Source organism: Oncorhynchus keta, unplaced genomic scaffold (assembly GCF_023373465.1).
Source record: "Oncorhynchus keta strain PuntledgeMale-10-30-2019 unplaced genomic scaffold, Oket_V2 Un_scaffold_17943_pilon_pilon, whole genome shotgun sequence".
In the NCBI taxonomy this organism is placed as follows: Eukaryota; Metazoa; Chordata; class Actinopteri; order Salmoniformes; family Salmonidae; genus Oncorhynchus; species Oncorhynchus keta.
In genome coordinates this window covers 94,833-158,742 of record NW_026290831.1, presented here as the reverse complement: position 1 = coordinate 158,742, position 63,910 = coordinate 94,833, and the positions used below count along the sequence as shown (strand labels likewise).

The 63,910-nt window shown below is 43.0% G+C and overlaps 1 protein-coding gene and 1 long non-coding RNA gene across 8 annotated transcripts; one reads left to right on the top strand and one right to left on the bottom strand.

The window, feature by feature from the left end:
* Window positions 1–6,237: 6,237 nt before the first annotated feature.
* On the top strand, window positions 6,238–24,036 carry LOC127927833 (uncharacterized). 7 transcript variants are annotated; one of them, XR_008129202.1, is made up of 4 exons: window positions 6,754–6,934; window positions 14,457–14,792; window positions 17,001–17,126; window positions 23,994–24,036. It is a non-coding gene; the product is annotated as an uncharacterized LOC127927833 (long non-coding RNA). The 7 variants fall into 7 exon arrangements; XR_008129203.1 differs by lacking the exons at window positions 6,754–6,934; window positions 17,001–17,126; window positions 23,994–24,036 and adding exons at window positions 6,238–6,340; window positions 15,085–15,230; XR_008129205.1 differs by lacking the exons at window positions 6,754–6,934; window positions 17,001–17,126; window positions 23,994–24,036 and adding exons at window positions 6,238–6,340; window positions 15,085–15,226 and having other exon boundaries at window positions 14,583–14,792.
* A 359-nt stretch (window positions 24,037–24,395) lies between these two features.
* LOC127927832 (solute carrier family 15 member 1-like) lies at window positions 24,396–62,057 on the bottom strand. Its single transcript, XM_052514546.1, has 7 exons — window positions 61,884–62,057; window positions 61,305–61,339; window positions 43,722–43,805; window positions 30,156–30,297; window positions 27,952–28,071; window positions 27,706–27,805; window positions 24,396–24,524 (listed from the first exon to the last, which is right to left on the bottom strand). The coding sequence occupies exons 3-7, from the start codon at window positions 43,726–43,728 to the stop codon at window positions 24,411–24,413; spliced, it is 483 nt and encodes a 160-aa protein (XP_052370506.1). The 5' UTR covers window positions 43,729–43,805; window positions 61,305–61,339; window positions 61,884–62,057; the 3' UTR covers window positions 24,396–24,410.
* Window positions 62,058–63,910: the final 1,853 nt, after the last annotated feature.

Here is a 63,910-nt window from a genome sequence, read left to right as displayed (position 1 = left end):
TGTGTTAGTTTAGGGTTAGTAGTAGTCAGGTCTGACCAGGTAGTTTAGGGTTAGTAATAAAGTTTAGGGTTAGTAGTAGTCAGGTCTTACCAGGTGACCAGGTATTGTGTTAGTTTAGGTTAGTAATGTTAAGTCTGACCAGGCGTTGTGTTAGTTTAGGGTTAGTAGTAGTCAAGTCTGACCAGGCGTTGTGTTAGTTTAGGGTTAATGTCAAGTCTGACCAGGCGTTGTGTTAGCTTAGGTTAGTAGTAGTCAAGTCTGACCAGGCATTGTGTTAGTTTAGGGTTAGTAATGTAAAGTCTGACCAGGCGTTGTGTTAGTTTAGGGTTGGTAGTAGTCAAGTCTGACCAGGCGTTGTGTTAGTTTAGGTTAGTAGTAGTCAGGTCTGACCAGGTATTGTGTTAGTTTAGGGTTAGTAATGTAAAGTCTGACCAGGCGTTGTGTTAGTTTAGGGTTAGTAGTAGTCAAGTCTGACCAGGCGTTGTGTTAGTTTAGGGTTAGTAATGTAAAGTCTGACCAGGCGTTGTGTTAGTTTAGGGTTAGTAGTAGTCAAGTCTGACCAGGCGTTGTGTTAGTTTAGGGTTAGTAGTAGTCAAGTCTGACCAGGCGTTGTGTTAGTTTAGGGTTAGTAGTAGTCAGGGTCTGGACCAGGCGTTGTGTTAGTTTAGGTTAGTAATGTAAAGTCTGACCAGGCATTGTGTTAGTTTAGGTTAGTAACGTCAAGTCTGACCAGGTATTGTGTTAGTTTAGGGTTAGTAATGTCAAGTCTGACCAGGTATTGTGTTATTTAGGGTTAGTAATGTCAAGTCTGATCAGGCGTTGTGTTAGTTTAGGTTAGTAATGTCAAGTCTGACCAGGTATTGTGTTATTTTAGGTTAGTAATGTCAAGTCTGATCAGGCGTTGTGTTAGTTTAGGTTAGTAATGTAAAGTCTGAACAGGTATTGTGTTAGTTTAGGGTTAGTAATGTAAAGTCTGAACAGGTATTGTGTTAGTTTAGGGTTAGTAATGTCAAGTCTGACCAGGTATTGTGTTAGTTTAGAGTTAGTAATGTAAAGTCTGACCAGGTATTGTGTTAGTTTAGGGGTTAGTAGTAGTCAAGTCTGACCAGGTATTGTGTTAGTTTAGGGTTAGTAGTAGTCAGGTTTTTACCAGGTATTGTGTTAGTTTAGGGGTTAGTAGTAGTCAGGTCTGACCAGGCATTGTGTTAGTTTAGGGTTAGTAGTAGTCAGGTCTGACCAGGCATTGTGTTAGTTTAGGGTTAGTAATGTCAAGTCTGACCAGGCGTTGTGTTAGTTTAGGGTTAGTAATGTCAAGTCTGACCAGGTATTGTGTTAGTTTAGGGTTAGTAATGAAAAGTCTGACCAGGCGTTGTGTTAGTTTAGGGTTAGTAGTAGTCAGGTCTGACCAGGTATTGTGTTAGTTTAGGGTTAGTAGTAGTCAAGTCTGACCAGGTATTGTGTTAGTTTAGGGTTAGTAGTGTCAGTCTGACCAGGCGTTGTGTTAGTTTAGGGTTAGTAATGTCAAGTCTGACCAGGCATTGTGTTAGTTTAGGGTTAGTAATGTCAAGTCTGACCAGGTATTGTGTTAGTTTAGGGTTAGTAATGTCAAGTCTGACCAGGTATTGTGTTAGTTTAGGGTTAGTAATGTCAAGTCTGACCAGGCGTTGTGTTAGTTTACGGTTAGTAGTAGTCAGGTCTGACCAGGCGTTGTGTTAGTTTAGGGTTAGTAATGTAAAGTCTGACCAGGCGTTGTGTTAGTTTAGGGTCAAGTCTGACCAGGCGTTGTGTTAGTTTAGGGTTAGTAATGTAGTCACCAGGCATTGTGTTAGTTTAGGGTTAGTAATGTAAAGTCTGACCAGGCGTTGTGTTAGTTTAGGGTTAGTAGTAGTCAAGTCTGACCAGGCGTTGTGTTAGTTTAGGGTTAGTAATGTAGTCTCTGACCAGGTATTGTGTTAGTTTAGGGTTAGTAATGTAAAGTCTGACCAGGCGTTGTGTTAGTTTAGGGTTAGTAGTAGTCAAGTCTGACCAGGCGTTGTGTTAGTTTAGGGTTAGTAATGTAAAGTCTGACCAGGCGTTGTGTTAGTTTAGGGTTAGTAGTAGTCTCTGACCAGGCGTTGTGTTAGTTTAGGGTTAGTAGTTAAGTCTGACCAGGCGTTGTGTTAGTTTAGGGTTAGTAGTAGTCAGGTCTGACCAGGCATTGTGTTAGTTTAGGTTAGTAATGTAAAGTCTGACCAGGCGTTGTGTTAGTTTAGGGTTAGTAGTAGTCAAGTCTGACCAGGCGTTGTGTTAGTTTAGGGTTAGTAGTAGTCAGGTCTGACCAGGCGTTGTGTTAGTTTAGGGTTAGTAATGTAAAGTCTGACCAGGCGTTGTGTTAGTTTAGGGTTAGTAATGTAAAGTCTGAACAGGTATTGTGTTAGTTTAGGGTTAGTAATGTAAAGTCTGAACAGGTATGGTGTTAGTTTAGGTTAGTAATGTTAAGTCTGACCAGGCGTTGTGTTAGTTTAGGGTTAGTAATGTCAAGTCTGACCAGGCATTGTGTTAGTTTAGGGTTAGTAATGTAAAGTCTGACCAGGTATTGTGTTAGTTTAGGGTTAGTAATGTAAGTCTGACCAGGTATTGTGTTAGTTTAGGGTTAGTAATGTCAAGTCTGACCAGGTATTGTGTTATTTTAGGGTTAGTAATGTCAAGTCTGATCAGGCGTTGTGTTAGTTTAGGGTTAGTAATGTAAAGTCTGAACAGGTATTGTGTTAGTTTAGGGTTAGTAATGTAAAGTCTGACCAGGCATTGTGTTAGTTTAGGGTTAGTAATGTAAAGTCTGACCAGGTATTGTGTTAGTTTAGGGTTAGTAATGTCAAGTCTGACCAGGTATTGTGTTAGTTTAGGGTTAGTAATGTCAAGTCTGACCAGGTATTGTGTTATTTTAGGGTTAGTAGGTCTGATCAGGCGTTGTGTTAGTTTAGGGTTAGTAATGTCAAGTCTGATCAGGCGTTGTGTTAGTTTAGGGTTAGTAATGTAAAGTCTGACCAGGTATTGTGTTAGTTTAGGGTTAGTAATGTCAAGTCTGACCAGGTATTGTGTTAGTTTAGAGTTAGTAATGTAAAGTCTGACCAGGCGTTGTGTTAGTTTAGGGTTAGTAGTAGTCAAGTCTGACCAGGCATTGTGTTAGTTTAGGGTTAGTAGTAGTCAGGTTTTTACCAGGCGTTGTGTTAGTTTAGGGTTAGTAGTAGTCAGGTCTGACCAGGCATTGTGTTAGTTTAGGGTTAGTAGTAGTCAGGTCTGACCAGGCATTGTGTTAGTTTAGGGTTAGTAATGTCAAGTCTGACCAGGCATTGTGTTAGTTTAGGGTTAGTAATGTCAAGTCTGACCAGGTATTGTGTTAGTTTAGGGTTAGTAATGAAAAGTCTGACCAGGCGTTGTGTTAGTTTAGGGTTAGTAGTAGTCAGGTCTGACCAGGCGTTGTGTTAGTTTAGGGTTAGTAGTAGTCAAAGTCTGACCAGGTATTGTGTTAGTTTAGGGTTAGTAATGTCAAGTCTGACCAGGTATTGTGTTAGTTTAGGGTTAGTAATGTCAAGTCTGACCAGGTATTGTGTTAGTTTAGGGTTAGTAATGTCAAGTCTGACCAGGTATTGTGTTTGTTTAGGGTTAGTAATGTCAAGTCTGACCAGGCGTTGTGTTAGTTTAGGGTTAGTAATGTCAAGTCTGACCAGGCGTTGTGTTAGTTTAGGGTTAGTAATGTCAAGTCTGACCAGGCGTTGTGTTAGTTTAGGGTTAGTAATGTCAAGTCTGACCAGGCGTTGTGTTAGTTTAGGGTTAGTAATGTCAAGTCTGACCAGGCGTTGTGTTAGTTTAGGGTTAGTAGTAGTCAAGTCTGACCAGGCGTTGTGTTAGTTTAGGGTTAGTAATGTCAAGTCTGACCAGGCGTTGTGTTAGTTTAGGGTTAGTAGTAGTCAAGTCTGACCAGGCGTTGTGTTAGTTTAGGTTAGTAATGTCAAGTCTGACCAGGTATTGTGTTAGTTTAGGGTTAGTAATGTCAAGTCTGACCAGGCGTTGTGTTAGTTTAGGGTTAGTAGTAGTCAAGTCTGACCAGGGGTTGTGTTAGTTTAGGGTTAGTAGTAGTCAGTCTGACCAGGCATTGTGTTAGTTTAGGGTTAGTAATGTAAAGTCTGACCAGGCGTTGTGTTAGTTTAGGGTTAGTAGTAGTCAAGTCTGACCAGGCGTTGTGTTAGTTTAGGGTTAGTAGTAGTCAAGTCTGACCAGGCGTTGTGTTAGTTTAGGGTTAGTAGTGTCAAGTCTGACCAGGTATTGTGTTAGTTTAGGGTTAGTAATGTAAAGTCTGACCAGGCGTTGTGTTAGTTTAGGGTTAGTAATGTAAAGTCTGAACAGGTATTGTGTTAGTTTAGGGTTAGTAATGTTAAGTCTGACCAGGTATTGTGTTAGTTTAGGGTTAGTAATGTAAAAGTCTGACCAGGCGTTGTGTTAGTTTAGGGTTAGTAGTAGTCAAGTCTGACCAGGCGTTGTGTTAGTTTAGGGTTAGTAGTAGTCAAGTCTGACCAGGTATTGTGTTAGTTTAGGGTTAGTAATGTCAAGTCTGACCAGGCGTTGTGTTAGTTTAGGGTTAGTAGTAGTCAGGTCTGACCAGGCATTGTGTTAGTTTAGGGTTAGTAGTAGTCAGGTCTGACCAGGTATTGTGTTAGTTTAGGGTTAGTAATGTCAAGTCTGACCAGGCGTTGTGTTAGTTTAGGATTAGTAATGTCAAGTCTGACCAGGTATTGTCTTAGTTTAGGGTTAGTAATGAAAAGTCTGACCAGGCGTTGTGTTAGTTTAGGGTTAGTAGTAGTCAGGTCTGACCAGGCGTTGTGTTAGTTTAGGGTTAGTAGTAGTCAAGTCTGACCAGGTATTGTGTTAGTTTAGGGTTAGTAATGTAAAGTCTGACCAGGCGTTGTGTTAGTTTAGGGTTAGTAGTAGTCAAGTCTGACCAGGTATTGTGTTAGTTTAGGGTTAGTAATGTCAAGTCTGACCAGGTATTGTGTTAGTTTAGGGTTAGTAATGTCAAGTCTGACCAGGTATTGTGTTAGTTTAGGGTTAGTAATGTAAGTCTGACCAGGTATTGTGTTAGTTTAGGGTTAGTAATGTCAAGTCTGACCAGGCGTTGTGTTAGTTTACGGTTAGTAGTAGTCAGGTCTGACCAGGCGTTGTGTTAGTTTAGGGTTAGTAATGTCAGGTCTGACCAGGTATTGTGTTAGTTTAGGGTTAGTAATGTCAAGTCTGACCAGGCGTTGTGTTAGTTTAGGGTTAGTAGTAGTCAAGTCTGACCAGGCGTTGTGTTAGTTTAGGGTTAGTAATGTAAAGTCTGACCAGGCGTTGTGTTAGTTTAGGGTTAGTAGTAGTCAAGTCTGACCAGGCGTTGTGTTAGTTTAGGGTTAGTAGTAGTCAGGTCTGACCAGGCGTTGTGTTAGTTTAGGGTTAGTAGTAGTCAAGTCTGACCAGGCGTTGTGTTAGTTTAGGGTTAGTAGTAGTCAAGTCTGACCAGGCATTGTGTTAGTTTAGGGTTAGTAATGTAAAGTCTGACCAGGCGTTGTGTTAGTTTAGGGTTAGTAGTAGTCAGGTCTGACCAGGCGTTGTGTTAGTTTAGGGTTAGTAGTAGTCAAGTCTGACCAGGCGTTGTGTTAGTTTAGGGTTAGTAGTAGTCAAGTCTGACCAGGCGTTGTGTTAGTTTAGGGTTAGTAGTAGTCAGGTCTGACCAGGCGTTGTGTTAGTTTAGGGTTAGTAGTAGTCAGGTCTGACCAGGCGTTGTGTTAGTTTAGGGTTAGTAATGTCAGGTCTGACCAGGTATTGTGTTAGTTTAGGGTTAGTAATGTCAAGTCTGACCAGGCGTTGTGTTAGTTTAGGGTTAGTAGTAGTCAAGTCTGACCAGGCATTGTGTTAGTTTAGGGTTAGTAATGTAAAGTCTGACCAGGCGTTGTGTTAGTTTAGGGTTAGTAGTAGTCAAGTCTGACCAGGCGTTGTGTTAGTTTAGGGTTAGTAGTAGTCAAGTCTGACCAGGCGTTGTGTTAGTTTAGGGTTAGTAGTAGTCAAGTCTGACCAGGCGTTGTGTTAGTTTAGGGTTAGTAGTAGTCAAGTCTGACCAGGCGTTGTGTTAGTTTAGGGTTAGTAATGTAAAGTCTGACCAGGCGTTGTGTTAGTTTAGGGTTAGTAATGTCAAGTCTGACCAGGCGTTGTGTTAGTTTAGGGTTAGTAGTAGTCAAGTCTGACCAGGCGTTGTGTTAGTTTAGGGTTAGTAGTAGTCAGGTCTGACCAGGCGTTGTGTTAGTTTAGGGTTAGTAATGTAAAGTCTGACCAGGTATTGTGTTAGTTTAGGGTTAGTAGTAGTCAGGTCTGACCAGGCGTTGTGTTAGTTTAGGGTTAGTAATGTAAAGTCTGACCAGGCGTTGTGTTAGTTTAGGGTTAGTAGTAGTCAGGTCTGACCAGGCGTTGTGTTAGTTTAGGGTTAGTAGTAGTCAGGTCTGACCAGGCGTTGTGTTAGTTTAGGGTTAGTAGTAGTCAAGTCTGACCAGGCATTGTGTTAGTTTAGGGTTAGTAATGTAAAGTCTGACCAGGCATTGTGTTAGTTTAGGGTTAGTAATGTAAAGTCTGACCAGGTATTGTGTTAGTTTAGGGTTAGTAATGTAAAGTCTGACCAGGTATTGTGTTAGTTTAGGGTTAGTAATGTAAAGTCTGACCAGGCATTGTGTTAGTTTAGGGTTAGTAATGTCAAGTCTGACCAGGTATTGTGTTATTTTAGGGTTAGTAATGTAAAGTCTGACCAGGTATTGTGTTAGTTTAGGGTTAGTAGTAGTCAAGTCTGACTAGGCATTGTGTTAGTTTAGGGTTAGTAGTAGTCAGGTCTGACCAGGCGTTGTGTTAGTTTAGGGTTAGTAATGTAAAGTCTGACCAGGTATTGTGTTAGTTTAGGGTTAGTAATGTAAAGTCTGACCAGGTATTGTGTTAGTTTAGGGTTAGTAATGTAAAGTCTGAACAGGTATTGTGTTAGTTTAGGGTTAGTAATGTTAAGTCTGACCAGGCATTGTGTTAGTTTAGGGTTAGTAATGTAAAGTCTGAACAGGTATTGTGTTAGTTTAGGGTTAGTAATGTAAAGTCTGACCAGGCGTTGTGTTAGTTTAGGGTTAGTAATAGTCAAGTCTGACCAGGCATTGTGTTAGTTTAGGGTTAGTAGTCATTTTACCAGGCGTTGTGTTGTTTAAGTAGTCAGGTCTGACCAGGCATTGTGTTAGTTTAGGGTTAGTAGTAGTCAGGTCTGACCAGGCATTGTGTTAGTTTAGGGTTAGTAGTAGTCAGGTCTGACCAGGCGTTGTGTTAGTTTAGGGTTAGTAATGTCAAGTCTGACCAGGCATTGTGTTAGTTTAGGGTTAATAATGTCAAGTCTGACCAGGCATTGTGTTAGTTTAGGGTTAGTAATGTTAGGTCTGACCAGGCGTTGTGTTAGTTTAGGGTTAGTAGTAGTCAGGTCTGACCAGGCGTTGTGTTAGTTTAGGGTTAGTAATGTCAAGTCTGACCAGGCATTGTGTTAGTTTAGGGTTAGTAGTAGTCAAGTCTGACCAGGTATTGTGTTAGTTTAGGGTTAGTAATGTCAAGTCTGACCAGGTATTGTGTTAGTTTAGGGTTAGTAATGTCAAGTCTGACCAGGTATTGTGTTAGTTTAGGGTTAGTAATGTCAAGTCTGACCAGGTATTGTGTTAGTTTAGGGTTAGTAATGTCAAGTCTGACCAGGTATTGTGTTAGTTTAGGGTTAGTAATGTCAAGTCTGACCAGGCGTTGTGTTAGTTTAGGGTTAGTAGTAGTCAAGTCTGACCAGGCGTTGTGTTAGTTTAGGGTTAGTAATGTAAAGTCTGACCAGGCGTTGTGTTAGTTTAGGGTTAGTAGTAGTCAGGTCTGACCAGGTATTGTGTTAGTTTAGGGTTAGTAATGTCAAGTCTGACCAGGCATTGTGTTAGTTTAGGGTTAGTAATGTCAAGTCTGACCAGGCATTGTGTTAGTTTAGGGTTAGTAGTAGTCAAGTCTAACCAGGCATTGTGTTAGTTTAGGGTTAGTAATGTCAAGTCTGACCAGGCGTTGTGTTAGTTTAGGGTTAGTAGTAGTCAAGTCTGACCAGGCATTGTGTTAGTTTAGGGTTAGTAATGTAAAGTCTGACCAGGCGTTGTGTTAGTTTAGGGTTAGTAATGTAAAGTCTGACCAGGCGTTGTGTTAGTTTAGGGTTAGTAGTAGTCAGGTCTGACCAGGTATTGTGTTAGTTTAGGGTTAGTAATGTAAAGTCTGACCAGGCATTGTGTTAGTTTAGGGTTAGTAGTAGTCAGGTCTGACCAGGCATTGTGTTAGTTTAGGGTTAGTAATGTAAAGTCTGACCAGGCGTTGTGTTAGTTTAGGGTTAGTAGTAGTCAAGTCTGACCAGGCGTTGTGTTAGTTTAGGGTTAGTAGTAGTCAAGTCTGACCAGGCGTTGTGTTAGTTTAGGGTTAGTAGTAGTCAGGTCTGACCAGGCGTTGTGTTAGTTTAGGGTTAGTAATGTAAAGTCTGACCAGGCATTGTGTTAGTTTAGGGTTAGTAATGTCAAGTCTGACCAGGTATTGTGTTAGTTTAGGGTTAGTAATGTAAAGTCTGACCAGGCGTTGTGTTAGTTTAGGGTTAGTAATGTAAAGTCTGACCAGGCATTGTGTTAGTTTAGGGTTAGTAATGTCAAGTCTGACCAGGTATTGTGTTATTTTAGGGTTAGTAATGTCAAGTCTGATCAGGCGTTGTGTTAGTTTAGGGTTAGTAATGTAAAGTCTGAACAGGTATTGTGTTAGTTTAGGGTTAGTAATGTAAAGTCTGAACAGGTATTGTGTTAGTTTAGGGTTAGTAATGTCAAGTCTGACCAGGTATTGTGTTAGTTTAGAGTTAGTAATGTAAAGTCTGACCAGGTATTGTGTTAGTTTAGGGTTAGTAATGTCAAGTCTGACCAGGTATTGTGTTAGTTTAGGGTTAGTAATGTCAAGTCTGACCAGGTATTGTGTTATTTTAGGGTTAGTAATGTAAAGTCTGACCAGGTATTGTGTTAGTTTAGGGTTAGTAATGTAAAGTCTGACCAGGCGTTGTGTTAGTTTAGGGTTAGTAGTAGTCAGGTCTGACCAGGTATTGTGTTAGTTTAGGGTTAGTAATGTCAAGTCTGACCAGGCGTTGTGTTAGTTTAGGGTTAGTAATGTAAAGTCTGAACAGGTATTGTGTTAGTTTAGGGTTAGTAATGTAAAGTCTGAACAGGTATTGTGTTAGTTTAGGGTTAGTAATGTTAAGTCTGACCAGGCATTGTGTTAGTTTAGGGTTAGTAATGTAAAGTCTGAACAGGTATTGTGTTAGTTTAGGGTTAGTAATGTAAAGTCTGACCAGGTATTGTGTTAGTTTAGGGTTAGTAATGTCAAGTCTGACCAGGTATTGTGTTAGTTTAGGGTTAGTAATGAAAAGTCTGACCAGGCGTTGTGTTAGTTTAGGGTTAGTAGTAGTCAGGTCTGACCAGGCGTTGTGTTAGTTTAGGGTTAGTAATGTAAAGTCTGACCAGGCGTTGTGTTAGTTTAGGGTTAGTAGTAGTCAAGTCTGACCAGGTATTGTGTTAGTTTAGGGTTAGTAATGTCAAGTCTGACCAGGTATTGTGTTAGTTTAGGGTTAGTAATGTCAAGTCTGACCAGGTATTGTGTTAGTTTAGGGTTAGTAATGTCAAGTCTGACCAGGTATTGTGTTAGTTTAGGGTTAGTAATGTCAAGTCTGACCAGGTATTGTGTTAGTTTAGGGTTAGTAATGTCAAGTCTGACCAGGCGTTGTGTTAGTTTACGGTTAGTAGTAGTCAGGTCTGACCAGGCGTTGTGTTAGTTTAGGGTTAGTAATGTAAAGTCTGACCAGGCGTTGTGTTAGTTTAGGGTTAGTAGTAGTCAGGTCTGACCAGGTATTGTGTTAGTTTAGGGTTAGTAATGTAAAGTCTGACCAGGTATTGTGTTAGTTTAGGGTTAGTAATGTCAAGTCTGACCAGGCGTTGTGTTAGTTTAGGGTTAGTAGTAGTCAAGTCTGACCAGGCGTTGTGTTAGTTTAGGGTTAGTAATGTAAAGTCTGACCAGGCGTTGTGTTAGTTTAGGGTTAGTAGTAGTCAGGTCTGACCAGGCGTTGTGTTAGTTTAGGGTTAGTAATGTAAAGTCTGACCAGGCGTTGTGTTAGTTTAGGGTTAGTAGTAGTCAGGTCTGACCAGGCGTTGTGTTAGTTTAGGGTTAGTAGTAGTCAGGTCTGACCAGGTATTGTGTTAGTTTAGGGTTAGTAATGTAAAGTCTGACCAGGCGTTGTGTTAGTTTAGGGTTAGTAGTAGTCAGGTCTGACCAGGCGTTGTGTTAGTTTAGGGTTAGTAATGTAAAGTCTGACCAGGCGTTGTGTTAGTTTAGGGTTAGTAGTAGTCAAGTCTGACCAGGCGTTGTGTTAGTTTAGGGTTAGTAGTAGTCAGGTCTGACCAGGCGTTGTGTTAGTTTAGGGTTAGTAGTAGTCAGGTCTGACCAGGCGTTGTGTTAGTTTAGGGTTAGTAATGTAAAGTCTGACCAGGCATTGTGTTAGTTTAGGGTTAGTAATGTCAAGTCTGACCAGGTATTGTGTTAGTTTAGGGTTAGTAATGTAAAGTCTGACCAGGTATTGTGTTAGTTTAGGGTTAGTAATGTAAAGTCTGACCAGGCATTGTGTTAGTTTAGGGTTAGTAATGTCAAGTCTGACCAGGTATTGTGTTATTTTAGGGTTAGTAATGTAAAGTCTGACCAGGCGTTGTGTTAGTTTAGGGTTAGTAATGTAAAGTCTGAACAGGTATTGTGTTAGTTTAGGGTTAGTAATGTAAAGTCTGAACAGGTATTGTGTTAGTTTAGGGTTAGTAATGTCAAGTCTGACCAGGTATTGTGTTAGTTTAGAGTTAGTAATGTAAAGTCTGACCAGGCGTTGTGTTAGTTTAGGGTTAGTAGTAGTCAAGTCTGACCAGGCATTGTGTTAGTTTAGGGTTAGTAGTAGTCAGGTTTTTACCAGGCGTTGTGTTAGTTTAGGGTTAGTAGTAGTCAGGTCTGACCAGGCATTGTGTTAGTTTAGGGTTAGTAGTAGTCAGGTCTGACCAGGCATTGTGTTAGTTTAGGGTTAGTAATGTCAAGTCTGACCAGGTATTGTGTTAGTTTAGGGTTAGTAATGTCAAGTCTGACCAGGTATTGTGTTAGTTTAGGGTTAGTAATGTAAAGTCTGACCAGGCGTTGTGTTAGTTTAGGGTTAGTAGTAGTCAGGTCTGACCAGGTATTGTGTTAGTTTAGGGTTAGTAGTAGTCAAGTCTGACCAGGTATTGTGTTAGTTTAGGGTTAGTAATGTCAAGTCTGACCAGGTATTGTGTTAGTTTAGGGTTAGTAATGTCAAGTCTGACCAGGTATTGTGTTAGTTTAGGGTTAGTAATGTCAAGTCTGACCAGGTATTGTGTTAGTTTAGGGTTAGTAATGTCAAGTCTGACCAGGTATTGTGTTAGTTTAGGGTTAGTAATGTCAAGTCTGACCAGGCGTTGTGTTAGTTTAGGGTTAGTAGTAGTCAGGTCTGACCAGGCGTTGTGTTAGTTTAGGGTTAGTAATGTAAAGTCTGACCAGGCATTGTGTTAGTTTAGGGTTAGTAGTAGTCAGGTCTGACCAGGCGTTGTGTTAGTTTAGGGTTAGTAATGTAAAGTCTGACCAGGCATTGTGTTAGTTTAGGGTTAGTAATGTAAAGTCTGACCAGGCATTGTGTTAGTTTAGGGTTAGTAGTAGTCAAGTCTGACCAGGCGTTGTGTTAGTTTAGGGTTAGTAGTAGTCAGGTCTGACCAGGCGTTGTGTTAGTTTAGGGTTAGTAATGTAAAGTCTGACCAGGCGTTGTGTTAGTTTAGGGTTAGTAGTAGTCAAGTCTGACCAGGCGTTGTGTTAGTTTAGGGTTAGTAATGTAAAGTCTGACCAGGCGTTGTGTTAGTTTAGGGTTAGTAGTAGTCAAGTCTGACCAGGCGTTGTGTTAGTTTAGGGTTAGTAGTAGTCAAGTCTGACCAGGCGTTGTGTTAGTTTAGGGTTAGTAGTAGTCAGGTCTGACCAGGCGTTGTGTTAGTTTAGGGTTAGTAATGTAAAGTCTGACCAGGCGTTGTGTTAGTTTAGGGTTAGTAGTAGTCAAGTCTGACCAGGCGTTGTGTTAGTTTAGGGTTAGTAGTAGTCAGGTCTGACCAGGCGTTGTGTTAGTTTAGGGTTAGTAATGTAAAGTCTGACCAGGTATTGTGTTAGTTTAGGGTTAGTAATGTAAAGTCTGACCAGGTATTGTGTTAGTTTAGGGTTAGTAATGTAAAGTCTGAACAGGTATGGTGTTAGTTTAGGGTTAGTAATGTAAAGTCTGACCAGGCATTGTGTTAGTTTAGGGTTAGTAATGTCAAGTCTGACCAGGTATTGTGTTAGTTTAGGGTTAGTAATGTAAAGTCTGACCAGGTATTGTGTTAGTTTAGGGTTAGTAATGTAAAGTCTGACCAGGCATTGTGTTAGTTTAGGGTTAGTAATGTCAAGTCTGACCAGGTATTGTGTTATTTTAGGGTTAGTAATGTAAAGTCTGACCAGGCGTTGTGTTAGTTTAGGGTTAGTAATGTCAAGTCTGACCAGGTATTGTGTTAGTTTAGGGTTAGTAATGTCAAGTCTGACCAGGCATTGTGTTAGTTTAGGGTTAGTAATGTAAAGTCTGACCAGGTATTGTGTTAGTTTAGGGTTAGTAATGTAAAGTCTGACCAGGCATTGTGTTAGTTTAGGGTTAGTAATGTCAAGTCTGACCAGGTATTGTGTTATTTTAGGGTTAGTAATGTCAAGTCTGATCAGGCGTTGTGTTAGTTTAGGGTTAGTAATGTCAAGTCTGATCAGGCGTTGTGTTAGTTTAGGGTTAGTAATGTAAAGTCTGACCAGGTATTGTGTTAGTTTAGGGTTAGTAATGTCAAGTCTGACCAGGTATTGTGTTAGTTTAGAGTTAGTAATGTAAAGTCTGACCAGGCGTTGTGTTAGTTTAGGGTTAGTAGTAGTCAAGTCTGACCAGGCATTGTGTTAGTTTAGGGTTAGTAGTAGTCAAGTCTGACCAGGCGTTGTGTTAGTTTAGGGTTAGTAGTAGTCAGGTCTGACCAGGCATTGTGTTAGTTTAGGGTTAGTAGTAGTCAGGTCTGACCAGGCATTGTGTTAGTTTAGGGTTAGTAATGTAAAGTCTGACCAGGTATTGTGTTAGTTTAGGGTTAGTAATGTAAAGTCTGACCAGGTATTGTGTTAGTTTAGGGTTAGTAATGTAAAGTCTGACCAGGCGTTGTGTTAGTTTAGGGTTAGTAGTAGTCAGGTCTGACCAGGCGTTGTGTTAGTTTAGGGTTAGTAGTAGTCAAGTCTGACTAGGCATTGTGTTAGTTTAGGGTTAGTAATGTAAAGTCTGACCAGGTATTGTGTTAGTTTAGGGTTAGTAATGTCAAGTCTGACCAGGTATTGTGTTAGTTTAGGGTTAGTAATGTCAAGTCTGACCAGGTATTGTGTTAGTTTAGGGTTAGTAATGTCAAGTCTGACCAGGTATTGTGTTAGTTTAGGGTTAGTAATGTCAAGTCTGACCAGGCGTTGTGTTAGTTTACGGTTAGTAGTAGTCAGGTCTGACCAGGCGTTGTGTTAGTTTAGGGTTAGTAATGTAAAGTCTGACCAGGCGTTGTGTTAGTTTAGGGTTAGTAATGTCAAGTCTGACCAGGCGTTGTGTTAGTTTACGGTTAGTAGTAGTCAGGTCTGACCAGGCGTTGTGTTAGTTTAGGGTTAGTAATGTAAAGTCTGACCAGGCGTTGTGTTAGTTTAGGGTTAGTAGTAGTCAAGTCTGACCAGGCGTTGTGTTAGTTTAGGGTTAGTAATGTAAAGTCTGACCAGGTATTGTGTTAGTTTAGGGTTAGTAATGTAAAGTCTGACCAGGTATTGTGTTAGTTTAGGGTTAGTAGTAGTCAAGTCTGACCAGGCGTTGTGTTAGTTTAGGGTTAGTAGTAGTCAGGTCTGACCAGGCGTTGTGTTAGTTTAGGGTTAGTAATGTAAAGTCTGACCAGGCATTGTGTTAGTTTAGGGTTAGTAGTAGTCAAGTCTGACCAGGCGTTGTGTTAGTTTAGGGTTAGTAGTAGTCAGGTCTGACCAGGCGTTGTGTTAGTTTAGGGTTAGTAATGTAAAGTCTGACCAGGCATTGTGTTAGTTTAGGGTTAGTAATGTAAAGTCTGACCAGGTATTGTGTTAGTTTAGGGTTAGTAATGTAAAGTCTGACCAGGTATTGTGTTAGTTTAGGGTTAGTAATGTAAAGTCTGACCAGGCGTTGTGTTAGTTTAGGGTTAGTAGTAGTCAAGTCTGACCAGGCATTGTGTTAGTTTAGGGTTAGTAATGTAAAGTCTGACCAGGCGTTGTGTTAGTTTAGGGTTAGTAATGTAAAGTCTGACCAGGTATTGTGTTAGTTTAGGGTTAGTAATGTAAAGTCTGACCAGGTATTGTGTTAGTTTAGGGTTAGTAATGTAAAGTCTGACCAGGCGTTGTGTTAGTTTAGGGTTAGTAATGTAAAGTCTGACCAGGTATTGTGTTAGTTTAGGGTTAGTAATGTAAAGTCTGACCAGGTATTGTGTTAGTTTAGGGTTAGTAATGTAAAGTCTGACCAGGCGTTGTGTTAGTTTAGGGTTAGTAATGTAAAGTCTGACCAGGTATTGTGTTAGTTTAGGGTTAGTAATGTAAAGTCTGACCAGGTGTTGTGTTAGTTTAGGGTTAGTAATGTAAAGTCTGACCAGGTATTGTGTTAGTTTAGGGTTAGTAATGTAAAGTCTGACCAGGTATTGTGTTATTTTAGGGTTAGTAATGTCAAGTCTGACCAGGTTGTGTTAGTTTAGGGTTAGTAATGTAAAGTCTGACCAGGTATTGTGTTAGTTTAGGGTTAGTAATGTAAAGTCTGACCAGGCATTGTGTTAGTTTAGGGTTAGTAATGTAAAGTCTGACCAGGTATTGTGTTAGTTTAGGGTTAGTAATGTAAAGTCTGACCAGGCGTTGTGTTAGTTTAGGGTTAGTAATGTCAAGTCTGACCAGGCATTGTGTTAGTTTAGGGTTAGTAATGTCAAGTCTGACCAGGTATTGTGTTAGTTTAGGGTTAGTAATGTCAAGTCTGACCAGGCATTGTGTTAGTTTAGGGTTAGTAATGTCAAGTCTGACCAGGTATTGTGTTAGTTTAGGGTTAGTAATGTCAAGTCTGACCAGGCGTTGTGTTAGTTTAGGGTTAGTAATGTCAAGTCTGATCAGGCGTTGTGTTAGTTTAGGGTTAGTAATGTAAAGTCTGACCAGGTATTGTGTTAGTTTAGGGTTAGTAATGTCAAGTCTGACCAGGCATTGTGTTAGTTTAGGGTTAGTAATGTCAAGTCTGACCAGGCATTGTGTTAGTTTAGGGTTAGTAGTAGTCAAGTCTGACCAGGCGTTGTGTTAGTTTAGGGTTAGTAATGTCAAGTCTGACCAGGCGTTGTGTTAGTTTAGGGTTAGTAGTAGTCAGGTCTGACCAGGCGTTGTGTTAGTTTAGGGTTAGTAGTAGTCAGGTCTGACCAGGCGTTGTGTTAGTTTAGGGTTAGTAATGTCAAGTCTGACCAGGCGTTGTGTTAGTTTAGGGTTAGTAATGTCAAGTCTGACCAGGCATTGTGTTAGTTAGTTTAAAGTCTGACCAGGCGTTGTGTTAGTTTAGGGTTAGTAGTAGTCAGGTCTGACCAGGCGTTGTGTTAGTTTAGGGTTAGTAGTAGTCAAGTCTGACCAGGTATTGTGTTAGTTTAGGGTTAGTAATGTCAAGTCTGACCAGGCGTTGTGTTAGTTTAGGGTTAGTAATGTCAAGTCTGACCAGGCGTTGTGTTAGTTTAGGGTTAGTAGTAGTCAGGTCTGACCAGGCGTTGTGTTAGTTTAGGGTTAGTAATGTAAAGTCTGACCAGGTATTGTGTTAGTTTAGGGTTAGTAGTAGTCAAGTCTGACCAGGCGTTGTGTTAGTTTAGGGTTAGTAATGTCAAGTCTGACCAGGCGTTGTGTTAGTTTAGGGTTAGTAATGTAAAGTCTGACCAGGCGTTGTGTTAGTTTAGGGTTAGTAGTAGTCAAGTCTGACCAGGGTTGTGTTAGTTTAGGGTTGACCAGGCATAGTTTAGTTAGTAATGTCTGACCAGGCGTTGTGTTAGTTTAGGGTTAGTAGTAGTCAAGTCTGACCAGGCGTTGTGTTAGTTTAGGGTTAGTAGTAGTCAGGTCTGACCAGGCGTTGTGTTAGTTTAGGGTTAGTAATGTAAAGTCTGACCAGGCGTTGTGTTAGTTTAGGGTTAGTAATGTAAAGTCTGAACAGGCGTTGTGTTAGTTTAGGGTTAGTAATGTAAAGTCTGAACAGGTATTGTGTTAGTTTAGGGTTAGTAATGTTAAGTCTGACCAGGCGTTGTGTTAGTTTAGGGTTAGTAGTAGTCAAGTCTGACCAGGCATTGTGTTAGTTTAGGGTTAGTAATGTAAAGTCTGACCAGGCGTTGTGTTAGTTTAGGGTTAGTAATGTCAAGTCTGACCAGGTATCTGACCAGGTATTGTGTTAGTTTAGGGTTAGTAATGTAAAGTCTGACCAGGCGTTGTGTTAGTTTAGGGTTAGTAATGTAAAGTCTGAACAGGTATTGTGTTAGTTTAGGGTTAGTAATGTAAAGTCTGAACAGGTATGGTGTTAGTTTAGGGTTAGTAATGTTAAGTCTGACCAGGCGTTGTGTTAGTTTAGGGTTAGTAATGTCAAGTCTGACCAGGCATTGTGTTAGTTTAGGGTTAGTAATGTAAAGTCTGACCAGGTATTGTGTTAGTTTAGGGTTAGTAATGTCAAGTCTGACCAGGTATTGTGTTAGTTTAGGGTTAGTAATGTCAAGTCTGACCAGGTATTGTGTTATTTTAGGGTTAGTAATGTCAAGTCTGACCAGGCGTTGTGTTAGTTTAGGGTTAGTAATGTAAAGTCTGAACAGGTATTGTGTTAGTTTAGGGTTAGTAATGTAAAGTCTGACCAGGCGTTGTGTTAGTTTAGGGTTAGTAATGTAAAGTCTGAACAGGTATTGTGTTAGTTTAGGGTTAGTAATGTTAAGTCTGACCAGGCGTTGTGTTAGTTTAGGGTTAGTAATGTCAAGTCTGACCAGGTATTGTGTTAGTTTAGGGTTAGTAATGTAAAGTCTGACCAGGTATTGTGTTAGTTTAGGGTTAGTAATGTCAAGTCTGACCAGGTATTGTGTTAGTTTAGGGTTAGTAATGTCAAGTCTGACCAGGTATTGTGTTAGTTTAGGGTTAGTAATGTCAAGTCTGATCAGGCGTTGTGTTAGTTTAGGGTTAGTAATGTCAAGTCTGACCAGGCGTTGTGTTAGTTTAGGGTTAGTAATGTAAAGTCTGACCAGGTATTGTGTTAGTTTAGGGTTAGTAATGTCAAGTCTGACCAGGTATTGTGTTAGTTTAGAGTTAGTAATGTAAAGTCTGACCAGGCGTTGTGTTAGTTTAGGGTTAGTAATGTCAAGTCTGACCAGGCGTTGTGTTAGTTTAGGGTTAGTAGTAGTCAAGTCTGACCAGGCGTTGTGTTAGTTTAGGGTTAGTAGTAGTCAGGTCTGACCAGGCATTGTGTTAGTTTAGGGTTAGTAGTAGTCAAGTCTGACCAGGTATTGTGTTAGTTTAGGGTTAGTAATGTCAAGTCTGACCAGGTATTGTGTTAGTTTAGGGTTAGTAATGTCAAGTCTGACCAGGTATTGTGTTAGTTTAGGGTTAGTAATGTAAAGTCTGACCAGGCGTTGTGTTAGTTTAGGGTTAGTAGTAGTCAGGTCTGACCAGGTATTGTGTTAGTTTAGGGTTAGTAATGTCAAGTCTGACCAGGCATTGTGTTAGTTTAGGGTTAGTAATGTCAAGTCTGACCAGGCATTGTGTTAGTTTAGGGTTAGTAGTAGTCAAGTCTAACCAGGCATTGTGTTAGTTTAGGGTTAGTAATGTCAAGTCTGACCAGGTATTGTGTTAGTTTAGGGTTAGTAATGTCAAGTCTGACCAGGTATTGTGTTAGTTTAGGGTTAGTAATGTCAAGTCTGACCAGGCGTTGTGTTAGTTTACGGTTAGTAGTAGTCAGGTCTGACCAGGCGTTGTGTTAGTTTAGGGTTTTGTGTTAGTTTAGGGTTAGTAATGTCAAGTCTGACCAGGCGTTGTGTTAGTTTAGGGTTAGTAGTAGTCAGGTCTGACCAGGCGTTGTGTTAGTTTAGGGTTAGTAATGTCTCTGACCAGGCGTTGTGTTAGTTTAGGGTTAGTAGTAGTCAAGTCTGACCAGGCGTTGTGTTAGTTTAGGGTTAGTAATGTCAAGTCTGACCAGGTATTGTGTTAGTTTAGGGTTAGTAATGTCAAGTCTGACCAGGCGTTGTGTTAGTTTAGGGTTAGTAGTAGTCAGGTCTGACCAGGCGTTGTGTTAGTTTAGGGTTAGTAGTAGTCAGGTCTGACCAGGCGTTGTGTTAGTTTAGGGTTAGTAATGTAAAGTCTGACCAGGCATTGTGTTAGTTTAGGGTTAGTAGTAGTCAAGTCTGACCAGGCGTTGTGTTAGTTTAGGGTTAGTAGTAGTCAGGTCTGACCAGGCGTTGTGTTAGTTTAGGGTTAGTAATGTCAAGTCTGACCAGGCGTTGTGTTAGTTTAGGGTTAGTAATGTCTGACCAGGTATTGTGTTAGTTTAGGGTTAGTAATGTAAAGTCTGAACAGGTATTGTGTTAGTTTAGGGTTAGTAATGTTAAGTCTGACCAGGCGTTGTGTTAGTTTAGGGTTAGTAATGTCAAGTCTGACCAGGCATTGTGTTAGTTTAGGGTTAGTAATGTAAAGTCTGAACAGGTATTGTGTTAGTTTAGGGTTAGTAATGTCAAGTCTGACCAGGTATTGTGTTAGTTTAGGGTTAGTAATTAAAGTCTGAACAGGTTTGTGTTAGTTTAGGGTTAGTAATGTCAAGTCTGACCAGGCATTGTGTTAGTTTAGGGTTAGTAATGTAAAGTCTGACCAGGTATTGTGTTAGTTTAGGGTTAGTAATGTCAAGTCTGACCAGGTATTGTGTTAGTTTAGAGTTAGTAATGTAAAGTCTGACCAGGCGTTGTGTTAGTTTAGGGTTAGTAGTAGTCAAGTCTGACCAGGCATTGTGTTAGTTTAGGGTTAGTAGTAGTCAGGTTTTACCAGGCGTTGTGTTAGTTTAGGGTTAGTAGTATTCAAGTCTGACCAGGCATTGTGTTAGTTTAGGGTTAGTAGTAGTCAGGTCTGACCAGGCATTGTGTTAGTTTAGGGTTAGTAATGTCAAGTCTGACCAGGCGTTGTGTTAGTTTAGGGTTAGTAATGTCAAGTCTGACCAGGTATTGTGTTAGTTTAGGGTTAGTAATGAAAAGTCTGACCAGGCGTTGTGTTAGTTTAGGGTTAGTAGTAGTCTGGTCTGACCAGGCGTTGTGTTAGTTTAGGGTTAGTAATGTAAAGTCTGACCAGGCGTTGTGTTAGTTTAGGGTTAGTAATGTCAAGTCTGACCAGGTATTGTGTTAGTTTAGGGTTAGTAATGTCAAGTCTGACCAGGTATTGTGTTAGTTTAGGGTTAGTAATGTCAAGTCTGACCAGGTATTGTGTTAGTTTAGGGTTAGTAATGTCAAGTCTGACCAGGCGTTGTGTTAGTTTACGGTTAGTAGTAGTTTACCAGGCGTTGTGTTAGTTTAGTAATGTAAAGTCTGACCAGGCGTTGTGTTAGTTTAGGGTTAGTAATGTCAAGTCTGACCAGGCGTTGTGTTAGTTTAGGGTTAGTAATGTCAAGTCTGACCAGGCGTTGTGTTAGTTTAGGTTAGTAGTAGTCAAGTCTGACCAGGCATTGTGTTAGTTTAGGGTTAGTAATGTAAAGTCTGACCAGGCGTTGTGTTAGTTTAGGGTTAGTAGTAGTCAAGTCTGACCAGGCGTTGTGTTAGTTTAGGGTTAGTAATGTAAAGTCTGACCAGGCGTTGTGTTAGTTTAGGGTTAGTAGTAGTCAGGTCTGACCAGGCGTTGTGTTAGTTTAGGGTTAGTAATGTAAAGTCTGACCAGGCGTTGTGTTAGTTTAGGGTTAGTAATGTAAAGTCTGAACAGGTATTGTGTTAGTTTAGGGTTAGTAATGTAAAGTCTGAACAGGTATTGTGTTAGTTTAGGGTTAGTAATGTTAAGTCTGACCAGGCGTTGTGTTAGTTTAGGGTTAGTAATGTCAAGTCTGACCAGGCATTGTGTTAGTTTAGGGTTAGTAATGTAAAGTCTGAACAGGTATTGTGTTAGTTTAGGGTTAGTAATGTCAAGTCTGACCAGGTATTGTGTTAGTTTAGGGTTAGTAATGTAAAGTCTGAACAGGTATTGTGTTAGTTTAGGGTTAGTAATGTCAAGTCTGACCAGGCATTGTGTTAGTTTAGGGTTAGTAATGTAAAGTCTGAACAGGTATTGTGTTAGTTTAGGGTTAGTAATGTCAAGTCTGACCAGGTATTGTGTTAGTTTAGAGTTAGTAATGTAAAGTCTGACCAGGCGTTGTGTTAGTTTAGGGTTAGTAGTAGTCAAGTCTGACCAGGCATTGTGTTAGTTTAGGGTTAGTAGTAGTCAGGTTTTACCAGGCGTTGTGTTAGTTTAGGGTTAGTAGTATTCAGGTCTGACCAGGCATTGTGTTAGTTTAGGGTTAGTAGTAGTCAGGTCTGACCAGGCATTGTGTTAGTTTAGGGTTAGTAATGTCAAGTCTGACCAGGCGTTGTGTTAGTTTAGGGTTAGTAATGTCAAGTCTGACCAGGTATTGTGTTAGTTTAGGGTTAGTAATGAAAAGTCTGACCAGGCGTTGTGTTAGTTTAGGGTTAGTAGTAGTCAGGTCTGACCAGGCGTTGTGTTAGTTTAGGTTAGTAATGTAAAGTCTGACCAGGCGTTGTGTTAGTTTAGGGTTAGTAGTAGTCAAGTCTGACCAGGTATTGTGTTAGTTTAGGGTTAGTAATGTCAAGTCTGACCAGGTATTGTGTTAGTTTAGGGTTAGTAATGTCAAGTCTGACCAGGTCTCTGACCAGGTATTGTGTTAGTTTAGGGTTAGTAATGTCAAGTCTGACCAGGTATTGTGTTAGTTTAGGGTTAGTAGTAGTCAAGTCTGACCAGGTATTGTGTTAGTTTAGGGTTAGTAATGTCAAGTCTGACCAGGCGTTGTGTTAGTTTACGGTTAGTAGTAGTCAGGTCTGACCAGGCGTTGTGTTAGTTTAGGGTTAGTAATGTAAAGTCTGACCAGGCGTTGTGTTAGTTTAGGGTTAGTAGTAGTCAAGTCTGACCAGGCGTTGTGTTAGTTTAGGGTTAGTAATGTAAAGTCTGACCAGGCGTTGTGTTAGTTTAGGGTTAGTAGTAGTCAGGTCTGACCAGGCATTGTGTTAGTTTAGGGTTAGTAATGTAAAGTCTGACCAGGCGTTGTATTAGTTTAGGGTTAGTAGTAGTCAGGTCTGACCAGGCGTTGTGTTAGTTTAGGGTTAGTAGTAGTCAGGTCTGACCAGGTATTGTGTTAGTTTAGGGTTAGTAATGTAAAGTCTGACCAGGCGTTGTATTAGTTTAGGGTTAGTAGTAGTCAAGTCTGACCAGGCGTTGTGTTAGTTTAGGGTTAGTAATGTAAAGTCTGACCAGGTATTGTGTTAGTTTAGGGTTAGTAGTAGTCAAGTCTGACCAGGCGTTGTGTTAGTTTAGGGTTAGTAGTAGTCAAGTCTGACCAGGCGTTGTGTTAGTTTAGGGTTAGTAGTAGTCAGGTCTGACCAGGCATTGTGTTAGTTTAGGTTAGTAGTAGTCAGGTTTTACCAGGCGTTGTGTTAGTTTAGGGTTAGTAGTAGTCAGGTCTGACCAGGCATTGTGTTAGTTTAGGGTTAGTAGTAGTCAGGTCTGACCAGGCATTGTGTTAGTTTAGGGTTAGTAATGTCAAGTCTGACCAGGCGTTGTGTTAGTTTAGGGTTAGTAATGTCAAGTCTGACCAGGTATTGTGTTAGTTTAGAGTTAGTAATGTAAAGTCTGACCAGGCGTTGTGTTAGTTTAGGGTTAGTAGTAGTCAAGTCTGACCAGGCATTGTGTTAGTTTAGGGTTAGTAGTAGTCAGGTTTTTACCAGGCGTTGTGTTAGTTTAGGGTTAGTAGTATTCAGGTCTGACCAGGCATTGTGTTAGTTTAGGGTTAGTAGTAGTCAGGTCTGACCAGGCATTGTGTTAGTTTAGGGTTAGTAATGTCAAGTCTGACCAGGCGTTGTGTTAGTTTAGGGTTAGTAATGTCAAGTCTGACCAGGTATTGTGTTAGTTTAGGGTTAGTAATGAAAAGTCTGACCAGGCGTCGTGTTAGTTTAGGGTTAGTAGTAGTCAGGTCTGACCAGGCGTTGTGTTAGTTTAGGGTTAGTAATGTCAAGTCTGACCAGGCGTTGTGTTAGTTTAGGGTTAGTAGTAGTCAAGTCTGACCAGGTATTGTGTTAGTTTAGGGTTAGTAATGTCAAGTCTGACCAGGTATTGTGTTAGTTTAGGGTTAGTAATGAAAAGTCTGACCAGGCGTTGTGTTAGTTTAGGGTTAGTAGTAGTCAGGTCTGACCAGGCGTTGTGTTAGTTTAGGGTTAGTAATGTAAAGTCTGACCAGGCGTTGTGTTAGTTTAGGGTTAGTAGTAGTCAAGTCTGACCAGGTATTGTGTTAGTTTAGGGTTAGTAATGTCAAGTCTGACCAGGTATTGTGTTAGTTTAGGGTTAGTAATGTCAAGTCTGACCAGGTATTGTGTTAGTTTAGGGTTAGTAATGTCAAGTCTGACCAGGTATTGTGTTAGTTTAGGGTTAGTAATGTCAAGTCTGACCAGGTATTGTGTTAGTTTAGGGTTAGTAATGTCAAGTCTGACCAGGCGTTGTGTTAGTTTAGGGTTAGTAATGTCAAGTCTGACCAGGCGTTGTGTTAGTTTACGGTTAGTAGTAGTCAGGTCTGACCAGGCGTTGTGTTAGTTTAGGGTTAGTAATGTAAAGTCTGACCAGGCGTTGTGTTAGTTTAGGGTTAGTAGTAGTCAAGTCTGACCAGGCGTTGTGTTAGTTTAGGGTTAGTAATGTCAAGTCTGACCAGGCGTTGTGTTAGTTTAGGGTTAGTAGTAGTCAAGTCTGACCAGGCATTGTGTTAGTTTAGGGTTAGTAATGTAAAGTCTGAACAGGTATTGTGTTAGTTTAGGGTTAGTAATGTAAAGTCTGAACAGGTATTGTGTTAGTTTAGGGTTAGTAATGTCAAGTCTGACCAGGCATTGTGTTAGTTTAGGGTTAGTAATGTAAAGTCTGAACAGGTATTGTGTTAGTTTAGGGTTAGTAATGTCAAGTCTGACCAGGTATTGTGTTAGTTTAGGGTTAGTAATGTAAAGTCTGACCAGGCGTTGTGTTAGTTTAGGGTTAGTAGTAGTCAGGTCTGACCAGGCATTGTGTTAGTTTAGGGTTAGTAGTAGTCAGGTCTGACCAGGCGTTGTGTTAGTTTAGGGTTAGTAGTAGTCAGGTCTGACCAGGCATTGTGTTAGTTTAGGGTTAGTAGTAGTCAGGTCTGACCAGGCATTGTGTTAGTTTAGGGTTAGTAATGTAAAGTCTGACCAGGCGTTGTGTTAGTTTAGGGTTAGTAATGTAAAGTCTGACCAGGTATTGTGTTAGTTTAGGGTTAGTAATGTAAAGTCTGACCAGGCGTTGTGTTAGTTTAGGGTTAGTAATGTAAAGTCTGACCAGGCGTTGTGTTAGTTTAGGGTTAGTAGTAGTCAGGTCTGACCAGGCATTGTGTTAGTTTAGGGTTAGTAATGTAAAGTCTGACCAGGCGTTGTGTTAGTTTAGGGTTAGTAGTAGTCAGGTCTGACCAGGCGTTGTGTTAGTTTAGGGTTAGTAATGTAAAGTCTGAACAGCAATTGTGTTAGTTTAGGGTTAGTAATGTAAAGTCTGAACAGGTATTGTGTTAGTTTAGGGTTAGTAATGTAAAGTCTGACCAGGCATTGTGTTAGTTTAGGGTTAGTAGTAGTCAAGTCTGACCAGGTATTGTGTTAGTTTAGGGTTAGTAATGTAAAGTCTGACCAGGCATTGTGTTAGTTTAGGGTTAGTAATGTCAAGTCTGACCAGGCGTTGTGTTAGTTTAGGGTTAGTAGTAGTCAAGTCTGACCAGGCGTTGTGTTAGTTTAGGGTTAGTAGTAGTCAGGTCTGACCAGGCATTGTGTTAGTTTAGGGTTAGTAATGTAAAGTCTGACCAGGCGTTGTGTTAGTTTAGGGTTAGTAATGTCAAGTCTGACCAGGCATTGTGTTAGTTTAGGGTTATGGTCGTACCTCTGAGGATGGGTGTAATGACAGTAGACAGGAGAACAGGTATTGTGTTAGTTTAGGGTTATGGTCGTACCTCTGAGGATGGGTGTGATGACAGTAGACAGGAGACTACCAGCATTGATTGACAGGTAGAAGATGGAGAAGAACGTGCTCCTCTGTTTCTCCTGGAGAATGTATGGACAGGAGGACAGGAGGACAGGAGGACAGGAGGACAGGAGGACAGGAAGACAGGAGGACAGGAGACATGGACAGGAGGACAGGAGGACGTGAGACATGGACAGGAGGACAGGAGGACAGGAAGACAGGAAGACAGGAGGACGTGAGACATGGACAGGAGGACAGGAGGACGTGAGACATAGACAGGAGACATGGACAGGAGGACAGGAGGACGTGAGACATAGACAGGAGACATGGACAGGAGGACGTGAGACATAGACAGGAGACATGGACAGGAGGACAGGAGGACGTGAGACATGGACAGGAGGACAGGAGGACGTGAGACATGGACAGGAGGACAGGAGGACGTGAGACATGGACAGGAGACATGGACAGGAGGACGTGAGACATAGACAGGAGACATGGACAGGAGGACAGGAGGACGTGAGACATGGACAGGAGAACAGGTTTAGAACTGCAAACATCTGACCTTGACATTTGTATCTAACCATAGCTAACAACTAGAGCACCATCTATCTGCTGGAGATTCAAGGTGTTTAGATTCATCCACATTCAGCAACATGATGCTCTATAACCTTTGACCTAAATGCACCTTCCAGCTGGTATCCAGGGTTACTGGTTATTAAACAACCTTCTGGGATGTGTTCTGCTGGCTCAGCACTGATAATGACTGAAGTGACGTTGATAAACCATGCTGATCACTACTTCCTGAGTCTGGAGTCTACACTACTGTAAAGACAGAGGTCGGTAGAGACAGACTCTAAAATGGAGTCTACACTACTGTATAGACTGAGGTCAGTAGAGACAGACTCTAAAATGGAGTCTACACTACTGTAAAGACAGAGGTCGGTGGAGACAGAATCTAAAATGGAGTCTACACTACTGTAAAGACAGAGGTCGGTAGAGACAGACTCTAAAATGGAGTCTACACTACTGTAAAGACAGAGGTCGGTAGAGACAGAATCTAAAATGGAGTCTACACTACTGTAAAGACAGAGGTCGGTGGAGACAGAATCTAAAATGGAGTCTACACTACTGTAAAGACAGAGGTCAGTAGAGACAGACTCTAAAATGGAGTCTACACCACTGTAAAGACCGAGGTCAGTAGAGACAGACTCTAACCGAGGTCGGTAGAGACAGACTCTAAAATGGAGTCTACACTACTGTAAAGACCGAGGTCGGTAGAGACAGACTCTAAAATGGAGTCTACACTACTGTAAAGACCGAGGTCAGTAGAGACAGACTCTAAAATGGAGTCTACACTACTGTAAAGACCGAGGTCGGTAGAGACAGACTCTAAAATGGAGTCTACACTACTGTAAAGACCGAGGTCAGTAGAGACAGACTCTAAAATGGAGTCTACACTACTGTACTGACCGAGATCGGTAGAGACAGACTCTAACCGAGGTCGGTAGAGACAGACTCTAACCAACGTAGGTAGAGACAGACTCTAACGAGGTCGGTAGAGACAGACTCTAAAATAGAGTCTACACTACCGTATAGACCGAGGTTGGTAAAGACAGACTCTAAAATGGAGTCTACACTACTGTAAAGACAGAGGTCAGTAGAGACAGACTCTAAAAGGAGTCTACACTACTGTAAAGACAGAGGTCGGTAGAGACAGAATCTAAAATGGAGTCTACACTACTGTATAGACCGAGGTCAGTAGAGACAGACTCTAAAATGGAGTCTACACTATTATAAAGACCGAGGTCGGTAGAGACAGACTCTAACCGGGTCGGTAGAGACAGACTCTAAAATGGAGTCTACACTACTGTACTGACCGAGGTCGGTAGAGACAGACTCTAAAATGGAGTCTACACTACTGTAAAGACCCGAGGTCAGTAGAGACAGACTCTAAAATGGAGTCTACACCACTGTAAAGACCGAGGTCAGTAGAGACAGACTCTAACCGAGGTCGGTAGAGACAGACTCTAAAATGGAGTCTACACTACTGTAAAGACCGAGGTCAGTAGAGACAGACTCTAAAATGGAGTCTACACTACTGTAAAGACAGAGGTCGGTAGAGACAGAATCTAAAATGGAGTCTCCACTACTGTATAGACCGAGGTCAGTAGAGACAGACTCTAAAATGGAGTCTACACTATTATAAAGACAGAGGTCGGTAGAGACAGACTCTAACCGGGGTCGGTAGAGACAGACTCTAAAATGGAGTCTACACTACTGTAAAGACCGAGGTCAATAGAGACCGACTCTAAAATGGAGTCTACACTACTGTAAAGACAGAGGTCGGTAGATACAGAATCTAAAATGGAGTCTACACTACTGTAAAGACCGAGGTCAGTAGAGACAGACTCTAAAATGGAGTCTACACTACTGTAAAGACAGAGGTCGGTAGAGACAGACTCTAAAATGGAGTCTACACTACTGTATAGACTGAGGTCAGTAGAGACAGACTCTAAAATGGAGTCTACACTACTGTAAAGACAGAGGTCAGTAGAGACAGACTCTAAAATGGAGTCTACACTACTGTAAAGACCCGAGGTCAGTAGAGACAGACTCTAAAATGAAGTCTACAGTACTGTAAAGACCCGAGGTCAGTAGAGACAGACTCTAAATGGAGTCTACACTACTGTAAAGACCGAGGTCAGTAGAGACAGACTCTAAAATGGAGTCTACACTACTGTAAAGACAGAGGTCGGTAGAGACAGACTCTAAAATTGAGTCTACACTATTATAAAGACCGAGGTCTAACCGGTAGGACAGACTCTAGAGACAGACTCTAAAATGGGGTCCCGAGGTCAGAGACAGACTCTAAAATGGAGTCTACACTACTGTAAAGACCGAGGTCAGTAGAGACAGACTCTAAAATGGAGTCTACACTACTGTAAAGACCCGAGGTCAGTAGAGACAGACTCTAAAATGGAGTCTACACTACTGTAAAGACCGAGGTCAGTAGAGACAGACTCTAAAATGGAGTCTACAGACTCTAAAAGACTGGAGTCTACACTACTGTAAAGACCGAGGTCGGTAGAGACAGACTCTAAAATGGAGTCTGCACTAGACTCAGACTCTAAAATGGAGTCTACACTACTGTAATGACCGAGGTCGGTAGAGACAGACTCTAACCGAGGTCGGTAGAGACAGACTCTAACCGAGGTCGGTAGAGACAGACTCTAAAAAGGCTGCTCCGCTAGCGTTACCAACCTGGTGGTCTTCAAACTGGTCTCCTCCAAAGGCAGCGACACAGGGTTTGATGCCCCCCGTCCCCAGAGCGATGAGAAACAGCCCAACCATAGACATGGCCCTGAGGGGAGAGAACAGCACATCAGTTATCAGTTCAACTAATGGAACTCATATCATAGAAGTTGAGGCAACTCAAATCTTTTTACAATGCTGTGGTACAGGCTTATATAGGATGTTGTGTTAAGGGTGAACAGCAGATGAACTCACACATGGAAGGTCATGTTGTCAGGGGTCCCGTCCCTGTCTGTGTCTGTGATGTCGTGTATGGCGCTTACTGCCATGACGACCTGTCCCACCGTATAGACGATGGATAAATAGACAATAGTCCTGGGGAGAGAGTGGAAAGAGAGAGAGAGAGAGAGGAGAGAGAGGAAAGAGAGAGAGAGGAGAGAGAGAGGAAAGAGAGAGGAGAGAGAGGGAGAGAGGAGAGGAAAGAGGAGAGAGAGGAGAGGAAAGAGAGAGAGGAAAGAGAGAGATGAGAGAGAGAGAGAGAGAGAGAGAGAGAGAGAAAGAGAGAGGAGAGAGAGGAGAGAGAGGAAAGAGAGAGATGAGAGAGAGGAAAGAGAGAGGAAAGAGAGAGAGGAGAGAGAGGAGAGAGAGAAGGACAGAGAGAGGAGAGAGAGAGAGAGAGGAGAGAGAGAGGAAAGAAGAGAGGAGAGAGAGGAGAGAGAAGGACAGAGAGAGGAAAGAGAGAGAGGAGAAGAGGAGAGAGGAAGAGAGAGAGGAGAGAGAGAGAGAGAGAGGAAAGAGAGAGGAAGAGAGAGAGGAAAGAGAGAGAGGAGGAGAGAGAGAGAGGAGAGAGAGAGAGGAGAGGAGAGAGAGAGAGAGAGGAGAGAGAGAGAGAGGAGGGAGAGAAAGAGAAGAGAGAGGGGAAAAGAGAGAGCGAGAGAGAGGAAAGAGAGCGAGAGAGAGGGGAAAGAGAGAGAGAGGGAAAGAGAGAGAGGAGAGAGAGAGGAGAGAGAGAGGAAAGAGAGAGATGAGAGAGGAAAGAGAGAGAGGAGAGAGAGAGAGGAGAGAGAGAGGAAAGAGAGAGGAAAGAGAGAGAGGAGAGAGAGAGGAGAGAGAAGAGAGAGAGGAGAGAGAGGAGAGAGAGGAGAGGAAAGAGAGAGAGGAGAGAGAGAGGAGAGAGAGAGGAAAGAGAGAGAGGAGAGAGAGAGAGGAGAGAGAGGAGAGAGAGAGAGGAAAGAGAGAGGAGAGAGAGGAGAGAGAGAGGAAAGAGAGAGGAGAGAGAGAGAGGAAAGAGAGAGGAAAGAGAGAGAGAGAGGAGAGAGAAGGACAGAGAGAGGAGAGAGAGGGAAGAGAGAGAGGAGACAGAGAGGAGAGAGGAGGAGAGAGGAGAGAGAGAGGAAAGAGAGAGGAGAGAGAGAGGAGAGAGAGTGGAGAGGAGAGAGAGAGAGGAGAGAGAGGAAAGAGAGAGGAGAGAGAGAGAGAGAAGTGGAAAGAGAAGAGAGAGAGAGAGAGAGAGAGAGAGAGGAGGGGAGAGAGAGAGAAGAGAGAGGAGAGAGAGAGAGAGGGAGAGAGGAAAGAGCGAGAGAGGGGAAAGAGAGAGCGAGAGAGGAAAGAGGAAAGGGGAGAGAGAGAGAGGAAAGAGAGAGAGAAGAGAGAGAGGAAAGAGAATGAGAGAGGAAAGAGAGAGAGAGGGGAAAGAGAGATGAGAGAGAGGAAAGAGAGAGAGGAGAGAGGAGGGAGAGAGGAAAGAGAGCGAGAGAGAGGGAAAGAGAGGAAAGAGGAAAGAGAGAGAGATAGGGGAAAGAGAGAGAGAGGAGAGAGAGAGAGAGAGAGAGAGAGAGAGAGAAAGAGAGAGAGAGAGGGAGAAAGAGAGAGAGAGAGAGAGAGAGAAGAGAGAGAGAGAGAGAGAGAGAGAGTGAGAGAGAGAGAGGGAAAGAGAGAGAGAGAGGAAAGAGAGAGGAGAGAGAGAGAGAGGAGCGAGAGAGGAAAGAGAGAGAGAGAGAGAGAGGGAGAGAGAGAACAATTCGAAAACAAATCCAATTTTGATAAACTCCCATATCTACTGGGTGAAATTCCACAGTGTGACATCCCAGCAGGAAGATTTGTGACCTGTTGCCACAAGAAAAGGGCAACCAGTGAAGAACGAACACCATTGTAAATACAACCCATATTTATGTTCATTTATTTTCCCTTTTGTACTTCAACCATTTGCACATCATTAAAACACTGTAAATATACATAATATGGAACTTTTGTGAGTATTATGTTTACTGTTCATTTTTTATTTAAGTTTTCTTTATTATATATTTGGTTTGTTTTTGCAAAGTAAAAGGTGTGTGAGGGGAGAAAAACGAATGAAAGGGATTTACCAGCAGGGCAGACAACTACAAGCGAGGAACTACAATCCCCAGATATCCGATGGAAGATGAGATAATATGTGGATGTACTGGGTTTGGACTCACTTGAACTTCCCCAGCCAGGAGTCTGCCACTATGGCCCCCAGTATAGGAGTCAGGTAGCAGAGAGCGATGAAGGTGTGATAGATAGAGGTGGACAGGTCATCATCCCACTTCAGGAAATACCTGAAGTACAGGACCAACACGGCTAGAGGGAGAACAGAAACACTCAATATACAACACCGCTAGAGGGAGACAACAGAAACACTCAATATACAACACCGCTAGGGGGAGACAACAGAAACACTCAATATACAACACCGCTAGGGGGAGAACAGAAACACTCAATATACAACACCGCTAGGGGGAGAACAGAAACACTAAATATACAACACTGCTAGGGGGAGAACAGAAACACTCAATATACAACACCGCTAGGGGGAGAACAGAAACACTCAATATACAACACCACTAGAGGAGACAACAGAACCACTCAATATACAACACTGCTAGAGGAGACAACAGAAACACTCAATATACAACACTGCTAGAGGAGACAACAGAACCACTCAATATACAACACCGCTAGGGGGAGACAACAGAACCACTCAATATACAACACCTCTAGGGGGAGACAACAGAACCACTCAATATACAACACCGCTAGGGGGAGACAACAGAAACACTCAATATACAACACCGCTAGAGGAGACAACAGAACCACTCAATAGACAACACAGCTAGGGGGGGAACAGAAACACTCAATATACAACACCGCTAGAGGAGACAACAGAAACACTCAATATACAACACCGCTAGAGGAGACAACAGAACCACTCAATATACAACACAGCTAGGGGGAGAACAGAAACACTCAATATACAACACCGCTAGAGGAGACAACAGAACCACTCAATATACAACACCGCTAGGGGGAGAACAGAACCACTCAAAATACAACACTGCTAGAGGAGACAACAGAACCACTCAATATACAACACCGCTAGAGGAGACAACAGAAACACTCAATATACAACACTGCTAGAGGAGAACAGAAACACTCAATATACAACACTGCTAGGGGGAGAGAACAGAAACACTCAATATACAACACCGCTAGAGGAGAACAGAAACACTCAATATACAACACCGCTAGGGGAGACAACAGAACCACTCAATATACAACACCGCTAGGGGAGACAACAGAACCACTCAATATACAACACCGCTAGAGGAGACAACAGAAACACTCAATATACAACACTGCTAGAGGAGACAACAGAACCACTCAATATACAACACCGCTAGAGGAGACAACATAACCACTCAATATACAACACCGCTAGAGGAGACAACAGAACCACTCAATATACAACACCACTAGGGGGAGACAACAGAACCACTCAATATACAACACCGCTAGGGGGGAGAACAGAACCACTCAATATACAACACAGCTAGGGGGAGAACAGAAACACTCAATATACAACACCGCTAGAGGGAGACAACAGAAACACTCAATATACAACACCGCTAGGGGGGAGAACAGAACCACTCAATATGCAACACCGCTAGGGGAGAACAGAAACACTCAATATACAACACTGCTAGAGGGAGAACAGAACCACTCAATATACAACACCACTAGGGGGAGAACAGAACCACTCAATATACAACACTGCTATGGGGAGACAACAGAACCACTCAATATACAACACCGCTAGGGGGAGACAACAGAAACACTCAATATACAACACCGCTAGAGGAGACAACAGAACCACTCAATATACAACACTGCTAGAGGAGACAACAGAACCACTCAATATACAACACCGCTAGGGGGAGACAACAGAACCACTCAATATACAACACCGCTAGAGGAGACAACAGAAACACTCAATATACAACACTGCTAGAGGAGACAACAGAACCACTCAATATACAACACCGCTAGGGGAGAGAACATAACCACTCAATATACAACACCGCTAGAGGAGACAACAGAACCACTCAATATACAACACCACTAGGGGGAGAACAGAACCACTCAATATACAACACCGCTAGGGGGAGAACAGAACCACTCAACATACAACACCGCTAGAGGAGACAACAGAACCACTCAATATACAACACTGCTAGAGGAGACAACAGAACCACTCAATATACAACACCGCTAGGGGGAGACAACAGAACCACTCAATATACAACACCGCTAGGGGAGAACAGAACCACTCAATATGCAACACCGCTAGGGGGAGAACAGAACCACTCAATATACAACACCGCTAGGGGGAGAACAGAACCACTCAATATGCAACACCGCTAGGGGAGAACAGAAACACTCAATATACAACACTGCTAGAGGGAGAACAGAACCACTCAATATACAACACTGCTAGGGGGAGACAACAGAACCACTCAATATACAACACCGCTAGGGGGAGACAACAGAACCACTCAATATACAACACCGCTAGGGGGAGAACAGAACCACTCAATATACAACAACGCTAGGGGGAGAACAGAACCACTCAATATACAACACCGCTAGGGGGAGAACAGAACCACTCAATATACAACACCGCTAGGGGGAGAACAGAACCACTCAATATACAACACCACTAGGGGAGACTACATAACCACTCAATATACAACACCGCTAGGGGAGAACAGAACCACTCAATATACAACACCGCTAGGGGGAGAACAGAAACACTCAAAATACAACACCGCTAGAGGGAGACAACAGAAACACTCAATATACAACACCGCTAGGGGGGACAACAGAACCACTCAATATACAACACCGCTAGGGGGAGAACAGAACCACCCAATATACAACACCGCTAGAGGAGACAACAGAACCACTCAATATACAACACTGCTAGAGGAGACAACAGAACCACTCAATATACAACACCGCTAGGGGAGACAACAGAACCACTCAATATACAACACCGCTAGAGGAGAACAGAACCACTCAATATGCAACACTGCTAGAGGAGACAACAGAACCACTCAATATACAACACCGCTAGAGGAGACAACAGAAACACTCAATATACAACACTGCTAGAGGAGAACAGAAACACTCAATATACAACACTGCTAGGGGAGAGAACAGAAACACTCAATATACAACACCGCTAGAGGAGAACAGAAACACTCAATATACAACACCGCTAGAGGGAGAACAGAACCACTCAATATACAACACCACTAGGGGGAGACTACATAACCACTCAATATACAACACCTCTAGGGGGAGACAACAGAACCACTCAATATACAACACCGCTAGGGGAGACAACAGAAACACTCAATATACAACACCGCTAGAGGAGACAACAGAACCACTCAATAGACAACACAGCTAGGGGGGAACAGAAACACTCAATATACAACACCGCTAGAGGAGACAACAGAAACACTCAATATACAACACCGCTAGAGGAGACAACAGAACCACTCAATATACAACACAGCTAGGGGAGAACAGAAACACTCAATATACAACACCGCTAGAGGAGACAACAGAACCACTCAATATACAACACCGCTAGGGGAGAACAGAACCACTCAAAATACAACACTGCTAGAGGAGACAACAGAACCACTCAATATACAACACCGCTAGAGGAGACAACAGAAACACTCAATATACAACACTGCTAGTGGAGAACAGAAACACTCAATATACAACACTGCTAGGGGAGAGAACAGAAACACTCAATATACAACACCGCTAGAGGAGAACAGAAACACTCAATATACATCACCGCTAGGGGAGACAACAGAACCACTCAATATACAACACCGCTAGGGGAGACAACAGAACCACTCAATATACAACACCGCTAGAGGAGACAACAGAAACACTCAATATACAACACTGCTAGAGGAGACAACAGAACCACTCAATATACAACACCGCTAGAGGAGACAACAGAACCACTCAATATACAACACCGCTAGAGGGAGAACAGAACCACTCAATATGCAACACCGCTAGGGGAGAACAGAAACACTCAATATACAACACTGCTAGGGGGAGAACAGAAACACTCAATATACAACACCGCTAGAGGGAGACAACAGAAACACTCAATATACAACACCGCTAGGGGGGAGAACAGAACCACTCAATATACAACACCACTAGGGGGAGAACAGAACCACTCAATATACAACACCGCTAGGGGGAGAACAGAACCACTCAAAATACAACACCGCTAGAGGAGACAACATAACCACTCAATATACAACACCGCTAGGGGGAGACAACAGAAACACTCAATATACAACACCGCTAGAGGAGACAACAGAACCACTCAATATACAACACCGCTAGGGGGAGACAACAGAACCACTCAATATACAACACCGCTAGAGGAGACAACAGAAACACTCAATATACAACACTGCTAGAGGAGACAACAGAACCACTCAATATACAACACTGCTAGGGGGAGAACAGAACCACTCAACATACAACACCGCTAGAGGAGACAACAGAACCACTCAATATACAACACCACTAGGGGAGACAACAGAACCACTCAATATACAACACCGCTAGGGGAGAAACAGAACCACTCAACATACAACACCGCTAGAGGAGACAACAGAACCACTCAATATACAACACTGCTAGAGGAGACAACAGAACCACTCAATATACAACACCGCTAGGGGAGAACAGAACCACTCAATATACAACACTGCTAGGGGAGACAACAGAACCACTCAATATAAAACACCGCTAGGGGGAGACAACAGAAACACTCAATATACAACACCGCTAGAGGAGACAACAGAACCACTCAATATACAACACTGCTAGAGGAGACAACAGAACCACTCAATATACAACACCGCTAGAGGGAGAACAGAACCACTCAATATGCAACACCGCTAGAGGAGAACAGAAACACTCAATATACAACACTGCTAGAGGGAGAACAGAACCACTCAATATACAACACTGCTAGTGGAGACAACAGAACCACTCAATATACAACACCGCTAGAGGAGACAACAGAACCACTCAATATACAACACCGCTAGAGGAGAAACAGAACCACTCAATATACAACACCGCTAGGGAGAACAGAACCACTCAATATACAACACCACTAGGGGAGACTACACCACTCAATATACAACACCGCTAGGGGGGAGACAACAGAACCACTCAATATACAACACCGCTAGGGGGAGAACAGAACCACTCAATATACAACACCGCTAGAGGAGACAACAGAACCACTCAATATACAACACCGCTAGAGGAGACAACAGAACCACTCAATATACAACACCGCTAGGGGGAGAACAGAACCACTCAATATACAACACCGCTAGAGGAGACAACAGAACCACTCAATATACAACACTGCTAGAGGAGACAACAGAACCACTCAATATACAACACCGCTAGGGGGAGACAACAGAACCACTCAATATACAACACCGCTAGGGGGAGAACAGAACCACTCAATATACAACACTGCTAGGGGGAGAGAACAGAAACACTCAGTATACAACACCGCTAGAGGAGAACAGAAACACTCAATATACAACACCGCTAGAGGAGAACAGAACCACTCAATATACAACACCGCTAGAGGAGACAACAGAAACACTCAATATACAACACTGCTAGAGGAGACAACAGAACCACTCAATATACAACACCGCTAGGGGAGACAACAGAACCACTCAATATACAACACCGCTAGAGGAGAACAGAACCACTCAATATGCAACACTGCTAGAGGAGACAACAGAACCACTCAATATACAACACCGCTAGAGGAGACAACAGAAACACTCAATATACAACACTGCTAGAGGAGAACAGAAACACTCAATATACAACACTGCTAGGGGAGAGAACAGAAACACTCAATATACAACACCGCTAGAGGAGAACAGAAACACTCAATATACATCACCGCTAGGGGAGAAACAGAACCACTCAATATACAACACCACTAGGGGAGACAACAGAACCACTCAATATACAACACCGCTAGGGGAGAACAGAACCACTCAATATACAACACTGCTAGAGGAGACAACAGAACCACTCAATATACAACACCGCTAGGGGGAGAACAGAACCACTCAATATACAACACCGCTAGAGGGAGAACAGAAACACTCAATATACAACACTGCTAGAGGGAGAACAGAACCACTCAATATACAACACCACTAGGGGGAGAACAGAACCACTCAATATACAACACTGCTATGGGGAGACAACAGAACCACTCAATATAAAACACCGCTAGGGGAGACAACAGAAACACTCAATATACAACACCGCTAGAGGAGACAATAGAACCACTCAATATACAACACTGAGAGGAGACAACAGAACCACTCAATATACAACACCGCTAGGGGAGACAACAGAACCACTCAATATACAACACCGCTAGAGGAGACAACAGAAACACTCAATATACAACACTGCTAGAGGAGACAACAGAACCACTCAATATACAACACCGCTAGAGGGAGAACAGAACCACTCAACATACAACACCGCTAGAGGAGACAACAGAACCACTCAATATACAACACCACTAGGGGAGACTACAGAACCACTCAATATACAACACCGCTAGGGGAGAACAGAACCACTCAACATACAACACCGCTAGAGGAGACACAGAACCACTCAATATACAACACTGCTAGAGGAGACAACAGAACCACTCAATATACAACACTGCTAGAGGAGACAACAGAACCACTCAATATACAACACCGCTAGGGGAGACAACAGAACCACTCAATATACAACACCGCTAGGGGAGAACAGAACCACTCAATATACAACACCGCTAGGGGGAGAACAGAACCACTCAATATACAACACTGCTAGAGGAGACAACAAAACCACTCAATATACAACACCACTAGGGAGAACAGAACCACTCAATATACAACACTGCTAGAGGAGAACAGAACCACTCAATATAAAACACCACTAGGGGGAGACTACAGAACCACTCAATATACAACACCGCTAGGGGAGACACAGAACCACTCAATATACAACACCGCTAGGGGGAGAACAGAACCACTCAATATACCACACCGCTAGAGGAGACAACAGAACCACTCAATATACAACACCGCTAGAGGAGACAACAGAACCACTCAATATACAACACCGCTAGGGGAGAACAGAACCACTCAATATACAACACCGCTAGAGGAGACAACAGAACCACTCAATATACAACACTGCTAGAGGAGACAACAGAACCACTCAATATACAACACCGCTAGGGGAGACAACAGAACCACTCAATATACAACACCGCTAGGGGAGAACAGAACCACTCAATATACAACACCGCTAGGGGAGAACAGAACCACTCAATATACAACACTGCTAGAGGAGACAACAGAACCACTCAATATACAACACCGCTAGGGGAGAACAGAACCACTCAACATACAACACCGCTAGAGGAGACAACAGAACCACTCAATATACAACACCACTAGGGGAGACTACAGAACCACTCAATATACAACACCGCTAGAGGGAGAACAGAACCACTCAATATACAACACCGCTAGAGGAGACAACAGAACCACTCAATATACAACACTGCTAGAGGAGACAACAGAACCACTCAATATACAACACTGCTAGGGGGAGACAACAGAACCACTCAATATACAACACCGCTAGGGGAGACAACAGAACCACTCAATATACAACACCGCTAGAGGGAGAACAGAACCACTCAATATACAACACCGCTAGGGGAGAACAGAACCACTCAATATACAACACTGCTAGAGGAGACAACAGAACCACTCAATATACAACACCACTAGGGGAGAACAGAACCACTCAATATACAACACCGCTAGGGGAGAAACAGAACCACTCAATATAAAACACCACTAGGGGAGACTACAGAACCACTCAATATACAACACCGCTAGGGGAGAAACAGAACCACTCAATATACAACACCGCTAGAGGAGAGAACAGAACCACTCAATATACCACACCGCTAGAGGAGACAACAGAACCACTCAATATACAACACCGCTAGAGGAGACAACAGAACCACTCAATATACAACACCGCTAGGGGGAGAACAGAACCACTCAATATACAACACCGCTAGAGGAGACAACAGAACCACTCAATATACAACACTGCTAGAGGAGACAACAGAACCACTCAATATACAACACCGCTAGGGGAGACAACAGAACCACTCAATATACAACACCGCTAGGGGGAGAACAGAACCACTCAATATACAACACCGCTAGGGGGAGAACAGAACCACTCAATATACAACACTGCTAGAGGAGACAACAGAACCACTCAATATACAACACCACTAGGGGGAGAACAGAACCACTCAATATACAACACCGCTAGGGGGAGAACAGAACCACTCAATATACAACACCGCTAGGGGGAGAACAGAACCACTCAATATACAACACCGCTAGGGGAGAACAGAACCACTCAATATACAACACTGCTAGGGGGAGAACAGAACCACTCAATATACAACACCGCTAGAGGAGACAACAGAACCACTCAATATACAACACCGCTAGAGGAGACAACAGAACCACTAATATACAACATGCCATTTAGCAGAACCACTCAATATACAACACCGCTAGGGGGAGAACAGAACCACTCAATATACAACACCGCTAGGGGAGAACAGAACCACTCAATATACAACACCGCTAGAGGAGACAACAGAACCACTCAATATACAACACCGCTAGAGGAGACAACAGAACTACCATTTAGAGAACCACTCAATATACAACACCGCTAGGGGAGAACAGAACCACTCAATATACAACACCGCTAGAGGAGACAACAGAACCACTCAATATACAACACTGCTAGAGGAGACAACAGAACCACTCAATATACAACACCGCTAGAGGAGACAACAGAACCACTCAATATACAACACTGCTAGAGGAGACAACAGAACCACTCAATATACAACACCGCTAGAGGAGACAACAGAACCACTCAATATGTCCATCTACAGGACCAACACTGCTAGAGGAGACAACAGAACCACTCAATATACAACACCGCTAGAGGAGACAACAGAACCACTCAATATGTCCATCTACAGGACCAACACTGCTAGAGGAGACAACAGAACCACTCAATATGTCCATCTACAGGACCAACACCGCTAGAGGAGACAACAGAACCACTCAATATACAACACTGCTAGAGGAGACAACAGAACCACTCAATATGTCCATCTACAGGACCAACACTGCTAGAGGAGACAACAGAACCACTCAATATACAACACCGCTAGAGGAGACAACAGAACCACTCAATATGTCCATCTACAGGACCAACACTGCTAGAGGAGACAACAGAACCACTCAATATGTCCATCTACAGGACCAGTCCCTAACATTGGTCAATGAAATGTAACTACCAAAGACTTATTTACATTCTGTAGTAAACACATAGAGAGGTGTGATTGGCTCAGCTCTCTGCTATCTGTCAACATAGAGAGGTGTGATTGGCTCAGCTCTCTGCTATCTGTCAACATAGAGAGGTGTGATTGGCTCAGCTCTCTGCTATCTGTCAACATAGAGAGGTGTGATTGGCTCAGCTCTCTGCTATCTGTCAACATAGAGAGGTGTGATTGGCTCAGCTCTCTGCTATCTGTCAACATAGAGAGGTGTGATTGGCTCAGCTCTCTGCTATCTGTCAACATAGAGAGGTGTGATTGGCTCAGCTCTCTGCTATCTGTCAACATAGAGAGGTGTGATTGGCTCAGCTCTCTGCTATCTGTCAACATAGAGAGGTGTGATTGGCTCAGCTCTCTGCTATCTGTCAACATAGAGAGGTGTGATTGGCTCAGCTCTCTGCTATCTGTCAACATAGAGAGGTGTGATTGGCTCAGCTCTCTGCTATCTGTCAACATAGAGAGGTGTGATTGGCTCAGCTCTCTGCTATCTGTCAACATAGAGAGGTGTGATTGGCTCAGCTCTCTGCTATCTGTCAACATAGAGAGGTGTGATTGGCTCAGCTCTCTGCTATCTGTCAACATAGAGAGGTGTGATTGGCTCAGCTCTCTGCTATCTGTCAACATAGAGAGGTGTGATTGGCTCAGCTCTCTGCTATCTGTCAACATAGAGAGGTGTGATTGGCTCAGCTCTCTGCTATCTGTCAACATAGAGAGGTGTGATTGGCTCAGCTCTCTGCTATTTGTCAACATAGAGAGGTGTGATTGGCTCAGCTCTCTGCTATTTGTCAACATAGAGAGGTGTGATTGGCTCAGCTCTCTGCTATCTGTCAACATAGAGAGGTGTGATTGGCTCAGCTCTCTGCTATCTGTCAACATAGAGAGGTGTGATTGGCTCAGCTCTCTGCTATCTGTCAACATAGAGAGGTGTGATTGGCTCAGCTCTCTGCTATCTGTCAACATAGAGAGGTGTGATTGGCTCAGCTCTCTGCTATCTGTCAACATAGAGAGGTGTGATTGGCTCAGCTCTCTGCTATCTGTCAACATAGAGAGGTGTGATTGGCTCAGCTCTCTGCTATCTGTCAACATAGAGAGGTGTGATTGGCTCAGCTCTCTGCTATCTGTCAACATAGAGAGGTGTGATTGGCTCAGCTCTCTGCTATCTGTCAACATAGAGAGGTGTGATTGGCTCAGCTCTCTGCTATCTGTCAACATAGAGAGGTGTGATTGGCTCAGCTCTCTGCTATCTGTCAACATAGAGAGGTGTGATTGGCTCAGCTCTCTGCTATCTGTCAACATAGAGAGGTGTGATTGGCTCAGCTCTCTGCTATTTGTCAACATAGAGAGGTGTGATTGGCTCAGCTCTCTGCTATCTGTCAACATAGAGAGGTGTGATTGGCTCAGCTCTCTGCTATCTGTCAACATAGAGAGGTGTGATTGGCTCAGCTCTCTGCTATCTGTCAACATAGAGAGGTGTGATTGGCTCAGCTCTCTGCTATCTGTCAATATAGAGAGGTGTGATTGGCTCAGCTCTCTGCTATCTGTCAACATAGAGAGGTGTGATTGGCTCAGCTCTCTGCTATCTGTCAACATAGAGAGGTGTGATTGGCTCAGCTCTCTGCTATCTGTCAACATAGAGAGGTGTGATTGGCTCAGCTCTCTGCTATCTGTCAACATAGAGAGGTGTGATTGGCTCAGCTCTCTGCTATCTGTCAACATAGAGAGGTGTGATTGGCTCAGCTCTCTGCTATTTGTCAACATAGAGAGGTGTGATTGGCTCAGCTCTCTGCTATCTGTCAACATAGAGAGGTGTGATTGGCTCAGCTTCTGCTATCTGTCAACATAGAGAGGTGTGATTGGCTCAGCTCTCTGCTATCTGTCAACATAGAGAGGTGTGATTGGCTCAGCTCTCTGCTATCTGTCAACATAGAGAGGTGTGATTGGCTCAGCTCTCTGCTATCTGTCAACATAGAGAGGTGTGATTGGCTCAGCTCTCTGCTATCTGTCAACATAGAGAGGTGTGATTGGCTCAGCTCTCTGCTATCTGTCAACATAGAGAGGTGTGATTGGCTCAGCTCTCTGCTATCTGTCAACATAGAGAGGTGTGATTGGCTCAGCTCTCTGCTATCTGTCAACATAGAGAGGTGTGATTGGCTCAGCTCTCTGCTATTTGTCAACATAGAGAGGTGTGATTGGCTCAGCTCTCTGCTATTTGTCAACATAGAGAGGTGTGATTGGCTCAGCTCTCTGCTATCTGTCAACATAGAGAGGTGTGATTGGCTCAGCTCTCTGCTATCTGTCAACATAGAGAGGTGTGATTGGCTCAGCTCTCTGCTATCTGTCAACATAGAGAGGTGTGATTGGCTCACCTCTCTGCTATCTGTCAACATAGAGAGGTGTGATTGGCTCAGCTCTCTGCTATCTGTCAACATAGAGAGGTGTGATTGGCTCAGCTCTCTGCTATTTGTCAACATAGAGAGGTGTGATTGGCTCAGCTCTCTGCTATCTGTCAACATAGAGAGGTGTGATTGGCTCAGTATGTCAACATAGAGAGAATGTGATTGGCTCAGCTCTCTGCTATCTGTCAACATAGAGAGGTGTGATTGGCTCAGCTCTCTGCTATCTGTCAACATAGAGAGGTGTGATTGGCTCAGCTCTCTGCTATCTGTCAACATAGATAGGTGTGATTGGCTCAGCTCTCTGCTATCTGTCAACATAGAGAGGTGTGATTGGCTCAGCTCTCTGCTATCTGTCAACATAGAGAGGTGTGATTGGCTCAGCTCTCTGCTATCTGTCAACATAGAGAGGTGTGATTGGCTCAGCTCTCTGCTATCTGTCAACATAGAGTAGATTGGCTCAGCTCTCTGCATATAGAGATGTCAACATAGTCAGAGGTGTGATTGGCTCAGCTCTCTGCTATTTGTCAACATAGAGAGGTGTGATTGGCTCAGCTCTCTGCTATCTGTCAACATAGAGAGGTGTGATTGGCTCAGCTCTCTGCTATCTGTCAACATAGAGAGGTGTGATTGGCTCAGCTCTCTGCTATCTGTCAACATAGAGAGGTGTGATTGGCTGGCTGTCTGCTATCTGTCAACATAGAGAGGTGTGATTGGCTCAGCTCTCTGCTATCTGTCAACATAGAGAGGTGTGATTGGCTCAGCTCTCTGCTATCTGTCAACATAGAGAGGTGTGATTGGCTCAGCTCTCTGCTATCTGTCAACATAGAGAGGTGTGATTGGCTCAGTTTAACAGTCTGATGGCTCTGCTATCTGTCAACATAGAGAGGTGTGATGATTGGCTCAGCTCTCTGCTATTTGTCAACATAGAGAGGTGTGATTGGCTCAGCTCTCTGCTATCTGTCAACATAGAGAGGTGTGATTGGCTCAGCTCTCTGCTATCTGTCAACATAGAGAGGTGTGATTGGCTCAGCTCTGATGCTATCTGTCAACATAGAGAGGTGTGATTGGCTCAGCTCTCTGCTATCTGTCAACATAGAGAGGTGTGATTGGCTCAGCTCTCTGCTATCTGTCAACATAGAGAGGTGTGATTGGCTCAGCTCTCTGCTATCTGTCAACATAGAGAGGTGTGATTGGCTCAGCTCTCTGCTATCTGTCAACATAGAGAGGTGTGATTGGCAGCTCTCTGCTATCTGTCAACATAGAGAGGTGTGATTGGCTCAGCTCTCTGCTATCTGTCAACATAGAGAGGTGTGATTGGCTCAGCTCTCTGCTATCTGTCAACATAGAGAGGTGTGATTGGCTCAGCTCTCTGCTATCTGTCAACATAGAGAGGTGTGATTGGCTCAGCTCTCTGCTATCTGTCAACATAGAGAGGTGTGATTGGCTCAGCTCTGCTAGCAACATAGAGAAGCTGTGATAGAGAGGTGGCTCAGCTCTCTGCTATCTGTCAACATAGAGAGGTGACTGTGGTTGGCTCAACAGCTCTCTGCTATCTGTCAACATAGAGAGGTGTGATTGGCTCAGCTCTCTGCTATCTGTCAACATAGAGAGGTGTGATTGGCTCAGCTCTCTGCTATCTGTCAACATAGAGAGGTGTGATTGGCTCAGCTCTCTGCTATCTGTCAACATAGAGAGTGTGATTGGCTCACCTCGCATGCCATAGTAGGAGAAACGTCACAGAACTCATTGACCACGATGAAGAAGATACTGAGAGGATACCCGCACACATCCACCTGGACACAGAGTAGCAGAAACATTTGAGTTGACCTTTATTTGACCAAATCAAATCACATTTTATTTGTCAAATACACTTGTTTAGTAGACGTTATTGCGGGTGTAGCGAAATGCTTGTGTTTCTAGCTCCAACAGTGCAGTAATATCTAACAATTCACAACAACACACATAATACACTCAAATCTAAAAGTAAAAGAATGGAATTAAAAAATATATAAATATTAGCCAGAGTGGCTTTGACAAAAACACAGTAGAATAGAATACAGTAAATACAGTAGAATAGAATACAGTAAATACAGTAGAATATAATACAGTAAATACAGTAGAATAGAATACAGTAAATACAGTAGAATAGAATACAGTATTTACAGTAGAATAGAATACAGTAAATACAGTAGAATAGAATACAGTAAATACAGTAGAATAGAATACAGTGAAAACACAGTAGAATAGAATACAGTAAATACAGTAGAATAGAATACAGTAAATACAGTAGAATAGAATAGTAATACAGTAGAATAGAATACAGAACACAGTAGAATAGAATACAGTAAATACAGTAGAATAGAATACAGTAAATACAGTAGACTAGAATACAGTAAATACAGTAGAATAGAATACAGTAAATACAGTATAGAATACAGTAGTAGAATAGAATGGCAGTATTTACAGTCTGATAGAATACAGTATTAATACAGTAGAATAGAATACAGTGAACACAGTAGAATAGACATACAGTAAATACAGTAGAATAGAATACAGTATTTACATATGAGATGAGTAGCAGTATGTAAACATTATTAAAGTGACTAGTTAGTAAATACAGTAGAATAGAATACAGTATTTACATATGAGATGAGTAGCAGTATGTAAACATTATTAAAGTGACTAGTTAGTAAATACAGTAGAATAGAATACAGTATTTACATATGAGATGAGTAGCAGTATGTAAACATTATTAAAGTCTGAATAGCCTAGTAAATACAGTAGAATATGATACAGTATTTACAGTATGAGATGAGTAGCAGTATGTAAACATTATTAAAGTGACTAGTTAGTAAATACAGTAGAATATAATACAGTATTTACACATGAGATGAGTAGCAGTATGTAAACATTATTAAAGTGACTAGTTAGTAAATACAGTAGAATAGAATACAGTATATACATATGAGATGAGTAAAGCAGTATGTCAACGGTATTAAAGTGACTAGTTAGTAAATACAGTAGAATAGTGAATACAGTAAATACAGTGGTGAATATAATACAGTGAACACAGTCTGAGGCCTCTGAATAGAAGCCCTACAGTAAATACAGTAGAATAGAATCTGACCTCTGGATAGAAGCTACCTAGTGGTGACATATGAGATAGAAGTAGCAGTATGTCAATAGAAGCGGTATTGCTTAAAGTGACCCAGTTAGTAAACAGTCAGGCCTAGAATATAATACAGTCTGATTTAGATAGAAGCACATGAGAACAGTGAGTTGAGCACAGTGATGTCAACATTATTAAAGTGACCTTCCGTTGAGTAAATACAGTGAGAATATAATACAGTATTTACACATGAGATGAAGTAGCAGTATGTCAACAGTATTTAAAGTGACTAGTGTGGCTGTTAACCATTATTAAAGTGGACAGTGACTAGTGATTCTGTGTCTATGTACATGGATAAGCAGCCTGCTAAGGTGACAAGGTGTGAATAACCGGTAGAAGCTGACTAGTGATGGCTGTTTAACAGTCTGATGGCCTTGAGATAGAAGCTGACTAGTGGTGGCTGTTTAACAGTCTGATGGCCTTGAGATAGAAGCTGACTAGTGATGGCTGTTTAACAGTCTGATGGCCTTGAGATAGAAGCTGACTAGTGGTGGCTGTTTAACAGTCTGATGGCCTTGAGATAGAAGCTGACTAGTGGTGGCTGTTTAACAGTCTGATGGCCTTGAGATAGAAGCTGACTGATGGCCTTGAGAAGCTGATGGCTGTTTAACAGTCTGATGGCCTTGAGATAGAAGCTGACTAGTGATGGCTGTTTAACAGTCTGATGGCCTTGAGATAGAAGCTGACTAGTGATGGCTGTTTAACAGTCTGATGGCCTTGAGATAGAAGCTGACTAGTGATGGCTGTTTAACAGTCTGATGGCCTTGAGATAGAAGCTGACTAGTGATGGCTGTTTAACAGTCTGATGGCCTTGAGATAGAAGCTGACTAGTCTGATGGCTCTGAGATAGGCTGATGGCTGTAACAGTCTGATGGCCTTGAGATAGAAGCTGACTAGTGATGGCTGTTTAACAGTCTGATGGCCTTGAGATAGAAGCTGACTAGTGATGGCTGTTTAACAGTCTGATGGCCTTGAGATAGAAGCTGTCTGATCCTGAGTTAGTTTTTAACAGTCTAGTAGAAGCTGACTAGTGATGGCTGTTTAACAGTCTGATTAACAGTGATGGCTGTTTAACAGTCTGATGGCCTTGAGATAGAAGCTGACTAGTGATGGCTGTTTAACAGTCTGATGGCCTTGAGATAGAAGCTGACTAGTGTCTGATGGCCTTGAGATGGCTGTTGTAACAGTCTGATGGCCTTGAGATAGAAGCTGACTAGTGATGGCTGTTTAACAGTCTGATGGCCTTGAGATAGAAGCTGACTAGTGATGGCTGTTTAACAGTCTGATGGCCTTGAGATAGAAGCTGACTAGTGATGGCTGTTTAACAGTCTGATGGCCTTGAGATAGAAGCTGACTAGTGGTGGCTGTTTAACAGTCTGATGGCCTTGAGATAGAAGCTGACTAGTGATGGCTGTTTAACAGTCTGATGGCCTTGAGATAGAAGCTGACTAGTGATGGCTGTTTAACAGTCTGATGGCCTTGAGATAGAAGCTGACTAGTGATGGCTGTTTAACAGTCTGATGGCCTTGAGATAGAAGCTGACTAGTGATGGCTGTTTAACAGTCTGATGGCCTTGAGATAGAAGCTGACTAGTGATGGCTGTTTAACAGTCTGATGGCCTTGAGATAGAAGCTGACTAGTGATGGCTGTTTAACAGTCTGATGGCCTTGAGATAGAAGCTGACTAGTGAGTTAGTGGCTGTTTAACAGTCTGATGGCCTTGAGATAGAAGCTGACTAGTGGTGGCTGTTTAACAGTCTGATGGCCTTGAGTGACTAGTGATGGCTGTTTAACAGTCTGATGGCCTTGAGATAGAAGCTGACTAGTGATGGCTGTTTAACAGTCTAGTGTGATGGCTGTTTAACAGTCTGATGGCCTTGAGATAGAAGCTGACTAGTGATGGCTGTTTAACAGTCTGATGGCCTTGAGATAGAAGCTGACTAGTGATGGCTGTTTAACAGTCTGATGGCCTTGAGATAGAAGCTCTGATGGCCTTGACTAGTGATGGCTGTTTAACAGTCTGATGGCCTTGAGATAGAAGCTGACTAGTGATGGCTGTTTAACAGTCTGATGGCCTTGAGATAGAAGCTGTTTTCAGTCTCTGGCCTTGAGTTAGTGAGTGATAGATGTGCTGTTTAACAGTCTGATGGCCTTGAGATAGAAGCTGACTAGTGATGGCTGTTTAACAGTCTGATGGCCTGAGTTGACTAGTGATGGCTGTTTAACAGTCTGATGGCCTTGAGATAGAAGCTGACTAGTGATGGCTGTTGATAACAGTTTGATGGCCTTGAGATAGAAGCTGACTAGTGATGGCTGTTTAACAGTCTGATGGCCTTGAGATAGAGTGACTAGTGGTGGCTGTTTAACAGTCTGATGGCCTTGAGATAGAAGCTGTTTTTCAGTCTCTCGGTCCCAGCTTTGATGCACCTGTCTGACCTCGCCTTCTGATGATAGAAGCTGACTAACATGGCAGTGGCTCGGGTGGTTAACAGTCTGGTGATGTCTGGAGGGCATGGCCTTGGTGTGGTGTCCTGAGGGCAGGTAGTTTTCCTGTGACATCGGGTGGTGTAGGTGTCCTGGAGGGCAGTAGTTTTCCTGTGACATCGGTGGTGTAGGTGTCCTGTGTTTTCCTGTAACATGTGGTGTAGGTGTCCTGGAGGGCAGGTAGTTTTCCTGTAACATCCTGGGTGGTGTAGGTGTCCTGGAGGGTTTTCCTGTAACATCGGTGGTGTAACAGGTAGTTTTCCTGTAACATCGGGTGGTGTCCTGGAGGGCAGGTGTCCTGTGAGGGTGGTGTAGGTGTCAGGTAGTTTTCCTGTAACATCGGGTGGTGTAGGTGTCCTGGAGGGCAGGTAGGTGTTTGCCCATCTGGTGATGTCCTGGAGGGCAGGTGTTTTCCTGTAGACCTCACTACCCTCTGGAGAGCCTTAGGGCGGTTGTGATGGCAGGAGCAGTTGCCGTACCAGGCAGTGATACAGCAGGACAGGAGGCTCTCAATTGTGCATCTGTAGAAGTTTGTGATGGTTTTAGGTGCCAAGCCACATTTCTTCAGCCTCCTGAGGTTGAAGAGGCGCTGTTGCGCCTTCTTCACGATGCTGTCTGTGTGGGTGGACCAATTCAGTTTGTCCGTGATGTGTACGCCGAGGAACTTAAAACTTTCTACCCTCTCCACAACTGTTCCATTGATGTGTATAGGGGGGATTGCTCCCTCTGCTGTCCACAATCATCTCCTTTGTTTTGTTGACGTTGAGTGAAAGGTTATTTTCCTGACACCACACTCCCAGGGCCCTCACCTCCTCCCTGTAGGCTGTCTTGTTGGTGATCAAGGCTACTACTGTTGTGTCGTCTGCAAACTTGATGATTGAGTTGGAGGCGTGCGTGGCCATGCAGTCGTGGGTGAACAGGGAGTACAGGAGGGGCCTGAGCACTCACCCTTGTGGCACCCCTGTGTTGAAGATCAGCGAAGTGGAGATGATGTTTCCTACCTCCAACACCTGGGGGCGGCCTGTCAGGAAGTCCAGGACCCAGTTGCACAGCAGGGTGAGACCCAGGGCCTCGAGCTTAATGATGAGCTTGGAGGGTACTATGGTGTTGAATGCTGAGCTATAGTCAATAAACAGCATTCTTACATAGGTATTCATCTTGTACAGATGGGATAGGGCAGTGTGCAGTACACCTCCACAGCAGTACGTCTTGTCTACTCCGTATGCAGTACACCTCCACAGTACGTCTTGTCTGCTCAGTATGCAGTACACCTCCACAGTACGTCTTGTCTGCTCAGTATGCAGTACACCTCCACAGTAATATTGTCTGCTCAGTATGCAGTAGCTGACGTCTTGTCTGTCCAAAGCAGTACACCTCCACAGTACAGTCATTGTCTGCATATGCAGTACACCTCCACAGTACGGGTGGTCCTCCATCAGTAACCTCCACAGTACCCTTGTCTGCTTATGCAGTACACCTCCACAGCTCTACCAACTGCAGTACACCTCCACAGGAGTCTTGTCTGCTCACAGTACACTCACAGTACGTCTTGTCTGCTCAGTATGCAGTACACCTCCACAGTACGTCTTGTCTGCTCAGTATGCAGTACACCTCCACAGTCTGCTCCGTACGTCTTGTCTGCTCAGTATGCAGTACACCTCCACAGTACGTCTTGTCTGCTCAGTATGCAGTACCCTCCACAGTACGTCTTGTCTGCTCAGTATGCAGTACACCTCCACAGTACGTCTTGTCTGCTCAGTATGCAGTACACCTCCACAGTACGTCTTGTCTGCTCAGTATGCAGTACACCTCCACAGTTGTCTGCTCAGTATGCAGTACACCTCCACAGTACGTCTTGTCTGCTCAGTATGCAGTACACCTCCACAGTACGTCTTGTCTGCTCAGTATGCAGTACACCTCCACAGTACGTCTTGTCTATGCTCACCTACAGTACGCTTGTCTGCTCAGTACAGTACCTCCACAGTACGTCTTGTCTGCTCAGTATGCAGTACACCTCCACAGTACGTCTTGTCTGCTCAGTATGCAGTACACCTCCACAGTACGTCTTGTCTGCTCAGTATGCAGTACACCTCCACAGTACGTCTTGTCTGCTCAGTATGCAGTACACCTGCACGTCTTGTCTGCTCAGTATGCAGTACACCTCCACAGTACGTCTTGTCTGCTCAGTATGCAGTACACCTCCACAGTACGTCTTGTCTGCTCAGTATGCAGTACACCTCCACAGTACGTCTTGTCTGCTCAGTATGCAGTACACCTCCACAGCGCCTTGTCTGCTCAGTATGCAGTACACCTCCACAGTACGTCTTGTCTGCTCAGTATGCAGTACACCTCCACAGTACGTCTTGTCTGCTCAGTATGCAGTACACCTCCACAGTACGCTTGTCTGCTCAGTATGCAGTACACCTCCACAGTACGTCTTGTCTGCTCAGTATGCAGTACACCTCCACAGTACGTCTTGTCTGCTCAGTATGCAGTACACCTCCACAGTACGTCTTGTCTGCTCAGTATGCAGTACACCTCCACAGTACGTCTTGTCTGCTCAGTATGCAGTACACCTCCACAGTACGTCTTGTCTGCTCAGTATGCAGTACACCTCCACAGTACGTCTTGTCTACTCCGTATGCAGTACCCCTCCACAGCCTTGTCTGCTCAGTATGCAGTACACCTCCACAGTACGTCTTGTCTGCTCAGTATGCAGTACACCTCCACAGTACGTCTTGTCTGCTCAGTATGCAGTACACCTTTGTCTGCTCAGTATGCAGTACACCTCCACAGTACGTCTTGTCTGCTCAGTATGCAGTACACCTCCACAGTACGCCTTGTCTGCTCAGTATGCAGTACACCTCCACAGTACGTCTTGTCTGCTCAGTATGCAGTACACCTCCACAGTACGTCTTGTCTCCACTCAGTATGCAGTACGTCACTGCTCCACAGTACGTCTTGTCTGCTCAGTATGCAGTACACCTCCACAGTACGTCTTGTCTGCTCAGTATGCAGTACACCTCCACAGTACGTCTTGTCTGCTCAGTATGCAGTACCCTCCACAGTACGTCTTGTCTGCTCAGTACACCTCCACAGTGCAGTCTACACAGTACACCTCCACAGTACGTCTTGTCTGCTCAGTATGCAGTACACCTCCACAGTACGTCTTGTCTGCTCAGTATGCAGTACACCTCCACAGTACGTCTTGTCTGCTCAGTATGCAGTACACCTCCACAGTACGTCTTGTCTGCTCAGTATGCAGTACACCTCCACAGTACGTCTTGTCTGCTCAGTATGCAGTACACCTCCACAGTACGCCTTGTCTGCTCAGTATGCAGTACACCTCCACAGTACGCCTTGTCTGCTCAGTATGCAGTACACCTCCACAGTACGTCTTGTCTGCTCAGTATGCAGTACACCTCCACAGTACGTCTTGTCTGCTCAGTATGCAGTACACCTCCACAGTACGTTGTCTTGTCTGCTCAGTATGCAGTACACCTCCACAGTACGTCTTGTCTGCTCAGTATGCAGTACACCTCCACAGTACGTCTTGTCTGCTCAGTATGCAGTACACCTCCACAGTACGTCTTGTCTGCTCAGTATGCAGTACACCTCCACAGTACGTTGTCTTGTCCACAGTGCTTGTCAGTATGCAGTACACCTCCACAGTACGTCTTGTCTGCTCAGTATGCAGTACACCTCCACAGTACGTCTTGTCTGCTCAGTATGCAGTACACCTCCACAGTACGTCTTGTCTGCTCAGTATGCAGTACACCTCCACAGTACGTCTTGTCTGCTCAGTATGCAGTACACCTCCACAGTACGTCTTGTCTGCTCAGTATGCAGTACACCTCCACAGTACGTCTTGTCTGCTCAGTATGCAGTACACCTCCACAGTACGCCTTGTCTGCTCGTATGCAGTACACCTCCACAGTACGTTGTCTGCTCAGTATGCAGTACACCTCCACAGTACGTCTTGTCTGCTCAGTATGCAGTACACCTCCACAGTACGTCTTGTCTGCTCAGTATGCAGTACACCTCCACAGTACGTCTTGTCTGCTCAGTATGCAGTACACAGTACGCCTCCACAGTACGTCTTGTCTGCTCAGTATGCAGTACACCTCCACAGTACGTCTTGTCTACTCAGTATGCAGTACACCTCCACAGTACGTCTTGTCTGCTCAGTATGCAGTACACCTCCACAGTACGTCTTGTCTGCTCAGTATGCAGTACACTGCTCAGTATGCAGTACTCCACAGTATGCAGTACACCTCCACAGTCGCCTTGTCTGCTCCGTATGCAGTACACCTCCACAGTACGTCTTGTCTGCTCAGTATGCAGTACACCTCCACAGTACGTCTTGTCTGCTCAGTATGCAGTACACCTCCACAGTACGCCTTGTCTGCTCAGTATGCAGTACACCTCCACAGTACGTCTTGTCTGCTCAGTATGCAGTACACCTCCACAGTACGCAGTACAGTACCCTCCACAGTACGTCTTGTCTGCTCAGTATGCAGTACACCTCCACAGTACGTCTTGTCTGCTCAGTATGCAGTACACCTCCACAGTACGTCTTGTCTGCTCAGTATGCAGTACACCTCCACAGTACGTCTTGTCTGCTCAGTATGCAGTACACCTCCACAGTACGTCTTGTCTGCTCAGTATGCAGTACACCTCCACAGTACGTCTTGTCTGCTCAGTACGTCTTGTCTGCTCAGTATGCAGTACACCTCCACAGTACGTCTTGTCTGCTCAGTATGCAGTACACCTCCACAGTACGCCTTGTCTGCTCAGTATGCAGTACACCTCCACAGTACGTCTTGTCTGCTCAGTATGCAGTACCCTCCACAGTACGTCTTGTCTGCTCAGTATGCAGTACACCTCCACAGTACGTCTTGTCTGCTCAGTATGCAGTACACCTCCACAGTACGTCTTGTCTGCTCAGTATGCAGTACACCTCCACAGTACGTCTTGTCTGCTCAGTATGCAGTACACCTCCACAGTACGTCTTGTCTGCTCAGTATGCAGTACACCTCCACAGTACGTCTTGTCTGCTCACAGTACACTCCACAGTACGTCTTGTCTGCTCAGTATGCAGTACACCTCCACAGTTGTCTGCTCAGTATGCAGTACACCTCCACAGTACGTCTTGTCTGCTCAGTATGCAGTACACCTCCACAGTACGTCTTGTCTGCTCAGTATGCAGTACACCTCCACAGTACGTCTTGTCTGCTCAGTATGCAGTACACCTCCACAGTACGTCTTGTCTGCTCAGTATGCAGTATACCTCCACAGTACCACAGTACGTCTTGTCTGCTCAGTATGCAGTACACCTCCACAGTACGTCTTGTCTGCAAAACCTGGACCCGGACAAATCAGCTGAGCTAGACAATCTGGACCCTCTCTTTCTAAAATTATCCGCCGCCAATGTTGCAACCCCTATTACCAGCCTGTTCAACCTCTCTTTCGTATAGTCCGGGATCCCTAAAGATTGAAAGCTGCCGCGGTCATCCCCCTTTCAAAGGGGTGACACTCTAGAGCCAAACTGCTAAAGACCTATATCCATCCTGCCCTGCCTTTCTAAAGTCTTCGAAAGCCAAGTTAATGAACAGATCACTGACCATATTACTGTTGGAGCTAGAAACACAAGCATATTGTTAGGTATTACTGTTGGTCTGCTAGAAACACAAGCATATTGTCTAGGTATTACTGTACTGTTGGAGCTAGAAACACAAGCATATTGTTAGGTATTACTGTTGGAGCTAGAAACACAAGCATATTGTCTAGGTATTACTGTACTGTTGGAGCTAGAAACACAAGCATATTGTTAGGTATTACTGTTGGAGCTAGAAACACAAGCATATTGTTAGGTATTACTGTTGGAGCTAGAAACACAAGCATATTGTTAGGTATTACTGTACTGTTGGAGCTAGAAACACAAGCATATTGTTAGGTATTACTGTTGGAGCTAGAAACACAAGCATATAGTTAGGTATTACTGTTGGAGCTAGAAACACAAGCATATTGTTAGGTATTACTGTACTGTTGGAGCTAGAAACACAAACATATTGTTAGGTATTACTGTTGGAGCTAGAAACACAAACATATTGTTAGGTATTACTGTTGGAGCTAGAAACACAAGCATATTGTTAGGTATTACTGTTGGAGCTAGAAACACAAGCATATTGTTAGGTATTACTGTTGGAGCTAGAAACACAAGCATATTGTTAGGTATTACTGTTGGAGCTAGAAACACAAGCATATTGTTAGGTATTACTGTTGGAGCTAGAAACACAAGCATATTGTTAGGTATTACTGTTGGAGCTAGAAACACAAGCATATTGTTAGGTATTACTGTTGGAGCTAGAAACACAAGCATATTGTTAGGTATTACTGTTGGAGCTAGAAACACAAGCATATTGTTAGGTATTACTGTTGGAGCTAGAAACACAAGCATATTGTTAGGTATTACTGTACTGTTGGAGCTAGAAACACAAGCATATTGTTAGGTATTACTGTTGGAGCTAGAAACAAGCATATTGTTAGGTATTACTGTTGGAGCTAGAAACACAAGCATATTATTGGGTATTACTGTTGGAGCTAGAAACACAAGCATATTGATAGGTATTACTGTTGGAGCTAGAAACACAAGCATATTGTTAGGTATTACTGTTGGAGCTAGAAACACAAGCATATTGTTAGGTATTACTGTTGGAGCTAGAAACACAAGCATATTGTTAGGTATTACTGTTGGAGCTAGAAACACAAGCATATTGTTAGGTATTACTGTTGGAGCTAGAAACACAAGCATATTGTTAGGTATTACTGTACTGTTGGAGCTAGAAACACAAGCATATTGTTAGGTATTACTGTTGGAGCTAGAAACACAAGCATATTGCTAGGTATTACTGTACTGTTGGAGCTAGAAACACAAGCATATTGCTAGGTATTACTGTTGGAGCTAGAAACACAAGCATATTGTTAGGTATTACTGTTGGAGCTAGAAACACAAGCATATTGTTAGGTATTACTGTTGTAGCTAGAAACACAAGCATATTACTAGGTATTACTGTTGGAGCTAGAAACACAAGCATATTGTTAGGTATTACTGTTGGAGCTAGAAACACAAGCATATTGTTAGGTATTACTCTACTGTTGGAGCTAGAAACACAAGCATATTGTTAGGTATTACTGTTGGAGCTAGAAACACAAGCATATTGTTAGGTATTACTGTTGGAGCTAGAAACACAAGCATATTACTAGGTATTACTGTTGGAGCTAGAAACACAAGCATATTGTTAGGTATTACTGTTGGAGCTAGAAACACAAGCATATTGTTAGGTATGTACTGTTGGAGCTAGAAACACAAGCATATTGTTAGGTATTACTGTTGGAGCTAGAAACACAAGCATATTGTTAGGTATTACTGTTGGAGCTAGAAACACAAGCATATTGTTAGGTATTACTGTTGGAGCTAGAAACACAAGCATATTGTTAGGTATTACTGTTGGAGCTAGAAACACAAGCATATTGTTAGGTATTACTGTTGGAGCTAGAAACACAAGCATATTGTTAGGTATTACTGTACTGTTGGAGCTAGAAACACAAGCATATTGTTAGGTATTACTGTTGGAGCTAGAAACACAAGCATATTGTTAGGTATTACTGTTGGAGCTAGAAACACAAGCATATTGTTAGGTATTACTGTTGGAGCTAGAAACACAAGCATATTGTTAGGTATTACTGTTGGAGCTAGAAACACAAGCATATTGTTAGGTATTACTGTTGGAGCTAGAAACACAAGCATATTGTTAGGTATTACTGTACTGTTGGAGCTAGAAACACAAGCATATTGTTAGGTATTACTGTTGGAGCTAGAAACACAAGCATATTGTTAGGTATTACTGTTGGAGCTAGAAACACAAGCATATTGTTAGGTATTACTGTTGGAGCTAGAAACACAAGCATATTGTTAGGTATTACTGTTGGAGCTAGAAACACAAGCATATTGTTAGGTATTACTGTTGGAGCTAGAAACACAAGCATATTGTTAGGTATTACTGTTGGAGCTAGAAACACAAGCATATTGTTAGGTATTACTGTTGGAGCTAGAAACACAAGCATATTGTTAGGTATTACTGTTGGAGCTAGAAACACAAGCATATTGTTAGGTATTACTGTACTGTTGGAGCTAGAAACACAAGCATATTGTTAGGTATTACTGTTGGAGCTAGAAACACAAGCATATTGTTAGGTATTACTGTTGGAGCTAGAAACACAAGCATATTGTTAGGTATTACTGTTGGAGCTAGAAACACAAGCATATTGTTAGGTATTACTGTTGGAGCTAGAAACACAAGCATATTGTTAGGTATTACTGTTGGAGCTAGAAACACAAGCATATTGTTAGGTATTACTGTTGGAGCTAGAAACACAAGCATATTGTTAGGTATTACTGTTGGAGCTAGAAACACAAGCATATTGTTAGGTATTACTGTACTGTTGGAGCTAGAAACACAAGCATATTGTTAGGTATTACTGTACTGTTGGAGCTAGAAACACAAGCATATTGTTAGGTATTACTGTTGGAGCTAGAAACACAAGCATATTGTTAGGTATTACTGTTGGAGCTAGAAACACAAGCATATTGTTAGGTATTACTGTACTGTTGGAGCTAGAAACACAAGCATATTGTTAGGTATTACTGTTGGAGCTAGAAACACAAGCATATTGTTAGGTATTACTGTTGGAGCTAGAAACACAAGCATATTGTTAGGTATTACTGTTGGAGCTAGAAACACAAGCATATTGTTAGGTATTACTGTTGGAGCTAGAAACACAAGCATATTGTTAGGTATTACTGTTGGAGCTAGAAACACAAGCATATTGTTAGGTATTACTGTTGGAGCTAGAAACACAAGCATATTGTTAGGTATTACTGTTGGAGCTAGAAACACAAGCATATTGTTAGGTATTACTGTTGGAGCTAGAAACACAAGCATATTGTTAGGTATTACTGTACTGTTGGAGCTAGAAACACAAGCATATTGTTAGGTATTACTGTTGGAGCTAGAAACACAAGCATATTGTTAGGTATTACTGTTGGAGCTAGAAACACAAGCATATTGTTAGGTATTACTGTTGGAGCTAGAAACACAAGCATATTGTTAGGTATTACTGTTGGAGCTAGAAACACAAGCATATTGTTAGGTATTACTGTACTGTTGGAGCTAGAAACACAAGCATATTGTTAGGTATTACTGTTGGAGCTAGAAACACAAGCATATTGTTAGGTATTACTGTTGGAGCTAGAAACACAAGCATATTGTTAGGTATTACTGTTGGAGCTAGAAACACAAGCATATTGTTAGGTATTACTGTTGGAGCTAGAAACACAAGCATATTGTTAGGTATTACTGTTGGAGCTAGAAACACAAGCATATTGTTAGGTATTACTGTTGGAGCTAGAAACACAAGCATATTGTTAGGTATTACTGTTGGAGCTAGAAACACAAGCATATTGTTAGGTATTACTGTTGGAGCTAGAAACACAAGCATATTGTTAGGTATTACTGTTGGAGCTAGAAACACAAGCATATTGTTAGGTATTACTGTTGGAGCTAGAAACACAAGCATATTGTTAGGTATTACTGTTGGAGCTAGAAACACAAGCATATTGTTAGGTATTACTGTTGGAGCTAGAAACACAAACATATTGTTAGGTATTACTGTTGGAGCTAGAAACACAAGCATATTGTTAGGTATTACTGTTGGAGCTATAACCTGCACTTGCGATGAATAGTGATAACAGAATGATAGACAGTGAGAATACAGAGGAGGGAATAGAGGAGGGAATAGAGGAGTAGAATAGGGAATAGGGAGGTAATAGAGGAGGGAATAGAGGAGGGAATAGAGGAGGGAATAGAGGAGTGAATAGAGGAGGAATAGAGGAGGGAATAGAGGAGGGAGGAGGGAATAGAGTAGGGAATAGATGAGGGAATAGAGGAGGGAATAGATGAGGGAATAGAGGAGGTAATAGAGGAGGGAATAGAGGAGGTAATAGAGGAGGGAATAGAGGAGGGAATAGAGGAGGGAATAGAGGAGGTAATAGAGGAGGGAATATAGGAGGTAATAGAGGAGGGAATAGAGGAGTGAATAGAGTAGGGAATAGAGGAGGTAATAGAGGAGGGAATAGAGGAGGGAATAGAGGAGTGAATAGAGGAGGGAATAGAGGAGGGAATAGAGTAGGGAATAGAGGAGGTAATAGAGGAGGGAATAGAGTAGGGAATAGATGAGGGAATAGAGGAGGGAATAGATGAGGGAATAGAGGAGGTAATAGAGGAGGGAATAGAGGAGGTAATAGAGGAGGGAATAGAGGAGGGAATAGAGGAGGGAATAGAGGAGGTAATAGAGGAGGGAATAGAGGAGGTAATAGAGGAGGGAATAGAGGAGTGAATAGAGTAGGGAATAGAGGAGGTAATAGAGGAGGGAATAGAGGAGGGAATAGAGGAGTGAATAGAGGAGGGAATAGAGGAGGGAATAGAGTAGGGAATAGAGGAGGTAATAGAGGAGGGAATAGAGGAGTGAATAGAGGAGTGAATAGAGGAGGGAATAGAGGAGGGAATAGAGGAGGGAATAGAGGAGGTAATAGAGGAGGGAATAGAGGAGTGAATAGAGTAGGGAATAGAGGAGGGAATAGAGGAGGGAATAGAGGAGTGAATAGAGTAGGGAATAGAGGAGGTAATAGAGGAGGGAATAGAGAAGGGAATAGAGGAGGTAATAGAGGAGGGAATAGAGGAGGGAATAGAGGAGGTAATAGAGGAGGGAATAGAGGAGGAAATAGAGGAGGGAATAGAGGAGGGAATAGAGGAGGGAATAGAGGAGGGAATAGAGGAGGGAATAGAGGAGTGAATAGAGGAGGTAATAGAGGAGGGAATAGAGGAGGGAATAGAGGAGTGAATAGAGTAGGGAATAGAGGAGGTAATAGAGGAGGGAATAGAGGAGGGAATAGAGGAGTGAATAGAGGAGGGAATAGAGGAGGGAATAGAGTAGGAATAGAGGAGGGAATAGAGGAGGTAATAGAGGAGGGAATAGAGGAGGGAATAGAGGAGTGAATAGAGTAGGGAATAGAGGAGGTAATAGAGGAGGGAATAGAGGAGGGAATAGAGGAGTGAATAGAGGAGGGAATAGAGGAGTGAATAGATGAGGGAATAGAGGAGGGAATAGAGGAGTGAATAGAGGAGTGAATAGAGGAGGGAATAGAGGAGGTAATAGATGAGGGAATAGAGGAGTGAATAGAGGAGGAATAGAGGAGGGAATAGAGGAGGTAATAGAGGAGGGAATAGAGGAGGAAATAGAGGAGGGAATAGAGGAGGGAATAGAGGAGTGAATAGAGGAGGCAATAGAGGAGGGAATAGAGGAGTGAATAGAGGAGGGAATAGAGGAGGGAATAGAGGAGGGAATAGAGGAGTGAATAGAGTAGGGAATAGAGGAGGGAATAGAGGATGGAATAGAGGAGGAAATAGAGGAGTGAATAGAGGAGGGAATAGAGGAGGGAATAGAGGAGGGAATAGAGGAGGAAATAGAGGAGTGAATAGAGGAGGGAATAGAGGAGTGAATAGAGGAGGGAATAGAGGAGGGAATAGAGGAGGGAATAGAGGAGGGAATAGAGTAGGGAATAGAGGAGGGAATAGAGGAGGGAATAGAGGAGTGAATAGAGGAGGGAATAGAGTAGGGAATAGAGGAGGTAATAGAGGAGGGAATAGAGGAGGGAATAGAGGAGTGAATAGAGGAGGGAATAGAGGAGGGAATAGAGTAGGTAATAGAGGAGTGAATAGAGGAGGGAATAGAGGAGTGAATAGAGGAGGTAATAGAGGAGGGAATAGAGGAGGGAATAGAGGAGTGAATAGAGTAGGGAATAGAGGAGGTAATAGAGGAGGGAATAGAGGAGGGAATAGAGGAGTGAATAGAGGAGGGAATAGAGGAGGGAATAGAGTAGGGAATAGAGGAGGGAATAGAGGAGGTAATAGAGGAGGGAATAGAGGAGGGTATAGAGGAGTGAATAGAGTAGGGAATAGAGGAGGTAATAGAGGAGGGAATAGAGGAGGGAATAGAGGAGTGAATAGAGTAGGGAATAGAGGAGGTAATAGATGAGGGAATAGAGGAGTGAATAGAGGAGGAAATAGAGGAGGGAATAGATGAGGGAATAGAGGAGGGAATAGAGGAGGGAATAGAGGAGGGAATAGAGTAGGGAATAGAGGAGGGAATAGAGGAGGGAATAGAGTAGGGAATAGAGGAGGGAATAGATGAGGGAATAGAGGAGGGAATAGAGGAGGGAATAGAGGAGGGAATAGAGGAGGGAATAGAGTAGGGAATAGAGGAGGGAATAGATGAGGGAATAGAGGAGGGAATAGAGGAGTGAATAGAGGAGGGAATAGAGGAGGGAATAGAGGAGGGAATAGAATAGAGTAGGGAATAGAGGAGGGAATAGATGAGGGAATAGAGGAGGGAATAGAGGAGTGAATAGAGTAGGGAATAGAGGAGGGAATAGAGGAGTGAATACAGTAGGGAATAGAGGAGGGAATAGAGGAGTGAATAGATGAGGGAATAGAGGAGTGAATAGAGGAGGGAATAGAGGAGGGAATAGAGGAGTGAATAGAGGAGGGAATAGAGGAGTGAATAGATGAGGGAATACAGTAGGGAATAGAGGAGGGAATAGATGAGGGAATAGAGGAGGGAATAGAGGAGTGAATAGAGGAGTGAATAGAGGAGGGAATAGAGGAGGGAATAGAGGAGGGAATAGAGGAGTGAATAGAGGAGTGAATAGAGGAGGGAATAGAGGAGGGAATAGAGGAGTGAATAGAGGAGTGAATAGAGGAGGGAATAGAGGAGGGAATAGAGGAGTGAATAGAGGAGTGAATAGAGGAGTGAATAGAGGAGGGAATAGAGGAGTGAATAGATGAGGGAATAGAGGAGTGAATAGAGGAGGGAATAGAGGAGTGAATAGATGAGGGAATAGAGGAGTGAATAGAGGAGGGAATAGAGGAGGGAATAGAGGAGTGAATAGAGGAGTGAATAGAGGAGTGAATGGATGAGGGAATAGAGGAGGGAATAGAGGAGGGAATAGAGGAGTGAATAGAGGAGTGAATAGAGGAGGGAATAGAGGAGGGAATAGATGAGTGAATATAGGAGTGAATAGATGAGTGAATAGAGGAGTGAATAGAGGAGTGAATGGATGAGGGAATAGAGGAGGGAATAGAGGAGTGAATAGAGGAGGGAATAGAGGAGGGAATAGAGGAGGGAATAGAGTAGGGAATAGATGAGGGAATAGAGGAGTGAATAGAGGAGGGAATAGAGTAGGGAATAGAGGAGGGAATAGAGGAGGGAATAGATGATGGAATAGAGGAGGGAATAGAGGAGGTAATAGAGGAGTGAATGGATGAGGGAATAGAGGAGGATAACAGAATGATAGACAGTTAGAATACACATAAAACTGGACCTTATAATCATGCATGTTGGTACTTACATCTGATATTTTCTTAAACACAGCTTTGAGTGAAACTGCAAGTTGATGAGAAAAGATAAACAACCCAGAGAAAGAGAGACGGCATGAAAGGCGTGGGGGGTCTGGTTCTTACCTTTCTTTTGGGCTTCTTCACATCGATGTCTTTGTCTGTCAGGGAACAAGAAAGAGTTCATGACACAATCATGATGACGGTTCAGTGTTACACAGAACGCCAACGAAGAGTGTGGTTGGTAGACACCTTTGTTTAAAGGTGGACTCCACCTCATCATATACCAATACAGCAATGGCTGCTCACATTCAAGGAAATGGTTTAGGGACTTCATTATATATATATCATGTATTGTATGAATCCTATAAATGGAAATAATACTAAATGAATGTGGTCAAATTCAATCACGCAAATTGACCAAACACCTAATCAATGATAAAACGATCCAAAATTATCATTCTTCAGTACAGCAAAATATAATTAGCATTAATTAATAGAATTAATAGTTAACAAATATGTGTCTTTTTTTGCCAAGTCAATTATTATAAATAGCTAATTCAATCGGGACTGAATGCATTTCATGTTTATCCTGGTTATATTGTCTACATTAAATTCTGAAAGAAACATTTAGAAATATTCCCAAAGATGCTGTGATCCCCTGGGAGAGGATGGAGTTGTATCCAGTATTCTCCTCTCACCCACCTGTCATGGCTGAGTTGAGAAGACTCCTAGTCCTCTCTCTGTTTAATATCCTTCACAAGGTATATGGAGTATAAATGGTTAGTATATCAGGAAGTGTCTCCCTCTGATCCCGAGGAAGAATCTGCATGGGGCTTTTGTAACCTGTCCCCCAGCAGAGCCCTCACCTCCCACAATGCACCTCCCACTGGACTGGTATAGAACCTGTCCCCCAGCAGAGCCCTCACCTCCCACAATGCACCTCCCACTGGACTGTGCCCTGTCTTTATGGTGCCTTGTGCCACAACACCAGAGGATATTATATATTGAACAGAATAAGCTGCCCATCAATAATTACTGTATGACTCAGGGAGAATGATGAGGGTCCTCTCATACAAAGAGAGTTAGTATATAGAGGAGAGAAATGTATAATAACATTTGATTTGAAGGAGAGACAGAGAGAGGCGAGAGAGAGAGAGAAGGTACAGAGAAAGAGCGAGAGAGAGAGAGAGAGGGGGGACAGACAGAGAGAGAGAGATACAGAGAGAGAGAGACAGAGAGATAGACAGAGAGAGAGAGGGGGGACAGACAGAGAGAGAGATAGAGACAGAGAGAGAGACAGAGACAGAGAAAGGCGAGAGAGAGAGGGGACAGACAGAGAGAGAGAGATACAGAGAGAGAGAGAGACAGAGAGATAGACAGAGAGAGAGAGAGGGGGGACAGACAGAGAGAGAGATAGAGACAGAGAGAGAGACAGAGACAGAGAAAGGCGAGAGAGAGAGAGGGGACAGACAGAGAGAGAGAGAGAGATAGGATAGACAGAGAGATAGAGAGAGACAGAGAGAGGAGAGAGAGAGAGAGAGAGGGGGGGCAGACAGAGAGAGAGAGAGATACAGAGAGATAGGATAGACAGAGAGAGACAGAGACAGAGAGACAGAGACAGAGAAAGGCGAGAGAGAGAGAGGGGACAGACAGAGAGAGAGAGAGAGACAGAGAGAGGAGAGAGAGAGAGAGAGAGAGAGGGGGACAGACAGACAGAGAGAGAGATACAGAGAGATAGGATAGACAGAGAGAGAGACAGAGACAGAGAGAGGCGAGAGAGAGAGAGGGGACAGAGAGAGAGAGAGAGAGAGAGAGAGAGAGAGAGAGAGAGAGAGAGAGAGAGAGAGAGATAGGATAGGCAGAAATGGCTCTCAAGAGAAGACAGGCTATGTGCTCACTGCCCACAAAATGAGGTGGAAACTGAGCTGCACTTCCTAACCTCCTGCCCAATGTATGACCATATTAGAGACACATATTTCCCTCAGATTACACAGATCCACAAAGACTTTGAAAACAAATCCAATTTTGATAAACTCCCATATCTACTGGGTGAAATACCACAGTGTGAAATCACAGCATCAAGATGTGTGACCTGTTGCCACAAGAAAAGGGCAACCAGTGAAGAACAAACACCATTGTAAATACAACCCATATTTATGCGTATTTATTTTATCTTGAGTCCTTAACCATTTGTACATTGTTAAAACACTGTATATATATATATAATATGACATTTGTATTGTCTTTATTGTGTTGAAACTTCTGTATGTGTAATGTTTACTGTTCATTTTATTGTTTATTTCACTTTATATATTCACTTTATATATTATCTACCTCTACACTATTTAACCAGAGATAGACTAGTACAGTAATGTACAGTATATAACCCCTGACTTCACTATTTAACCAGAGATAGACTAGTACAGTATATAACCCCTGACTACACTATTTAACCAGAGATAGACTAGTACAGTATATAACCCCTGACATCACTATTTAACCAGAGATAGACTAGTACAGTATATAACCCCTGACTACACTATTTAACCAGAGATAGACTAGTACAGTATATAACCCCTGACATCACTATTTAACCAGAGATAGACTAGTACAGTAATGTACAGTATATAACCCCTGACTTCACTATTTAACCAGAGATAGACTAGTACAGTATATAACCCCTGACATCACTATTTAACCAGAGATAGACTAGTACAGTATATAACCCC

What these genes read in the sequence shown, in the direction of transcription:
- LOC127927832 (XM_052514546.1), bottom strand. An exon ending in GACAACATGACCTTCCATGT is followed by an intron (nt 27,806 to 27,951) that starts GTGAGTTCATCT and finishes CTCTCCCCTCAG; the next exon opens with GGCCATGTCTATGGTTGGGC. An exon ending in ACCAGTTTGAAGACCACCAG is followed by an intron (nt 24,525 to 27,705) that starts GTTGGTAACGCT and finishes TACATTCTCCAG; the next exon opens with GAGAAACAGAGGAGCACGTT.